The following is a 68,928-nucleotide window of genomic DNA, read 5'->3' on the forward strand; positions in this document are numbered from 1 at the left end:
TTTTTTTTTCTTCTGTAGAATGACCTTGAACTGTGCTGGCATTACAGGCATGCACCGCCATTCCCAGTTCATGGAGCACTAGGGATGAGACCCAGTGACCTCTGCGACACTAGGCAAACACTCTAACCAAGATTGAGCTACCTCCCCTTCCCAAAACTTCAGGTAAAAAAACATTCATAGGCATTGAGCTGAATAGCGAACTCATCTGCTTACCTGTAATGGCTGAAGCTTGAGACTCTTGTTCGTCAGTATGGAATAGCCTAGATATCCCAATATTCCAGCAACGTTGCACATCTAAGTAGGTGTTGTTAGCCTAAAACCAGGAAGTTACATAGCTTATGTCCTAATGAACTTTCACAGAAAAAAATTCCAATACTCAAAAAAATAAACAAACAATCTAAAAAAAATCCTACCCACTAGATCAGATAATATTTGTCAGGCTGCTTTACTTTCTATGTGTCCAACTATGATTTCTGTATGTATCTGCATGTACAGCAAAGTGTAAAAGTAGGCGTGCACACGTGTGCCAGAGGACAATCTTTTGGTATCCTTCCTCAGGAGCTGTGTACTGTGTATTGAGAAAGCTATCACTAGCCTGGAATGCTCCAAGAAAGTTAAGGTGAGGGCCAGTGAGGCTCAGGAATCAAGAAACTGCCTCTGCTTCCCTGAGGGGTGAGACATGCATGCCATGTCTGCACTACTTTACATGAGCTTTAAAGAAAAACCCAGGTCCTTCTAGCACTTTACTGGGCTAGATCTCCAGCTTCTCCAGCCATATCCTTCCCTACACTGCCATTACTATGGCAGAGTGGTGGTAGGTAAGTAAGCAGGATAATTCTCTATTCTTTCTGCCACAGACAGCAAGCCTATGCAAATGAACTTCTACACAGATGGATGCTTGTACAACCTACAACAGGGATATGTTATATATATATGCTTTTTTAGGCTAACGTAATGTTCAGCACACACTGACAAGGCAAAAGGTAAGCAGATATGAAAAGATTTGACAGAAGAGCAAAAAAATACCCCTGAAAATACCCGAAATTGGTCCTTCTCTGTACTTATGGGTGGAAGAGTTTGGGATGTAGCTCAGTAGGTACAATCTTTAGTTTGATCCCTAGCAGCACAAACAAACAAACAAACAAGCAAGCAAACGAATAACAACAAAAAACAAGAAAGGCATGAAATCCTAGGTCTTTGAGGATTAAGAGTTCAAGGTCACTGTCAGCTACATAGTTCCAGGCCAGCTTAGGGTATGTGAGACTGGATATAGAAATGGAGAAAGGGCTGGAGAGATGGCTTAGCTGCTAAAGGCTAGGCTTCACAACAATAACAACAACAACACCACACACAAAAACAAAACAAAAAAACAAGAAAAGAGAGACAATGGGGAGGGAGGGAGGGTTTGTGTAGAGAGGGAGAGCTGGTAGACAAGAGGAAGAGAAAAATGCTGAAAAAAAGTCAGACGTCAAGGATCTTTCCTTGGGGTGGGTGGAGCCTGGTTTCCTTTAATACATCTATTACCTCTCTGGAAACGATGACATCATGTAAAAACAGAGAACTTTTTCAATGTTCTTGGCACAATGCCAACATGTGCCAACAATACACACATGCTCTAAATAGGTTTTAGACTCTCTTCATTAAGTTTTAGAGAATTAACTAAAATATCACTTAAAACAACAAATGCAAACTCTAGTGTCCAGTAAAGCATGCTTCTTTCTTCCCATTTGATAAAGCTGTGAAATATGACAGTTCTAACTTCTGTATCAGACAGCGTACACATTTAGTTTCCTTTTGATATAATGTTATTTTGATATAATCCTATTTCCTACAACATCACCGAGAAAAAACAGCCTTCTTGACAAACTTAGAAAAAATTTCCACAGTCTATCTGAGGACATGCTTCGTGGAAGTTAGAATGGAAAGACTTCCCACATGTGCAGGCACACACAATGCCACACGCAACACACCATAATCTGAGAGTGACTTTGACTCTAGAACACGGAGGCAGGCAGCTCTGTACTCACGTCCACTGGGAGAGGAACCCTGGTAGGTTATCCAGCCTCTTTCATTCGTGCAAACTGTGTTTTTAGCCATCTGGTCCCCAAGGTATGTAAGGGAAAACTTGAATAAATCTTTAATTTTCATCAGGTGATAAAGCACAGTCTCTGTCCTGAAGACACACAAAGAGGTAACATAACACTCACAAGCCTGAGAGAAGTCCCTAAACAACACAGCTCTTTCATCTAGCAAAACATGCTTGTGAAAACTCATTCTAAAATAAAAACTGGCTGTGGTGGTGCATGCTTTAATCAGAGGCAGAGGCCAGCCTACACGAGCTAATTACAGAACAGACGCAGGGCTACACAGAGAATCCTTATCTCAAAATAAATAAATGAATTAATAAGTAAAATAAAATGAGAAACCTTTTTTTCTGTTTGTATGATTGTTTTCTGAGACAATGCTGGGATTAAAGGTGCAGCCCACAACCTACTGGGCTGTCTTAAAATAACAACTTTTGAGAAGAACTTTTATTATGTTTTACTAAGACATCTCCTCACATTATAAAATAGTCTATCAGAAAACTAGACTTTTTCATCCTAAGAAAACAATAAAATGACTTAATCATTTGATTAAAAGCTTAAAGTTTGGGCAATATATCATAAACACTGGGTAGCTCAAAGGATAAAAGAAAATCATTCATAGAAAAAAATCCTTACTTTGTAATATTATACAAAATAACATAAAAACTATGTACATTGGAAAAGGTGCAGGAGAAGACTTACCAAATCATGTTGTCAAAGGTGCTTGGGAGAAAAAAACAATATGCATGATGATTTAATTATCAGTAGTGCAATCAGGAGGTATTTTTAGCCTGTTGATGGACAAATTTAAGAATAAATCATTAATCAAATATTAAAATTTTACTTGAGAAATGAATTTAAAAAGAAGCAAGTATTCCTGTGAGATAAAAATACTTTCTCCTTACTCACACAGGCGTCTCAGGGAAAAGCCTCTGGGGTGGTACCACATTCCTCAGAAGAATTACTAGGAATGTTCATTCCAAATGTTTGACACATAGACATATTTTTTCAACTAGGTGTTATTAGGGCAGGCTGAAATAACAACTATGCAAACAATTCTGATTCTGAGATGGGATGTGGCTCAGCTGGTAGAATGCTTGTCTATGCACACAGCCCTCAGATTCATTCTACCTTATGTCTATCATCCAAACACTCAGGAGTTGGAAGCGGAGGATCAGGCATTCAAGGGCATCTTTAACCTACACAACATCAGGCCCTATCTCAAAAAACAGAAGAACAATTTTAAAGGAGCCAGGAGATGACTCAGCAGCTAAACCACTTGCTGAAAAGCCTGTCAACCTAAGTTTGGATCCATAAACCATTGTTTAAAAACAGTGCCAACAGTTGCTGCTACCTTTAGTCCCAGCACTAGGAGGCAGAGGCAGGTAGATCTCTTGAGTCAGGCCAGCCTGGTCTACAGAGAATTCAGGGCAGCCAGGGTTACACAGAGAAATTCTGTCTCATGAAAAACTAAACAAAATAAAAAGAACAAAACAAGGCTGGACAGCAGTTAAAAGTATCTATTGTGCTTCCAGGAGGACCCAGGTTCAATTTCCCAGCAGCACCCACATGGCAACTCACAAATGCTGTAACTCCAGTTCTAGGAATCTGACCGTCACACAGACATACATGCAGGCAAACACCAATCCTCATATAATAGTATGCATTTAAAAAAGCCATCCTGTAGCTGTGGAACTTCACATTAGACTTTATACTTCTATACTGAGTTCCTATAATATATTATAATATATATACACACACAGAAAGAACAACAACGACAACAGCAAAAGGTCAGTATTATGTAGGTGATGAAGAAGGCCTGAGTGCAGGATGGACAGAAACCTTTCAGGTTTTACCTGTGTCATGGATTTTTTCATTTTTGGTGATAGATAAGTGTATAAAAATATACTCAATGGTGTAAGTCACAACTATGGGCTTAATATTAATGGCAGCATTATGAGTTGAAAAATTTGAGATATTCTTTAACAAATGTCAAATGCAGTGAGCTAGGTGCTAGAGAGCAAAAACAAAACTTTTATGCTTCCTACTTAGAAAATTTTTGTTATTGTAGTTGTTTTTGTTTGTTTTTTTTCAAGACAGGGTTTCTCTGTGTAGCCCTGGCTGTCCTGGAACTCACTCTGTAGACCAGGCTGGCCTCAAACTCAGAAATCCGCCTGCCTCTGCCTCCCAAGTGCTGGAATTAAAGGCGTGTGCCACCACTGCCTGGCAAGAATTATTTTTATTTATGTACTGCTTCATAACTTTTTTATTTGTTCACTATTTTTACAACAGGATGCTATTAAGACAAGGCTGGCCTGGAGCTATACAAACACAGTGGTCCTGAGATTCTGGATCCATCTCAGCCTTCAGTGCTGGGATGGTAGGAGTGTACTGTCAAGCCTGACTAATTTTATTTTTAGATAATGCTGCTTAGTTCATGTCAACTTGACACACATTACTGACTCTGTAGAGGAGAAAGCTTCAATTGGGAAAATGCCTCAAAAGAACAGGCTGCAGGCAAGCCTGCAGGAAAATTTCTTAGTTAGCAATTGTTGGGAGGAGTCTTGGGTGCCTATAAGAAATCCGGCTGAGCAAGGCATACCAGGCAAGCTGGTAAGCAGCACCTGCCATGGCGCCACAACATTGACTTCTGACTCCAGGTTTCTGCTGTTCTTGAGTTATTGTAGTAACTTCTGTTGATGATGAACTGCAAGGTGGAAATGTAAGTCAAATAAAGCTCTCCTCCCCAAGTTGCTTTGACCATGGTGTTTCATCACAGCAATAGTAACCCTGAGTAATACAACTGGCATGTAATATTTGTATTTGTCTATAGACTATAGTATTATAAATTTATATCTGATGCTAAGCACAGTAGCATACCCTTTAATCCCAGTACTAAGGAGAGAGAGACTGGCAGAGATCCGTGAATTCAAGCCTAGCCTGGTCTACACAGTGAGTTACAGGCCAGTACTGGCTTTCTAGAAAGGAAAAATCTTACCTAGATAGAATGTATAATGATAAAATCATAGTAATTAGTACCTCTATCTCCTCAAATACCATCCTGTCTACATGTTAGACATCATTAGACATCTTTTCTCCAGTGGTTTTGAAATGTCTATCATTACAAACTCTAGTTACCTTACTATGCTACATAGAACAGAAAAATCTCTTGCCGGGCGGTGGTGGCGAATGCCTTTAATCCCAGCACTTGGGAGGCAGAGGCAGGTGGATTTCTGAGTTGGAGGCCAGCCTGGTCTACAGAATGAGTTCCAGGACAGCCAGGGCTACACAGAGAAACCCTGTCTCGAAAAACAAAAACAAAACAAACAAACAAAAAAAAAACAGTGGCTGTTCTTATTTGTGACCTGGTCCAGTTTCCAGCACCAGCATGGCTGAACACAACTGTCTATTACCAGTTCCAAGGATCAAATACTCTCCCTTGCCCCCCAGTGGGCACCAGCCACTTGTGAGGCACACACATACATGCAAACATTCATGCACATGAAAAAACTTTAAAAAATATTTTATCCTGCTTTATGGCTGGATAAATATTAAGTACTTATTAAATATTAAAGAACTATATTCATACAGCCTTTAACATTTTCTTTCTTTCTAAGTGCGTGTATGTTCAGTGTGGGGGCACATGTAGTAGAGATCAGAAGACAACTATGTAGAGTCAGTTCAAGCCTTAACTTTATGTGGATTCTGGAGCTTGAACTCAGGGAACAGGCTTCATGAGAACATCTTCATTTGCTGAGCTACTTTTACTCTCGCCACAAGTGGCTCTGAATTGTGGCTCTTGTGAGCAGCGCTGCAGTAGACAGTCGAGCGCAGGCATGTCTCCTATGATTCCATTTCTGTGGACTTATGATGTAAGCAGTGAGAATGGTGGGCCATACAGGTCATACAAACGCTATGGTTGGGTTTCTGAGACTCCACCTCCTGCACACTGTGTTCACCAGGGATGTGCTCATCTGTGTTACGACATCACTGCATCAGAAGTCTGTCTCACTCTGCATCCTTCACTGTTTGCTTGCTTTTCCTTTTGGCTCTGTTACACTTATAGCTCCCTAATTCTAAGGAATCATATTCAAGTGGGAGTGCCAAGGGCATTTTTAGGACAAGGTGTGTGTGTGTGTGTGTGTGTGTGTGTGGTGTGTGAGAGAGAGAGAGAGAGAGAGAAGAAAGAGGGAGGAGGGAGGGAGGGAGAGAGAGGAGGAGAGAGAGAGAGAGAGAGAGAGAGAGAGAGGTGAATGCAGGTACATATAGGGTTAGGTTAGGGTTTCCATTGACTAGGAGTTGCAGGAGGTTATGAGCCACCTGATCTAACTGCTGGGGAACTGAACTCAGGTCCTCGCAGAGGCAGCAGTTTTTAACCCCTAAGCCATCTCTCCAGTCCTCAGAAGCAACTTCTTAAAAGTAGTAGTAATTAGGGCTAAAGATGCTCTGTAGGTAAGAGCACTGGTTGCTCATCTAGAGGATCCTAGACATCATATGGTGGCTCACAACATTTGCTGTAATTCCAGTTCCAGGGATCTAATGCCCTCTTTCTAACCTCTATGGTCACCAGACATACACATGGTGGTGCACAGACATGCATCAGCCAAAAGATCCATACAAACAAAAAATAATTAAGTGGCAACTGGAACTGAGCCATAACTCAGTGGGTTCAAATCCCCAGCCACCATGTAAAAAAGTGGATGTGTGCTAACATAAGAAACTATAACATCAGGCTGGAGAACCAGCTCAGCAGTTAAGAGCACTGACTGCTCTTCCAGAGGACCTGAGTTCAATTTCCAGCAACCACATGGTGCTCACAATCATCTGTAAGGGGATCTGACTTCTGGTGTGTCTGAAGACAGCGACAGTGTACTTATATATAAGGAAGGAAAGGGAGGGAGGAGGGAGGGAGGGCGGGAGGGAGGGAGGAGGACGGACTCTAGTACTGGGGTGGGGTGGAGTGTGCAAAGAGAGTATCAGGGACTTGCTGGCTTGCCAGACTTGCTCCAGGTTCAGTCAGAAACCATGTCCCTCCAAAAATGAGTAGCAGACTGATGGAGCAGGATATCCAAATGTTCTCTTCTGGCCTCACACTCACATGAAACAGGAGCGCCTCACAGTAATAAATAATCAATCTCCTGCAGAATGTATCCATCCATGTAAATAGTATAGGAAAGAAAACTTTGTAAAGGGTCCCAGGATAAACTCATTCATTCAGTATGTATTGAAATACTGTGTTAAACTTTAGCCAACATTCAGTTCCTTAAGTTTCAACCTAGGACATATTATAATATACCAAAATCTGATTAGAAAAATACTCTGGCTCCTTGACAATGAAGAAAATTAAAGAATTTTTTTCTGAACCCATTACACAGATAGCTGGGGGTGCAATTCTTAGACAAAGACATGATACCTCAATGGTAATATACAACTAAAGGTAAAGAGGAAAGGTCAGAAATATTTGAGCCATGGCTCAATTATTCAAGCCACAATTCCTGAGAGAGAAAAAAGAGGCAACCCAGGAGCAGGCAGTCTCTCCTGGGAGGACATCCCTGAGCCCACATTAAACACATAAGACTCAAACAGCTGGGCAGTAGTAGCACACCACCTATAATCCCAGCACTTGGGGCAGAGGCAGGCAGATTTCTGAGTTCGAGGCCAGCCTGGTCTACAGAGTGAGTTCCAGGACAGCCCGGCTATACAGAGAACCCTGTCTCGAAAAAACAAAAACAAAACAAAACAAAAACAACACAACAAAAAAAAACAAAACAAAAAAAACCTGATGTGAACTGAAAACAAGCCATAAAAGAACATAAAGAAATAATAGAATATAAAGAAACGATAAAGGAGGAAATTGTGAAGTAACATTTTTCTCATCTTGTGACTCTAAAACTATGATTACGGTGGTATCTTTTTTTAACCTTATCTTCAATAGAAGTTTTAAAAGGATTAGTAAAGTTGGTATATAGTGTCACAAATCTGTAATCCCAACACTTGGAAAACAGAGGCAGACAGATCTCTGTGAGTTCAAGGCCAGCCTCTGCTATACAGTTAAGAACCTATCTTTAAACAACAACAACAAAAAAATCAACTAAGTAAATAAACAGTGTTTCTGCTATATTAAGTACTAGCTTTCAGCTGTGGGTGATTTTGCTCATGAGTGGGACACATTTACTTATCACAACTATTTGAAGAGGTATTGCTGTCCTTCAGGATCTGTCACAGACACTCATCACAGAATATCCACAATAATTTTTCTGGCCTGGCAGTGTTGGCATACTCCTTTAGTCCCAGCACTTGGTTAGGCAGAGGCAGGCGAATCTCTAAAAGTTCCAGGCCAGCCTGGTCTACAGAGTGAGTTCCAAGTCAGCCACATATAGAGAGACTCAAAAATTCACTGTTCTAAAATGTTCAGTGTGCCAAAGTTGAGAAACTACCTATAATTCTGAATTAGTCACGAGACCCTTAAAAGTATGCATATTATAAATAAAATAATATAAAGTGAAATAAATTAGAAAGCTGAGTACATACAAGGGGAATAAATACTCAGGCGTCAGATCCAGGTCATCATCATAACCAAATCGTCGGAGCACAGTCCAAGTAGTCTCATGCCTCCCCCTCTGATAAAAGTGTATGTAGTAAAAGAGAAAACCTGAAATAAAGTAAATCAGTAAATACAGCTGATGTGAACACTGCAACTGTGCCAGGGAGAAAAGCAAGGACGGGAGCTAGGCTGGGAGAACCGTGTACTAGATTCACAGAGAGCAAAACAGTCCTCAGAGGTCTGCAAGAGAACGCATTCCAGACTCATTTTCCATAACACTCAGCTCATCAAGAGCAAGAAATGGACAAAGGGACAAAAGTTACACCCCAAGGAACACACTGACAGCCAGAGACACATGATGAAAAATGAGAATAGTGTACAAGTCTCCTGGCTTACTTCTCTAATGAAAAATTTTAGGTTTTCAGTTCATTTTTTTACTAAACACCATGACTCAGCAACATACTCAACAAGGAACACTAAAATTGGTAATCTGACTTATATATAGTCCCTCCAAGTAGTTTTTGCCAAAAGACTGCTTAAGAGTACTAAGATGTTTGTACATACATCTCTTTCCCAAAAATAGATTTCTGTAATATCTTATCTAGCCAATTTCCCTACCTGTTCTTTACGATGACAGTAAAGATAATAATCTCTTACCAATTCTAACATTTCCTTAATGTATATAGTAATTCTATTTGATAAATATTAAAGTTGAGGGGTGGGGAGTGGGCTAGAAATACACCTGAGTGGCAGAATTCTTGCTCCACATGAGTGAGGGCCTGGGTTCCCAGCCCCTCGGGAGGAAGTGATGAAAAACACCAGCCCTACCTCTGAGCGTCAGCCCACTGTCAGCCACACCATCACTTAAGTGCTTTCTAACCACATTCTTGACATCTTCCAGCGCTTGCGGAGCTAAAGGGGTGTTGAAACAAATTCTCTAGCAAAAACATAAAATAAAATACATTTAAAAACAAACCAGAATATAAATCTATGAAGAATATAAAACACTGATAATCTACAAAATCAAAGACCTACAACCAAAAGAAACAAGTTAGTGCTGCCTCTATTTCCTATTATTTAAGTGAATGTGTTATATTCAAAGAAAGAAAACCGGCAGCACTCCGAGTTCTGTTCCAGAAACACAGAGATCTTTGTGTGGGTCACATAATACAAACCCCAGAAAGCAAAGAAATTTAGAGTTCACCATTCTTCATACACCCACTGAATACCATGACATCAAATTATCAAAGACTCCATTCCTAGGAATAAGAGGCTTTTTATATCTTGAGATTTATTAGTTGGGGTGTGATAGTTTTACAGATAAGAGAAGGAGTTGCTTAGTGCTTACTGTTGATTAAACTGATAATTCTTAATCTGGAGCTGAAACAGCTACCTGAAAAGAAGTTGAGTTCAGCATCATTCAGAGTGCCGTCATTATCTTGATCAGATATTTTAAATATATCGAGTGAGGGCTTTTATACAAGCTGGTTTCATCTATACAACAAGGAGAAATGAAACAATTTTTTTAAATACAATTTTCACAAACAACACTAAGAAATACTTGTGATAGTTTTTACACCAAAAACTGGTAACATGAAACAATGAACTACAGAAAAGCTACTCAAAACATTCTATGGTTATGCCATCTCATCAATCTCTTTAAACTGCTTAATCTTATGTGCATGCCATGGTGCTTAGGTGGAAGTCAGAGGCCAACTCCGTCAGGGTCTAGAGCCTGCTTCTGGGGTTCTCCTGTCTTTGCTTTCCCTCTTGACAGAGGAAAAGAAGGATGATAGACCCAGGCTTCATGTGAGTTCTGAGGATGTGAACTCAAGGGCCCCTCACACTGGTACAGCAGACACTTTACCCCCAGCAACCTTTTCTACTTTATATTTTGAGCCAAGGTCTTACTTATTTGTACAAGCTTAGCCTCCAAGTACCTGGGATTGCACACCTGTCCAGCATGGCCAGCAAGGCCCATGGCTTTTATTATAACCTCATTCTCTTGCATTCTCTCTTTCTTTATCCCTCTCCTTCTCTCCCTCCTACCAGCCTTCCTGCCCTTGCATGGCCAGCAAAGCCAAAACTTTTATGATATTCTTCACACCCTCTTTCCTGAGACATGGTCTTACAATAATATAGCTCAGCCTGGTCTCAAACTTTGAGTTATTTTGCTCAGCCTCCTGAGTGCTGAGATTACAAGCACACACCATTATACCCTGGTTTGTTCTTGATCTCCACCCACCTGTGTGTGTATACGTATACACACACACACACACACACACACACACACACACACACACAGCATCAAACCCAGGGCTTTCCCATTAAATAAGCATTGAGTCATAATCTCAGCTCAAGGAACTCAATACTTTGATTCATTCCATGCATATGTTAAAGTTCAGTATAAATGAAATTATTCATAAATAGGTTTAAAAAAATCACAGGTAGTAAGTATATAACTTTTACTAACTTGATATTGTAATATTTATACATTTTGAAAGTGATTTTGTCTTTTGAGATTTGTAAAACATATAAGTAATGTGACAGAAATTTATTTTGGCAACCTTCTTATTATCTTAGGATATATAAAGGACAAACTACCTGGTTACCTAAAAATAAGGTTCACAGGGCTAGTGAGACAGCTCAGTCAGTACTTTCAGAAGCATGTGGACCAGAGTTTAAATCCACAGAAGCCACATAAAAGCCTGCACAATGACCCATGCCTGTAAACATAGTGTTGGAGACAGGCAGATCCTAGGCATGCTGGCCAGCCAGTCTAGATGAAACAGCAGAATGTTTACTGAGGAGAGCCTGTCTCAAAAAGTATGATGGAAAAGCAATTGAGGAAAGACATGCTGACATTAATCTTTGGAAACACACACCACACACACACACACACACACACACCCACAAAGATCCACAGGCTTCTACCAGGTAATCATTGCCAATAATACTTAAAAAGCAAGCCAGCCAGCCAGCCAGAAAGGAGAGAAGGAAGGAAGAAGGAAGGAAGGAAGGAAGGAAGGAAGGAAGGAAGAAGGAAGGAAGGAAGGAAGGAAGGAAGGGAAAGAAAGACTTCTGGAGACAGTGATGTAGAGCAGGAGGTAGAATGCTTGAATAACATGCCTGAAGCTATGGATTCAATCACCCACACTATGTAGGAAAAAAAATAACACAAAGATATTTATCTATTCATCTATTTATTTATTTAGAAACAAGATTCTTCTATGTGTCCCTGGCTGTCCTGGAATCTGCTATGTAGACAGGAGGGCTGGCTTGAACTCATAAAGATCCACCGCTTCTGCCTTCCAAGAGCTGGGATTAAAGGAGTGTACCACATCCACACGTGGCACAAAGATTTCTGAAGTTTATTTAAACTTGAAGGTAGGCTCATTCACAACATCCCCCTCCTCAGTAAGAGTATATCATATTCAATATAAATTCCAATAATCTCTTTAATGTCATTTTCAGTATAGTAGTGTCATAAAGACTGCTTATTGTGTTTTTACCTTTGGTTTCTGGAGTTGAATCAGAGAAAATCAGATTGTATAGTGAAAAAAACATACTAATTTTTTTTTTTTTTTTTTTTTTGGCTTTTCGAGACAGGGTTTCTCTGTATAGCCCTGGCTGTCCTGGAACTCACTCTGTAGACCAGGCTGGCCTCGAACTCAGAAATCCGCCTGCCTCTGCCTCCCAAGTGCTGGGATTAAAGGCGTGCGCCACCACCGCCCAGCAAAACATATTAATTTATAATGTCATATCCTCAGCCAGAGCAAAACAGCAACAATAGTTGTGACCATAATATGAAACTGAATGTAAGAGTTTTGGGCTAGCAAAATGTCTCAGTAGGGTACTGCCTGTAAGCCTAATGAATGGAGTTAGACCATTAGGACTGACATGTGAAAGAGAACCAACTCCCAAACGTTATCTTCTAACCTCTACACTCACCCACACACAGACACACATACAAATACAAACACACACACACACACACACACACACACAACACACTCGTGTGCATACATACAAAATAAATGGGGGGAGGAAATTATTTTTAGAAGAATGGTTTTTTATTATTTTTAATTGTATGTTTGTCTGTGTGTAGTATATGCACATGAGTACGGGTGCTGGATCCCCCTGGAGCCACAGTTATAGGTAGCTGTGAGACACTACAAGTGGGTACTGGGGAACTGAACTCTGGTCCTATACAGAAAGATAATACATGCTCTTAACCTCTCAGCTTATCTCTCCAGCCACCACCCCCCCAAAATTTTTAACAAAAAATAGATTAAAATTTTTCTAAGGCTGGGCAGTGGTGGCACACGCCTTTAATCCCAGCGCTTGGGAGGCAGAGACAGGTGGATTTCTGAGTTCGAGACCAGCCTGGTCTCGAACACAGAGTGAGTTCCAGGACAGCCAAAGCTACACAGAGAAACCCTGTCTTGAAAAACAAACAAACAAACAAACAAAAATTTCCAAAAAGGAAATACTTTTCTTACAATAACCTGAACTTTTGTTTTTAAATGGTCTCTCAGAGAGAGCTACTTGATATATTGAGACAGTTTTAACAAGATAGAAAGAAATGAAAAATAAGTCAATTAGAAGAGCATATTGGGCTAAAACTTCTTTTGTGAGGCTATCAAATGGACTATAAAGATTACATTGTTATATTTTGTTGTCCTTCTGGGAAAGCTATGAAGTCCTGAGTTCAATCCCCAGCACCTGTGTAAGACTGGGACTGGACTGCCCGTGGTCTGGAGACTGTATTCCAGGAGGGACAGGACTCTTTCTTGCATCGCGCCAGTCGCTGTAACCGCCGGGCTTCAGATTTAGTGAGACTCTGTTTCAAAACTAAGATGGAGCACAACTGAGAAACAATGTCCACCCCAGTCTCCAGATATATATGCATACACATATACACACACTAACACTATACCAGACAGACAGACGGGGACACACACACACAGAGTCTTTTAATAATCTAAATATTTCCAAATATAGCAGTAGCTAGAATGATATACAAAACAGAATTTCCAGCCATGGCTACTAAGACCTTGCCTTACCCACAAGGAAAAAAATCCCTATTAAGACAACACCTTAGAGCACTTTAGTTTCTAAACCATTTCAGACTTTGATAGAAAAACACATTGTTACTTATATTTCATCTGATTACTAATATTAGTTTTGTTTTTGTTTTGTTTGTTTTTTTGTGTGTTTTCAAGACAGGGTTCTCTGCATATCCTGGCTGGCCTAGAACATCCTCTGTAGACCACCTCACAGAGATCTACCTGCCTGTCTCCAGAGTACTGGGATTAAAGTCATGGGCATGGTACTATTATTACATTTTTTAAGGCTAGCTCTCAAAACATAGACACTCAAGGTCATAAAAATCCTTCATATATCTTTTTTTAAAACTCTAGTGTAAGCTTAACTTAAAGCTTGTACACATATAAAACAATATATAGTCAAAAATTTGAGATTTTTGTATGTTTATTTTATTAATTACTTAGATACACCTGAGAACTGAGGAGCAGATGGTGTCATGCCAGCTTTACTGAGGGACTGGGGGACAGGCGGGGATCAGCAGATTAGCAGAACTAATAATAGGCCTAAAAGCAGAGCAAAGGTGAAAGAGTTCAGAAGACACTAAGACGGAATACAATGTATCACTGGGGTAAAGACCTCAGGCAAATCCCCATAATTGAAAACATTTTCTAAATTTCCCTGACTATAAAATATATGCACCTAGCTGGACTGGAAAAAAAATGTATTTTAACCAGCTAACCTTGGTGAGATAAGTCTAGGAAACACTAGGTTAAGGATAAGTTTGAAAAACTAAAGGAATTATAAACTAGGAATAATGTTCCCTCTTAAAAGAGTTTTGTTTTATTTTTTAGCCTATCTATACTGCCAAATACTGATACAAGTATGTTTTTGGTTTGCTTCTTTCTTTCTCTTTCTCTATTTCTCTTTCTTTCTCTTTCTTTCAGGATAAGTTTGAAAAACTAAAGGAATTATAAACTAGGAATAATGTTCCCTCTTAAAAGAGTTTTGTTTTATTTTTTAGCCTATCTATACTGCCAAATACTGATACACAGTATGTTTTTGGTTTGCTTCTTTCTTTCTCTTTCTCTATTTCTCTTTCTTTCTCTTTCTCTATTTCTCTTCTTCTCTTTCTTTCTTTCTTTCTCTCTCTCTCTCTTCTCTCTCTCTCTCTCTCTCTCTCTCTCTCTCTCTCTCTCTCTCTCTCTCTCTCTCTCATTTTGAAACATGGCCTATCTCCCGGGAAGGTGGCAAACGCCTTTAATCCAGCACTTGGGAGGCAGAGGCAGGCGGATTTCTGAGTTCAAGGCCAGCCTGGTCTACAGAGTGAGTTCCAGGACAGCCAGGACTACACAGAGAAACCCTGTCTTGAAAAACCAAAAAAAAAAAAAAAAAAACCAAAAAAAAAAAAAAAAAAAAAAAAGAAAAAAACAAACAAAGACAAACAAACATGGCCTATCTATGTAGTCCTGTCCTAGAACTCACTCTGTAGACCAGGCTGGCCTCAAAGTCAGATCCTTGTGTCTCTGTCTCTTTAGTCATGGGATTTAAAGTATGCACCTCCATTCATGGCTGGCTGCATAATATGTTGTGGTTTTTATTACTATTGTCTTTATTCTTTACTGGTGGTGGGGGAGCATGACTGTGCACATGCTTGGAGATCAGAGGACAAACCTTCAAGTCGGTTCTCTCCTTCCACCATGCAGGTCCTAGAGAGGGCTTGAACTCAGGCTGGGAGGCTTAGTGGCAAGGGTCCTTACACAATGAGATAGCTCACCAGCCCCACAAACATGATTTTAATTAGGAAAATCCATCCTTTGGAAGGCATCTATAGAGATGTATTAGACTCTTTGGCATCTACCTTTTTAGGATGTGACTAAACTGCAGATTCATCAGTTCTAGTTAGAGGTCTAGGAGGAAAATTAACTATGGTGTCAGATGGACTGTAAAATTTGGAAATTTCCTTGGAATTACATCAAAGCTTGAAAAACAATGTTGCAAACTATAGCTTTGCTACTGAAATCTCCTTGCTGCTTGCCTTGTGTTGGAATGGGGTGTGGCATTTGGGAACCCTCACAGCATATGTCTGTGTAGTTAAGTGGTGCACTAGGCAGCAGCCAGGCTGGACAGAACTAACAGCACTGCTCAAACTGCCCCATAGCTGACACAGACATAAATAAACAAGGATGGCTGATATGTAATCTAAATATAATATCATTTTTATATACCACAAAATATAATTCCTTTGATTTTTTTCAAAACTTAAAAAACACAGTAAATGTACTTATACCTCCAAAGGTTGTACAAAATTAATAATAGGCCAAGTTTTGCTAATGGGTCTCAATTTGCTAACTACTCATAATATTATAAACTGTAAGATTTTATTAATTTATATGTGTGTATGTGCATGTGTCTGTCTACAGGCCATGTACATGTGGGTACTGAAAAAGGACAAATGATGTGGAATTAGGATCTGAACTCAGAAGGCAAGAAATACTTCCTTCTGGAAGGTAAGGAAGTAAGCCCAAAAATTTTATTTCTTAAAAATAACACCTCTCAGGCTGGGTATTTGGTGCACATCTTTAATCCCAGCCTTGTGACTTGAGGCCAGTCTGGACTACAAATTTGAGTTCTAGGACAGCCAAGCTACATGTCTCAAAAAGCAACAAAACCAAACAAACACTCAGGGTTGGAGAGTTAGCTCAGCAGTTAAGAGTGCGTGTTGTTTTTGCAGAGGACCCAGGTTTAGTTCCCAGCACCCACATGGTGGCTCGCAATCATCTGTCACACTAATTGCAAAGGATCTGACATTCTCTCCTTACCTTCTCAAGGTCCAGGCATACACAAATTACTCATACATATAAATAATAAGGCTAGAGTCATCAGAAAGGAAGGAGTCTCAACTGAGAAGGTCTCCATAAGATCCAGGTACAAGGGATTTTCTTAGTTACTTATCAGTGAGGAAGGGCCCAGCCACTGTGGTAGTACCATCTCCTGGCTGTAATCCTAGGCTCTATAAGAAAGCAGGCTAAACAAGTCATGTAAAGCAAGCCAGCAAGTAGCACCCTACCATGGCCTCTGCATCAGCTCCTGCCTCCAGGTTCCTGGCCTGTGTAAATTCCAATCCTGACTTCCTTGGTGATGAATAGCAACGTGAAAGTGTCAGCTGAATGAATAAACCCTTTCCTCCCCAACTCACTTTTTTGTTATGATGTTTTGTTGCTGCCAATTAAGTTAGGGTTTGTTGAAACCCTAAGTAAATCTAAAAATTAAAAACAAACCAAACAAAGCAAATGACTCGGGCTGGGTGGTGGTGGCATAAGCCTTTAATCCCAGCACTTTGAAGACAGAGGCAGGCAAATTGTGAGTTTGAGGCCAGCCTGGTCTACTGAGAGTTCTAAGACAACCAAGGATATCTAGAGACAGAAACTCTGTCTCAATCCAAAAAGAAAAACACTTGTATGTGAACAATCTAATATTACAGGCAGGAGCCCATTCATAATAGTCAAAAGGATAACTGACCTCAGCAGACATGAGAAGATAAAAAAAATAAATAATAAGAGTGGTTACTTTCATATGATGAAATTTTATTTAACTAGAAGAAATTAAATGTACACTACAGCATGAGTAAGCTTTGAATACATGGAGCTGGTGAGAGAAAAAAAATAAAAGCTATTCATTGATGATTCCACTGACAGGAAATGTCCAGGACAAAATATACCAGTAGCTGCCAGTGCAAAGAGAGTGGGGGGGTGTTTGCTAATGGTTACAAGGTTTCTCTGGGGATGAAAGGCACTGGAGTTAAGAGGTGCATAATCTTCTGAATATACATACACATACATATATGTGCATGGGGTGGGGGTGGGGAGGAAGAAAGCCATAAGGTAAGAGTAAGATTACTTGAAGAAACTGAAAAACACATTTTCCTTTGTAGACAGTACACATCTGTGGAAATAAGATCTCCATAGATTTTATACATACATACATACACACATACATGTGTGTGTGTAATTTTATGTATATAATCACTTAAATGTATGTCTGAAAGAGGTAAACTTTGTGTTACATATCTAAAAAAGTCAGTTTTAAGTTTATTGTAACATTTTATTAAATTCTGGATATTTCTCAATAGAATTATTATACTTCTTAGCTATGAAAGAGTATATTCAACTTGCCACATGTACCCATAACAAAAACTACAAGAGGCCCAAGATATAGCACACTGGCTTACTCACTTACTCACTCTGAGATCAACTACTGACAGAATACAAAACAACAACAACACAAAAACAAAAACGTTACCAAGCTTTTGTTTAGATTCATAGATTTTCAGGCTGGTGAGATGGATTCATGAGTCAAGAAACTTGATATCAAGCCTGCCAGCGAGTATGGGACCCAAATAGTGGAAAGAGAGAACTGAACTCAGAAGCCGTCCTGTGACCCCTACAGGCATGGCATGGTACACACCCACCTCATGAGATGAATAAATGGACCATCAAAAAAGTTCATAAGTTTTATAGATGTAAAGTAAGTGTCATGGTTTGAATATGCTTGGTCCAGGGAGTGGCACTATTAGGAGGTGTGGTCTTGTTGAAGTAGGTGTGTCACTGTGGGCATGGGCTATAAGACCTTCATCCTAGCTGCCTAGAAGCCAGTCTTCCACTAGCAGCCTTCAGATGAAGATGTAGAACTCTCAGTTCCTCCTGCACCATGCCTGCCTGGATGCTGCCATGCTTTTGCCTTGATGATAATGGACTGAACCTCTGAACCTGTAAGCCAATCCAATTAAATGGTGTCCTTTATAAGACTTGCCTTGGTCATAGCATCTGTTCACAGCAGTAAAACCCTAACTAAGACAGTAAGTAAACCATTAACAAAGTTTAAGCTGTTTTCTTAGTGCTGCAGGGTCTGTATATTAATGGTACCACAGGAACCAATACTTAAACAGGAAGCTTATGAAGACACAATGTCAGTGTCATACTGAGCTGGAACAAACAATTTAGCAACTTAATAAACAACACAACCAAATTTCAATAACTTCATCTTAATAAAATGCTAAACATTACGAAAACCACTACCATACTGGAATTCCTGTATCATTCAGGCCCACAGAACACAGCCTGGGTTACCTCTTTCTCCTCTGGGCAGTACAGAGGCCCTGTAGGATGAAGAACAGCTTTCTGTGCATAATAAAACAGCTCTGAGATATTCTTTAGGTTTTTTGCTGAACACTAAAAAAAAAAAAAAAAAATTAGTTTTTATGTTCTGAAATCAACTATGATAGCCAAAAACAATTTTTAAAATGTTAGCATACAATATTCCTCTTATAGAACTTTTCCCACTCTTATTAAATTTCCTTATTATTTCCTTATTATTTTTTGTTTGTTCCAGTTTTGTTTTTTGTTTTGTTTTGGCTACACTCAGCTTTAGTGGGGTGGGGGTGGGGAGGAAGAAAACCAATATAAGGTAAGAGTACCTTCCTTGAAGAAACCGAAAACACATTTTCCTCTGTAGACAGTACCAAGATCTCCATAGAGCTCAAGAGGAAAACTGTCAATTTCTCTGCTTTATTTGGTTTATATGACTTCACAATGAACAGAAAATTTACCCCATCCCCCATAATCTTCGCTCCCATTCAAAGTCTCCAATTATAGAGCATTCACCAGCACATTTCCAAACTAAAGCATGAGACATACCTCCACACAGGTTTCTATTTCTGTATATTGGTTCATAATCGGAAGGATGGTCTCCATACTACTATATTCCACCAGATCAGATTTGTTCCCAACCAATATCAAAGGCAGCCTAAAATGAATATGACATTAATGCAATAAAGAAAACATAAGATGTGAGATTTGTATTTTAACTCATGTCATTACCCATTCTAGTTAAATTCCCATCGTAAGTTTTCTAATAAGGTCAAACCAAGGCCCCCAGATAGTAGGTTCATTCAGTCAGTCATCTCGGATTTAAAGAATATCTGTTTTAAGTCACACACTCTTCTAAGTACTAAAGACCTTAAGAAAAAGGTTCCTCAGGGGTTGGAGAGGTAGCTTATTTGCTAAGAGCACTAGCTGCTCTTCCAGAGTTCAACTCCCAGAGCCCACATGGTAGTTCAAACTGTCTGTAACTCCAGTTCTAGGGGAATCTGACATTCTCACATAGACATACATGCAGATAAAATACCAATGGACACTTATGATAAATAAAAAAAAAAAAATTAAAGCCAGGTGGTGGTGGCATATGCCTTTAATCCCAATATTGGAAGGCAGAGGCAGGCAGATCTCTAAGTCTCTCTGGTCTACAGAGTAGGTTTTAGGACAGCCAGTGCTATACAGAGAAGCCCTGTCTCAAAAAAAAACAACTAAACAAAAAATATCCCTCTCATTCTAAGAGTGAAAACTGAACTGAACAGGGAGGTCCAAACAAAATTAAAGGGAGGGATATGATCATAAAACTTCTCTTTACTAGGTAGCATCTGAGCCAAGTATTGAGGGATTATATGGAATCTGCCATATGGAGAGCAGAGAGAACTAGCTGGGAAGAGAGCGCATGACCATCCTGGTGGGGTCGAGAACAGGAGAGGTATGCCAGAATGGATGGACAAGGAGAAGGTCGGGTGGGTTAGATTGAGGATGAAAGGCCAGACATACCAGGATTTCTAAGCTGTGGTAAGAAATACAGGTTTTATCATTAGTATAAATAAGAAGCTAGTGAAAAGGTAAGTAGGGGTGAAGCCTGATCTAGTCAATGCTTTTATTTTTTATTATTGCTATTTTTAATGTATCTGATACCACTGAACTCAGGATTTAAGTTTTTGTTTTGTTTTAGTTTCTGCACATATGTATGTGTACCATGTACATGCCTGGCACCCAAAGAAGTCAGAAGGAGGTATTGAATCCCAAGAACTAGAATTACAGAGAGTTGTTAGCCACCATGTGGGTGCTCAAAATCAAATCTGGATCTTCTGGAAGAGCAGCCATTACTCTTAACTGCTTAGCTAGCATCCTAGCACTAATTAATACATTAAAATGTGATCTGCTATATTTCAGAGATATATAGTGAAGTATTTACAACTTGGTGTGATGTCTATTTGCTTCAAAATGGTCCCGATGGTAAAAATAAACAAGATTGGTCCTGAATTAACTGTTGAATCTGGGTAACAGATTCATTACACTATTCTCTATTTGTTTTATGTGTGAATTTTGTCATTAAGAAAAAGCCTTAGCTCCGGGCTGTGGTGGCGTACACCTTTAATCCTAGTACTCAGGAGGCAGAGGCAGGAGGATTTCTGAGTTCAAGGCCAGCCTGGTCTGCAGAGTGACCAGGACAGCCAGGGCTAAACAGAGAAACCCTGTCTCAAACCCCCCAGCCCCCCCAAAATAGAAAGGCCTTGGCCAATAACTCTCACAAATATGGTGAATGTTCCCAAGACTATCAGACTCTGCAAGAAATGTAAACACTAGCCTCATAAAATGACACAGTTCAAGAAGGTGAAAGAATCTTTGCATGCCCAGGGAAAGGGGCATTATGACAGGAAATGGATTGGCTATGGTGGGCAGACTAAGCTTATTTTCCACACAGACATTATTATGCTGAGGCTTGAGCCTGACTGCAGATTTAAGAGGATGTGGAAGGCAATAAGAAGAGAAAGAGCCAAGCGATTCAGTTCTATAATGATTTTAGGGAGCGTGTGTGTGTGTGTGTGTGTGTGTGTGTGTGTGTGTGTGTGTGTGTGTTTTTCCAGGAAGGACTTTTCTGAATATCCCTGAATTTCCTGGGATTCCCTCTGTAGATCAGGCTGGCCTGGAACTCAGAGCTCTGCCTGCCTCTGTATCCTGAGAGCTGGAAAGAGCAGACAAGTGAGCAAAACACATTCTCTGACAGAGAGCAGACTGAAAATTTAAAGATCTTGTTTTATTTAAGTGAAATCTGAGAGGTCTATAGGAAATCTAAATGGGTTATCAAAGATAACTGATTAGTGGAGACTGTTACATGTAAGTCCTAAAGGACAGCTTGGAACAAAACAAATCATTTTACTAGACTCCAGGCTCTCAACACTAACTCCTGCAGCATTTACTTTAGCATCCTTACCCTCAGTGTGATTTTTATTGCTTATATTGCCCAAGAACAGGCTCCTAACAAGATTAGGAAGAATTAGGAAACATGATAGTTTATTGTTTAAAAAAGTCTAAGCTCAAGTCCAAGTTTATCAATTCTAAAGTCCAGGCTAAAATGGAGGCATCTATTGTTTCTGAAACTTTCTGGCTGTGTGACACTGATAAAAAAGAGTCCTAAGAAAGAATAGGTATGTACCAAAAATAATCTACAGGTGAGGCTCAGGAAAGAAGTTACTGGAAAATGTAAGGTTGATACTGGCTTGGCAGTGCACACATACAATGGGGCAATTGGGAGGCTGAGGCAGGAGGAGGAGGTGGGAACAGGAAGATAACAAGTCTGAGAACAGCCTGGGAAATATAGTGAGATTTTTTGTATCTCTAAGAAAAATTAAATTAAATTTAAATAAATAAATAAAATAAAAACAAGGTCCACAAAATAGTCATAATATTTTAGTGACTGCAAAGCCAAAGTTCTAAAACCAGTGGCATAAATGGGTTCTTCATAGATACTGGCCAAAGTATGCTCTCTTCTCCAGAGTGGCCCTCCTAGAAATAGCCCCAGGAGAAAGCACCAAGAGCATGTGGACACTACAGCCTTTAAGGCTCCACTGTCCAATACAACATTCTATGGTGATGGCCTTGTTTGTTTTTTGAGACAGGGTCTTTCTAAATAATCCTAGCTATCCTAGAACTCCCTACGCCAGGCTGGGATTCAGAGCATGTGCCAATATGCCCTGAAATGATGATGATGTAGCTACTGAGCTTCTGAAATGTGGGTAAGTAGATCAGAGGAACATAGACTTGTTATTTCATTTTAATTAATTTAAACTGCCACAAATGACAAGAGGCTATAGCACTGACGAGCTGAGTCATTCTCTTCTTTCCACTTTGTCACCACAAAGTTTAAGGAACAATGAAGAGTCATCACAGAGCTTCCAGGCCATGTAAGTTAGTTTCCCTTCCACAAATAAGTTAGACAGGGCATCAGATTTCCAGAGAATAAAGAACAAAAATGCTGAAAAAAAAAAAAAGCCTGAAAACTTGAGCAAAGGGCCAGATGTTTATAATTAATACATAAAACATGATTTTCCTAACATTTAAAAAGATTTAAATGGGGGCTGGATAGATGGCTCAGTGGTTAAGAGTACCTGCTGCTCTTCCAGAGGAACTGCCTTCGGTTCCCAGAACTCACATGGTAGCTCCCCAACAATTATAACTCCAATTACAGAGGATCTGATGCCCTCCTCGAACCTCTGACAGCATGCACACTGTACACCAAACTTCTCACATACACACAAATAAATAAGAACAGTAATAAACCAGTGTTAAAAAAGATTAGAGTGTTGGACTAGGAGTGGTGGCACAAACCTTTAACCCCAGCACTTGGGAGGCAGACAGATCTTTATGAGTCTGAGTCAGCCTAGTCTCAAAGAACCTGTCTCAGAGAAAAGGAAAGAAAAAGAAAAAAAAAAAACCCAAAAAACAAAAACAAAAACAAAAAAAAAAACAGATTGAAGATTGAGGAAAAAGGGAAAAGTAGTGGTTTTAATCCCAGCAGTTGGTTTTTAGAGGCAGGTGGAGTGAATTCCAAGCCAGCCAAGATCCTGTCGCTCGCCGCCCCCCCTCCCAAAGAAAGAAATAATAAAAACAATTTTGTCCAATTAAATATTGGAAGGAAATACTTTCATCTGACTTTAAACTGAAAGCATTTATGCAGAGAACTATCACTCTACTTGGGAAATTACTGAGTGTGTTGTCTTGCATTTCCCCTTCACACTGTATCTTCCAAAAACTACAGAGAGCCTCTTTGCATGAACTTCTTTTCTTTGCTTCTTTTTTTTTTTTTTTTTTTTTTTTTAAACTCAAAACACTTTATTTATCAGTATTTGTATATACATATATACTTATACATGTATACATATATACATACATATATTAACAATAATTAAATAATAAGATGTATTTGAAAAGTATGGGGGGTTGGGAAGAGTGGGAGGAAGGAGAGAAAGGGAAAAATTATGTAAATACAGTGCTCATAAATGAAATTCTCAAAAAGGAATCCAGTTTTTTAAAATGTTCAACAGATTAACTAGCATTTTACAATATGAAAATAAATATGACCTATAATTATGTTGAAGGACATTTTAACTCACTACAAACTTTGAAGTTTAAAATGAAATCAATAAAAATTATTTTACCTAGCATACTAACAAAAACCACAACAACGTTTTATAATTCAAAGTATTTCTGAGAACAAGAAAATGAATTGTCAGAAGCTAAGTCAGCAGAGCCAGGGGGACACTATGTGTTCTTTCTTTTTTTTTTTTTATTATCAAATCATAATTTTTACTTTTTAACACAGGGGTTACAAACACGAAAATGCAGGATGTGGGGAAGGAGATAACACAGGAGCATAGATGTTCAGGGGGAGTACAGATACCTTTCAGAACAGATACCAACTGGATGAAGGTTCAGGGGTCAGGTCACTATGACTCTCCCTATGCTTTACTTGTCCTTATCTAAGTTGGTACTATCTGCCAAGGCCTATTTACAAGGTCTATGACTACTCAGGCTGGTAGATTTCCATAAAAGCTGCCTGTTTACAATAGTTTATAGATATCTGTTTCAGTGTTTTTCCATAAAGACCCAAGACTTTGTGTTAACCGGCATGTATGTCAGGCCTATTGCTGATTTTAGGCTTATGGCTGATTTTAGGCCTTCAGTGTATACGCAGGGCTGCCCCTGACATCTCCTCCCTTCTCCAAGTATAGAAGGGCTGTGGTGATTCTAATCTTTGCATGAACTTCTAAATGGAGATTTACACGGCATTTTAGAGAAGTTATATACAAGCTAAATAATTCAATTCTCACTACACCCATATGCATCCAAGATAGATATTACCTTTATCCCTATTACAGCTGAGGAAACTAGGCAGTCAAATGAAGTCAGAGCCTTAAGTTAAGCCCGAAGTGGGCAAAGCAGATCTGAAAGGTTGCTCAGTCCTATGTTCTGCCTAGTGCACACTGTGAGCAATCAACAATCCCACACCTCATTTTAAAAGCAACTCAAGAAAGGGCACACAATACAAAGACAGACTCCAGATAGACTCAAGCAGCAGGTTTTGAACAAAATGTAGAATTATTAAAATACTTTATCTGTCAGTAACCATTACAGTGTCAGAACTGTTTTCTGCTTTGCTCTCAAATCTATTTGCTCTTTCTAATCACTCCTGCCCTCAAAAAGGTATGTGGTGGCATATGGAGGTAGGCAGAAACGTGATGGAACCAATGTAAACGTGGCTCGGCAGGGAAAAGCACATTTACCAGCAAGCCTCAGTTCCATCCTGGAACCAACACAATAAGAGAAGAGAACTAAACCCTATCTTTTTTTGGTTGGTTGGTTGTGGTTTTTCAAGACAAAGTTTGTCTGTGTAGCCCTGGCTGTCCTGAAACTCACTTTGTAGACCAGGTTAACCTTAAACTCATACAGCTCCACCTTCCTCTGCCTCCTGAGCACCAGAATTAAAGGCATGTGCCACTGCCTCCTGAATAGATTTACTTTATTATTTCACGTGTATGAGTGTCTTGCCTGTATGAATGTGCCACACTCACACCTGGTACCTGAGGAGACAGTGAGCACCATGTGAGTGATGGGAACACAACCTGGGTCCTCTGAAACAACAAGTGCTCTTAACCACTCCAAACGCTCCAGCCCTAAATCCTGCAAGCTACCCTCTAACACATGCACGCACACACACACACACACACTCTCTCTCTCTCTCTCACACACACACACACACACACTCTCTCTCTCTCTCACACACACACACACACACACACACACACTCTCTCTCTCTCTCTCTGACACACACACACACTCACACACAAATAAATAAATATTTGAAAGAAAATCTAAATGTGGGGCATGTTAATAACTGGTAGAGCTAAGTGAAGACTTCACAGCTATATTTGTTACTGTTTCTTAGCTCTTTACATGTGAAAGAAAGAAAAAATACCTGCTGTCTTTGTCTGTTCTTTCATTTATGAGAGGAATCCATCGGCTTGTTACCTAAAATAAAATTAAGTAGGAATGAAGACACGATGCAGGACTTCTTTGAAAAGCTGCACATTTTTAATTCCAGCACTCAGGAGGCAGAGACAGAGGCAGGGGGATTTCTGAGTTCAAGACCCATCTGGTCTACATATTGAGTTCCATACCAGCCAGGGTTACATTATGAGATTCTTTCTTTGAAAAGAAAAGAAAAAAGAAAGAGAAAAAGAAAAAAGGGGGAGGAGGGACCAAAAAGAAAAAGCACACTGTTCTTTTAAAATTTATGATTTTAAAAGAATATATGTCTGGACACCATGAGCATGCCTAGTGCCAAGGCTAAAAGGGGGTTTCAGATCCTCTAGAATTGAAATGGAGTCACAGATGAGAGCAGCCTCTGAGCCATCTCTCCTCTATATTCTGTTCAGAGACCTTAAAATTCTCACTGGAGGATCAGCTTTCATCAGATTCGCCCCATCAAAGCTACACAGGGTGGTGGCATGTTTGGAATCCCAGGCTGCGGTAGGAAGATCAGGAGTTCCATCCAGGCTAGGATACAGAGCAAGAAACTACCTTAAAAACAAAAATAAAGCTGGCAGTGGTGGCTCACACCTTTAGTACCAGCACTTGGGAGGCAGAGGCAAATGGATCTCTGTGAGTTCAAGGCTAGCCTGGTCTACTGAGCAAGTTCCAGGACAGCCAGGATTACACTGTGAGGCCCTCTCTAAAACAAACAAACAAACAAACAAACAAACTCCCACAAAAAGAAAAAAACACAAAAACTTGAGGCAAGAGGATTACAGCCTGGGCTATATGAAGATTCCAGACCAGGCTAAGCTATATAATAAAAACATTGCTCAAAATAAGTAAGTGTTGAGTTTAAATAGAGTGAAAATGTAAACATACCTTATCAATAGAATGTTTGTTGTTAACAGCATAAACTATGCAGATGACATTAGCCTAGAAGATAAAGTAATAAATTAGTGGCACTTTAAAATAAAATATACACAACAGCATTTAATTACTAAATACCTAAGATTTTAGAGCCAAAGGGGGAAATTTTTTGAAAAAGAAAAACCTACCTAGAAGAAGAAAGTATCCCTAAAGAAGTAGAGCCAACAATACACATTCAAATACCAACTGAGAAATTCCTGCTAAGCTGGGAATGGTGGCACACACTATAGAGCACTCAACAAGTGGAGGGAGGGGCCAAGACACGCCTCAACCACACAAGGAATTCAAGGCCAGTCTGAGCTACAAGAAACTGTCAATATCCAACTGTCCCTCAGAAAAAGCATATTCTTGGTAAAAGAACTAAAAGTAACTCATAGGATTATTACTGTTCACACGAGTGGGAATACACACACACACACATTACGCATACCTGTGATATTTCTTGATGAAGTTGTTCATCACTCTGTTTCTCGCTTCTACAAATGACAAAAGCCAATGTTTTGTATTTTAAAATCTTTCAGAACTAATCATCAAGCTAAAATCAACAAAAAATTTCTATGTAATATCCACCTAACAAATTGACATAGATGGTTTCCAGCAACTACACAGCAGCACATAACTACCTATAACTCCAGTTGTCAGGGGATCCTATATTCCTTTTCTGGCCTCCATGGGCATCAGGCATGAAAATAATATATTTACATACCTACAGGCATACATACATACTCATAAAAATCAGTAAATCTTCAAAATGACATAGTGTACCAGAAGAAACCAAATTGAGGCTAATCCAGTAAAGAAAAGGCTGACCTACGATAAGGAAGGCCAGTTAGCAGGGAAGCTAATTCAAGAGGACAATTCCAGCACAGAAGTGCAGAGGCTCTTGTCAAAGATCTAGGCCAGTATCTGATCCAGAGTTGAAAAAGGGTTCAGGCAAAAGAGATCAACAACTCAAGAAAGGAGACTGAGCACTTCAGAGCCAGAATCCTAGACAAGAACTGCGACACAGAGCCCAAGACTACAGGATCTGGACACTATCAACACAGTAGGTAATAACAAAAAGTAATAACAAAAAGGCCCTGAGGCAAAGCTGTAGCTTGACAATAAAGAAAGCAAAAATTCCCTTTCTGGGCTGCTAAGATGGCTCAGTTGATAAGGGTTCTTGCTGCCACGCCTGAGTACGATTCCAGAACCCACACAGTGGAAAGAGAGACTGAAATACCAGCAAGTTATCCTCTGACCCTCACACATACCATAGCATACTCATGTCCACACACATACTAAATAAAAAAATCAGTAACATGTATAGTCTTACAATCAGAAATAGTAAGTTGACCTCTGTGTTTATGTGGTGTATACGTGTGTACATATCTGTGTGTTCACCTGTGTGTCCACAGATGTGATGATGATGTCAGGGATCTTCCTGCAGCTCACAAACTGGGCTGACTAGCTGGCCAGTGAGCTCTGGGGTATGCCTGGCTGTCTTGGCCTAGTGCTGCTGTTACAGCCACAGTGCCCAGACTCTACTTTGGTATCAAGAATCTCGCCTGCAGGTTCAGCAAGTGCTTTAACTACTAAGCAATCTCCTCAGCTCTCAAACTGACCATTTTTAATTCATTTTAATTCTTGTAATAAAGGCTGAGAAATTAAAGAACACATATAGAGTTCAACAAATAATAATATATACACCCATATTTGTGTGTGATCTTAGAGATGAATATCAGGCTAGGCAAACACTGGTTAAAATGACCTACATCCCCAGTCCTTCAACAAATTCTAAAATTAGAACTTTCTCACTCTTTTTTGAATATGTATGTGTGTATGGTACATGCATGTACAATGTGTCTGTGGTGGCCAAAGGCACTGGATTAACTCTGAGGCTGGAGTTATAGGAGGTTGTGACCCTGACGTGGGTGCTGGGGATTGGACTCAGATCCTCTGCAAGAGTAGTACATGATCTTAAATATTTTTAAAAGCAAGATGAGGTTTATTTCAGGGGTATTACATTAACTTCAGAGCCTCCTTCACCCACCAGAGGCCACCCTTTACCTGAATAATCGACAATGTGTGTTGGAACTCTTTCAGGGGTGACATCAGCTGGAATGGTGATTTCCTCTGCTCGGGGAGGAACCTTTATTTGACAACAAATATAAAAAAGAATAAATGTGGTGAAATTATCCATCATACTTACTAATAGACCATTCAGATTTATCTATAGCAGGGCCCTTCTGTTTAGAGCTATCTTTGTAGGTATTCACTGCATTTTAAATACTTTTGCTTTATCATATAAGCAAAACTACAATAAAAACATTTTTTAAGGTCCAGCAAGATGGATCAGTAGGTATGGATGCTTGCTAAGTCTGACCACTTGAGTGTGACCCCCAACCCTCATGGTAGAAGGAGATAACCTACTTCCGGCAAGTTGTCCTCTTGCCTCCAAATGTGTACTGTGGCATGTATGCACATAAAGAAATATAACAAATAAACATGCCAACAAAATATAATAATATAAAGGACAAAACAAAAAATGCAATAAAATATTTAACAATAAAATAAAAATCAAAGGGAAAAATAAGTTTCCAGCTGGGGTATAACCCACACAGCAGAGTAAATGTCTGGCCCTATATAACAAGGGAAAAACTCTACCTCTGTAGTTAGAGGCCCACACTGAGGATATCTCAAGTTTTTCACAAACTTAAAATGATTCAATTTGATATTGAAATATTAGATTTCTTAAATATATGGTTCTCATTCTACTTTGTTAAGAATTTAGGATGCGCCGGGCGGTGGCGGCGCACGCCTTTAATCCCAGCAACTTGGGAGGCAGAGGCAGGCGGATTTCTGAGTTCAAGGCCAGTCTGGTCTACAGAGTGAGTTCCAGGACAGCCAGGGCTACACAGAGAAACCCTGTCTCAAAAAACCAAAAAAAAAAAAAAAAAAAAAAAAAAAAAAGAAAAAGAATTTAGTAACTCAATTATGGAGGACTAGCATGTGCAGACCCTGGCTTAATCTTCAGCCTTGCAAAACCCACAAAATACACAAAACAAAATGACAACCTTCAAGGTAACCAATAGACACTAATTTTGTCTAGGCTAGATGAAAACTGTCTGGCTCCATAGCCACATTTAATAATTCCATGTTTCAGAAAGACTGCATATTTTTAACAAAACTGTCAAGAGTGGAGGCTCATTTCTTTCTAATTAATTAACTAATTAATTAATTAATTTTTATGTGTATGGGTTTTGCTTGCGTGCATATCTGTGAACCATATGTATATCTGGTACCACAAGAGGCCAGAAAAGGGTACTGGATCCCCTAGAACTGGAGTAACAGACAGCTGTGAGGTACCATCTGAGTGCTGGGAATCAAACCCAGGACCCGGGTCCTGTGGAAGAGCAGCCAGTGCTTTTTTTTTTTTTTTTTTCCCCAGACAGGGTTTCTCTGTGTAGCCCTGGCTGTCCTGGAACTCACTCTGTAGACCAGGTTGGCCTCGAACTCAGAAATCTGCCTGCTTCTGCCTCCCAAGTGCTGGGATTAAAGGCGTGTGCCACCACTGCCCAGTGCAGCCAGTGCTCTTAACTGCTGAGCCTTCTCTCCAACCCCAACTGTATGACTTTTAATTATGGAAGAAAACAAAGAAACATATCCACACTCAAGAGGAATACACTAAAACAACTCTAACTTCAGTTATACATTTAAAATTTACTTATTCCTTCTGAGGGGGTTTCACTATGCAGTTCTAGCTGGATTGGAACTATGATTCTTTAAATTTGTTTATTTATTTATGTGCATGGGCATCATAGCACACATGTGGAGTTCAGTGTGGAGTCAGTTTTGTACTTCCACCAAGTGGGTCCTGGGAATTAAAATCAGGTTGTAGTCTTGGCAGCAGGTATCTTTTCTCACTTTTCTCATCTTGTTAGCTCTTCAGACAAACTTCTGCAGAGAACTTTAAGTATTATATCCTAACTCTCAAATAATGTTAATAATTCCATAGTCCACTTTTCTTCTCTCTCTCTCTTTTTTTTAAAGATTTATTTATTTTATGTATGTGAGTACACTGTAGCTGTCTTCAGACACAACAGAAGAGGGCATCAGATCCCGTTACAGATGGTTGTGAGCCACCATGTGGTTGCTGGGAATTAAACTCAGGACCTCTGGAAGAACAAATGGTGCTCTTAACCACTGAGCCATCTCTCCATCCCTCCACTTTTTAAATTAAGGAATTCCTATTTGATTCTTCTTTAATGCAAAGGGGAACAAAGCAGCAGCCATGGAACTGTGAATGCTGAAACCACTACCAAGGGGAGATATGCTCAGCAGTGAACAGAAGCTCCTGCTTGGTGTGCCCAAGACCCTGGGTTCAATCCCAGCTACCACAGAAATCCAGAACAACAAAGACACTGCCATGTGACACATCAAATTCCTAGCTCAGCAATAAAACTATAAGATTATTTCGTTCTAAACAAGAGTAAAGAAAGGATTAATGCAAACCCTGACATTAATTTTATTTTTACTTGTGTGTGCAGGCATGTGTACTTGAATGCCATGTGTGTGTGTATGTTGGGAAACAGATACCCACACATGGCAAAGAGTGTGGATACCCAGGAGCTAAAGTTACAGACAGCTACGAATCCACTGATACTGGGAATTGCACATGGATTCCCTGAAAGTAAAGCAAGTTCTTTTAAGTACTGAGTTATCTCTTTAGCCTCAAACTCTGACATTAATAATACTTTGGAAAAAAAACAAAAACAAACAAAACAAGCCAGACCTGTAATCTCAGTATTTGGGAGGCACAGGTAGAAGAATCAGAAAGAAGTTCAAGACTAGCCTGGCTACATAAAAAGTTTGAGGCCAACCTATACTATACAGACTGCGCTCCCAGAAATAAACAGAACAAACAACAACAAAATCCGAATGTTGTTATGCTGCGCACTGATGACCCTAACACCCTAACGCTACAGGAGGCTTAGACAGGATCCCTCACACTGGGATTTCCCAAGGGAAAGTAAGTATAGCCCAGTATGATGGTGCATACATGTAATCCCAACACCAAGGAAGTGGAGGCAGGAGGATCAGGAGTTTAAAGTCATCCTGAGCTACATAATAAGCTTGAGGCTATCCTGGGGTACATGAGACTCTGTCTAAAAACAGCAATAATAGTAGTAATAATAGCAAAACTAAAACCACTGGTTTCTGCATTTCATTATTATTGTCATATACAACAATTCTTTGAATCTGTAGATAGAATGAATTCATTTCTAATTTGTAAAATGAAGTCTGTAGGTAATATTAGTTGCAACAGAATTCTAGTCTGACAAAAACTCAGGGACTGGACAGCATCAGGCAGAAGGTAAGCAGTACCCAGACTGTAATCTGATTTCAATTCACACAACACTCTGCATCTTTCACGTCTGGAAAACATTTTACCTCTAAAAACAAACTACACAAATGATATGATCTCCAGATCCTTTTTCCCACCACTTTAAAAATGAGACTAAGACCCAGAAATGACAAATGGCAAGGTCATTGGCTAGTGAGACCACTCAGTGACTTGCCAAGCCAACTGACAATCTGAGGTGGATCCTCAGGCCTCGTGTGGAAGGTGGAGAAAATTGTGACTCACACAAGCTGTCCTATGATCGCCACACTGTGCTATGGCATGTGTGTGTGTGTGCAAACATACTCATCTAATGTAAAACAAAACTTAACGGTAAAGTCAAAGGCACAAAATGAGAAGAACTTAGGCTCTTTCATAAGGTGATATCCTCTGTAAGCTTTTTTAAAGTCCTAACTGTTGAAGAAACACATGAAGGTGCCACTGATATCATTTTAACTTATTTTTTATTTAAAAACAAAACAAAAAAACTACAACAAAGAAATTAAATGTTTACCTCTTCCGGAAATTCTTCACTGACCAGAGACATAATCAGTGATGTCTTCCCAACTCTAGCTGTTAAAAGAAAAATCATTACTTAATAAAACATTTTGGTTCTACAGAAACTCAAATCCAGTAACCACATAGGGAGTTATTAGTTGTAAGGGGAAAGACAAGTATAAGGCCTTTTCCGAAAGCCTCCTGCAGTTCAGGTGTACCAGCACCTACCAATGCTTGCCTGTAATTCCAGCTACCTGGGGAGACTGAGGGAATAGGATGTCAGGTTTGAGGAAAGAACAGAATACAGTAACAAAAACCTTCCTGCATTACCTATTCAGAGTTGTTTAAGAATCTATCCCATAATATAAATGCTTAATTTTCTAAATTAAATTTCTAAAGATCATTTCTAAATCTTCACCTTTATGAATAATGCTGTAACTCATATTCTACCACACAAATTCCTTGACGTGAAATTCAAGTTAGCACATGGGTTGTTCTGTTTTAATGACATTATTAATTATGTTCACAGAGAACACATCAGCTTACATCCTCAGCAACAGAAGGACCTCAGAGTGCCTGTATGCCTATAGGGCACACTCCTTCCTTTTTGTTATGTATTTAAAGGGTTGGTAGCAAGGTAAAAAAACAAAAACAAAACTTTTCTGTCCCAGTGATCTTTTTAATAAAGGACAATTAAAATCTCAATCTTTATTCTACGTTTCTGATCATGTGGTTACTACTGTCAAACATAAATGCTTACCAACCAAGTCTGTCTGAGCTCCTAGAGGAAAACAGACTACTGACAGTTAATCCCTGCCATAGTGGCAAAGTATAAATTCTAAATACAGGTCCAAATATGAAAGATGGCAATTTTTAAGAGTTAAGAACAGCCAGGCGGTGGTGGTGCACGCCTTTAATCCCAGCACTTGGAAGGCAGAGGCAGGCGGATTTCTGAGTTCGAGGCCAGCTTGGTCTACAGAGTGAGTTCCAGGACAGCCAGGACTATACAGAGAAACCCTGTCACGAAAAAAAAACCAAAAAAAACCAAAAAAAAAAAAAGAGAGAGAGAGAGAGAGAGAGAGAGTTAAGAACAGTCACAGCCCTTTCCTAAAGGACTGGAAAATGATGAATGGCTAGAACACACAAGAAACTACACTGGTCACAACAGCACAGTGTGAAATAGAGACAAATTATACGGTTTAACAGGCAGCTTCTAGCTCTATTTCTATGGACTATTTAAAAATACTTTCATTTATATTATTTTATGTGTACATGTGTGTCTGTGTGTGGGCATATGTAGACATGTGTACCCAGAGAGTCCAGAAGACAGTACAGGATCCCCTGGAGCTGGAGTTACGGGTGGTTATGAGCTGTCCATGTGGATGCTAGGACACAACTCTGGGTCCTCCGTAAGAACAACAGGTACTCCTAACTCCTGAGGCATCTCTCACTACAGACTTTTTGATTGTCCTAGGTTAAAAAAAAAAAAAACCACACAGAAATACAGTACTATTATCCAATCTATTGACTTTATTCGCTACTATACTTTACAGAAAATGAAAATAAAAATGCCTGTCACATCTCTTATAGTCCCTTTTGAACTAGGAGCATTATCTACATCAGAGTTTCATGTAGTCTAGGCTGACCTTGAACTCAAAATGTGTATACAGCTGAAAATAACCTTCACGGTCCTTTCTTTCCTCTCCTTCTCCCTCCCTCTGTCCCCGATCCCCAGACCCTTTAAACAGGGTCTCACTATATAGCTCTGGCTGCCCTAGAACTCACGATGTAAATCAGGTTGGCCTTGAACTCAGAAATCCCTTTGGGATTAAAGGTATGTTACCACCACACCTGGCCTTCCATATATTTTTATTTTTTGCTACTAAAAACTGCCAATAAGTACTATTTTAAATTATTTTGGTAGTAAAAAAAAAAAATGGCAACTACTAGATTTACATATATCAAGTAAAATTAATCTAAATATTGACAAATGAGATAAATATATTCTTTTATATCTAAACAAATATATCTTTTGTTGTTGTTGTTTTGTTTGTTTGTTTTTCAAGATAGGGTTTCTCTGTGCAGCCTTAGCTGTCCTGGAACTCACTCTGTAGACCAGGCTGGCCTCGAACTCAGAAATCCGCCTGCCTCTGCCTCCCAAGTGCTGGGATTAAAGGCGTGCGCCACCACTGCCCAGCCAAATATATCTTTCTATGTGTACAGAGACTGTGTGTGCTAAAATCAAACACCGGACCTCTCACAGGCTAGGCAAATGTACTATCCTAGCCCCAACAAAAAATTTTGGAGCACTTCTATGTGTCTTAGATGTTCACAACACTTCTGCACAAGGCAGTTGTGTCTTCCTTTTACAAAAATTACAGGCTTCAGAGTTATCACCAATAAAGCCAACAGTTTTTCTACAAAGCAGGATAAACTGCCATCCCTGGTTCAGGTTTCTTACTTTGCATTAAAATTCTGTTAAATTTCTCTTGTTACTACTAGAGGAGACTACACTGCCCAAGTTAGTTTGGAACTCCTAGGCAGTCCTCCAAGCAGCCCGCCCTCTCTGAGTGTTAGAACCACTGGCGCCTGCCAGACTAAAAACCTAGCCTGTGGTTTTACATATGTCTCTGCTTGCCCTTTTGCCTAATTCTGGTATTTCATTAAAACATTTCCCGATTCCCAACTTTCTACCCTCATCAATCTACCAACAATATAAATGCCCACTCTACTTTCTCCCACCCCCATCATCTTCTACTCAGCCTTCTAGACTCTCACCTTCCTCGTAGCTCCCGTGAATCAAACTAGTCGAAAGGAGGGCCCCCGCCCAACCGCAGCTCACCTGCCTCATCCCATGTTCACTGCTGCCCACTCAGGCAATTTGCATAAACAAGGCCATTCCATGCTTCACACAGGTACAAGCACTAACAAGCCACAGTGAGTCCTGTCCCCCTCCTCATATAGCTTTCCTCATCTAAAAGCCATATGTCTCCTCTGTACTTTTACATCTTATCTCTTTAGGGCCCTTCAATCCTAGCACAACCTAAAGACCCCCAGAGGTACCACAGCCTCCACTAACAACTTCTATGCCATAACCTGTATTAAGCTACTATGAATGTAACATACATACTTACCATGTATGAGTCTATATGGACACAATAACCAGATATTTGTAAACAAGTGGCCAATAAAGCAAACCTTCTAATTTTGTATGAATGGAGGACCTCTAGCACTCCCTGACTGGATGTCTCTGCCCAGGGATAGCAGCACTGCCAGGGAAACCATTTCCATCTCCCAACACTTATCCAATGTTTCTTTTCTTAAAACGTATTTATTTTTATGTGTGTGGGTATTTCATCTGAATGCACATGTATGTACACCGTGAGTATGCATTGCACATGAAGGCCAGAGGAGTGTGTTGGATCTCCTGGAACTGAAGTTACAGGTGGTTGTCAGTTGCCATGTGGGTGCTGGAAATTGAACCCAAGTCCTCTCTTTAAAAGAGCAGCCAGTGCTCTTAACCACTCAACCATCTCTCCAGGCCCACAACTTTTAAGAGTGAGTTTCTGGATTTAAGGCCCAGTACTGCCCTAGAAGAGGTATTCTGCAAACTGAATAGCAGGCAACTGCTGAAGCAATATAAAAATAAAATACAGCCATCAAGATAACTCAGTGGGGTCTGGTACCTACTGCCAGGACTCACAAGCTGAATTCAACTCCCAGGACTAACACAAGAGAAATGACTTCTACAGGTTGTCCTCTGACTTCCACATATTCATACACACATACATACATAATAAAACAACAATTAAAATAAACTCTAGGCAGGTGTGGTGGCACACACTTTTAATCTCAGCACTTAGGAGATAGAGGCAAGCCGATCTCAGTGAGTTCAAGGCCAGCCTGGTCTACAGAGCGAGTTCCAGTACAGCCAGGGCCACACAGAGAAACCCTGTCTTGAAAAACAAAGATGAACTGTAAAAATCACTGTATCCAATCTGTTCTTAGAAAAAACGTTAAGGTTGGAATTCCACATTACAAAATAGAGTGTGAAACTATGACAAGTGGTTTCAAAATCCCTTGCAATTCCCTAGTAACAGCTAGGTCTTTTCTTATAAATAACTATACAAGCTCATCCTATAGCCAGAGCTCATTTAGGAGATGCAGACAAGACAGCTTCAGAATGAGGGTTTGTCACCAGAAAAATCCAACCTCAGAAGTAGAAGGTTGGAACCTTCAGAGTCATCCTAAAACCTAGAAAGAGACTGAAAAGGGGGGACTGGAGTTTAAGTCTAACCACATGACAAAGAGACCCCAAATAAGACCTCTAGGCTTCACATCTCAGGAGACCTTCCAGGTTAGTGAATACACCAGAAAGGTGGTACACCCCACTCTAAGCTCCAGGTCCTTTCCAACCCTTCCTCCTGCCTCTCCCCATTTGCAGGATCGTAAGTGTAATGTTTTCTAGTGAACAAGCAAATTTGAGGGGGTTGGTGAGAAGCCTCTCTTCAGTGTTTGACTAACAGGGCAGGCCTACTACAAAGGAGACACTGGCAGGAGTAAAGATGGCAACTGAACAGTCTTACTGATGCTTGAAGACATGGACACACAAGACAGTGGCCCCAAGGGTGAGTGTAGCTAACTTGGCTGAAGTCATTTGCATCAGTTACCACTTCCCAGAGTATGATTTTATTTATTTGCTCATATGCTACCTCATCTAGAAAACAAGCTGAAGCAATTCCATCTAGAGCCAGCCATGTTGGCACACACTTTTAACCCCAACACTCAGGAGGCAGAGACAGGCAGGTCTCAAGGCCAGCCTGCTCTACAGAATGAGTTCCAGGACAGTCAGAGACACACAGAGAAACTCTGTCTCAAAAAAACAGAACAAAACAAAAACAGGGCTGGGCAGTGGAGGCGCATGCCTTTAATCCCAGCACTTGGGAGGCAGAGGCAGGCTGATTTCTGAGTTCGAGGCCAGCCTGGTCTACAGAGTGAGTTCCAGGACAACTAAGGCTATACAGAGAAACCCTGTCTCGAAAAAACAAAACAAAACAAAAAAACAGGCTTGGTTCTTCCAAAGCAACTGTGATTATAATAAAGTGAGAGGGATGACTATGCAGTTATATTTTTAATTAACGTTTACCATTTGGAAAAATAATCCTAGCAAGGATCTTCCCTATAATGGTAGGCTAAAGCGGAAGGACTGCTATGGGTTTGAGGCCAGCAAATATGAGTTCCAAGCAAGCCTGGACTACAAGTGACACCTTCCGTCAGAAGGAGAAAGGGAAGAAGAGAGGGAGGGGACAACTTTGTTGTTACCAAGGAACAATTAAAAGTATGGTGGTTTAGCCAAGTGTGAAGGCACAGACTTTTAATCCCAGCACCTGGGAGGCAGAGGCGGTGGATTTCAGTTTACTTAGTGAGTTCACTGATAAGTGATAGCCTGCAGGACAAATGTTGTCAATACCTATGATCTACCTCTCTCCAAGTCTGATCAGCACAGTGACAAACAAACAAGACATTAAAGAGCAGAGGGGTGTGGGTGTGGGTGTGTTCCCAAGTGTGCACTTATTTATCACAGTGCATGTGTAAGGTCGGAAGACAGCCTTCAGGAGTTAGTTCTCTCCTTCCATCCGGTGGGTCCAGGGACTGAACTCAGATGAGAGTTGGTAGCAAGCACCTTTACCCCATGATTCAGCTGGCCTGAGGTTTTTAAGAAAACTATGCTGGATTTTTTCATGTTCTTTGTTCCATATATACAACCATCCTCTCTTGGGTTTTGTTTTGTTTGGTCTCACTGAGGCCCAGACTGACCTGGAACTCACTATGTAGCCTGGGCCACAGTGATCATCTTGTCTTAGCCTCCCAAATATTCTAGGACTACATGTGTTAGCCACCAGGCCCTGCTACATTTGTTTTTATATATAAGAGTGTGAAAGAGAAAGAGAGAGAGAAAGAGAGAGAGAGACAGAGACAGAGACAGAATGAATGAAGAAACTCAGATTTCTTCACTGTTCAACTCATTAGTCCAAAGGGCAGTTCTAGCTGCCTGAAGAGTAGCAGACTCCTATCAAACTACATTTCTGTGCCAGACATTTGCAACAGGTGAGGCCTATTGCAAAAGGGACATTGACAGTAGTAAAGATGACAAGGAGGCCAGACCATGGCATCAAATGCTCTGTAGCTGAATTGACAAGCACATTCATGTAGAGGCCAGAGTTGACATTAGGTGTCTTCCTCAATTACTCTATACCTTATCTTTTGAAATTGTGTTTCTCACAGAACATGGCAGTCAATGGTCCACTAGGCTAACTAGCTACTGACCTGTGGGGTTATCTGACCATCCCCACTCCTACTATTTGGGGGTTACAGAAGCATTTGATCACACCCAGCCTCATCCCTGGCCCCTTTCCCAGACAGGAGCTCTCTCTATATCCCTGGCTGTCCTGGAACTCGCTGTGTAGACTAGGTCAGCCTCAAACTCACAGTCACTTGCCTCTGCCACCCAAGTGCTGTGATTAAAGGTGTGCAGCACAGGCAGCTCAGCTGTCTGTTTAACTTATTTATAAGTGTTTCACCTGTGTGCACCACATGTGTACAGTGCCAGCAGAGGCCAGAGGAGAGCATCAGATCCCCTAGAACTGGAGTTACAGATGGTTTGAGCCTCCTTACAGATGCTGGGACCTAAACACAGGTCCTCTGGGAGAGCAGCCAGTGCTCTTACCCACCAAGTCACCTCTCCAGCCCATGCCTAGCTTTCTTAAGTAGGTGCTAGGGATTCAAGCTCAGGTCCTCATGCTTTAGTGGCAGACACTTTATCAACTGAGTCATCTCCTAAGTCTTTAAGGGTAGATTTTGATTCATAGGTGCTTGTGACATAGAAAAAATGTCTCCTGAATACTTCATATAGAATACTTTGTGCAAACATCCTGTAAGGTAAACTGTACTGGTAAGCTGCCGTGTCTTGTTTGAGCTCATTGAGAGCCTGATCTGGAAGCAAGGTTGCCTCCTACCCCCATTTCAGACCCAAACATGTTTGTCTTACAGTGTTCACCAAGGTCTACTTTTTTTGGGGGGGGGGGGGAGGGGGATGTATTCCCCCACACACACACTCACTCAATCCTGCAACAGGAAAGAAAAATAACAAAACAACCCAAAAGTAAAATTACTGTGCTCTCAAGAATAGGTAAAAGGTGAGCCATCAACAGAAGTTACTATCAATTACCCATGATATAAAGTGCCTGCCATAGGAAACTGAACCCAGAAGTTCAGTCTGCCATTGGATGTCATTTGTGGAGAGAAAGCTCAATAAGGAACTACAGCTAGCTGCCTGAAAGGACCTTCTGCAGTCGATTTGTTCTAGACATTTGTAAACCCCTGAACTGACTTACCTTTCTGCTGTTATTTGTTATTTCACTTGGAAACCTCACCCCAAGAGACACTGCTCTCCCGGGACTCCTTCTGACCTCAACTCCAGCCAACTGGGGCTTCCCCAGTCAGATTTTTTTTTCTTAGATTTATTTATTTTTATGTGTAGGGGTATTTTGTTTGCATATATGTTTGTGCACCATATGTGTGCTCTGTGCCCTCAAGGGTCAGAAGAAGGCATTATATCATCTGGAACTTGAATTGCAGATGGTTATGAGCCACCATGTCAGTGCTGGGAATTGAACCCAGGTCCACTGGAAGAGCAATTACTCTTAACCACTCAGGCATCTCTCCAGCAGCCCAGTGAATTTCAACTAGATGCTTTAAGCATCCAACATAAAGAAGTTTTACTATCAACTATCAATGTATCTATCACTTACTATTTATTCTTTACTTTGGCTTGCTATATGCCTAACTCTGTCATTCATAACCCAATTTATGGCAATTGTAGATCACTCCCCAGACTGTATAGAATATATCCTTAGCCACAAGACAGGGTGTCCTCCTAGACGAGTGGTTCTCAACATGTGGGTCATGACCCAGGGGTCACATATCAGATATCCTGCATATTAGATATTCATGATTCATAAAAGTAGCAAAATTACAGTTATGAAATAGCAATAAAAGTAATTTCATAGTTGGCAGTCACCACAACCTGAGGAACTTTATTAAAAGGCCGCAGCATCAGGAAGGCTGAGATCCATTGCCCTAGCTAGTGAGTAAAAGCACTATTAATGACTGGAGCAGTTTAATTTTTTTTTTTTTTTCCCCCGAGACAGGGTTTCTCTGTGTAGCCCTGGCTGTCCTGGAACTCACTCTGTAGACCAGGCTACCCTCAAACTCAGAAATTGCCTGCCTCAGCCTCCCAAGTGCTGGGATTAAAGGTGTGCGCCACCACTGCCCAGCTTAATATTTTCTTAAATGGAAAGCAACGTGCTTTAAAGTAATCTTACAAAGTTTTCTACAGTAAACGCTGGTTATACTCAAAGTATCTTAGATTTACTCCAGTTTATACTTGAAGAACCACTCTTCAGCCTCGTCAGTTTTCTAAAGCCTCTAGTGATCTGAGACACTGAAATCTGGGGGGGGGGGGGGGGGGGGGAGGCAAGACATGAAATAGACATGGTAATGGCAGAGGAACGCCCTTGTCTAATTTACAGCCAGAACACAGGATTCTCCCAGACCACATGAGGCATACAAGGGATAAGGACTAGAGAATGGATAAATGCTCTCCCTTCAGATCCGGACAAAACCATCTCCATTGGGTTTAAGACAAGATAACGAGGCTAAGCCTCTTGGCAGCTCATGCCTGTAATCCCTGTATTGGGGAGGTCTGTAGGTTTGAGGACAACCTACACCTCCTAACAAATCCCAGACCCATATGGGAAGTAGTAAGATATTGTCTAAGAACAAAGAGGGGGATAATCATTTCTGTTTGTTTTTTGAGACAATGTCTCACTAGGTTGGCCTAGAACTTGCTATGTAGACAAGGCATGAATTACCAGTGAATGTCTACAAGAACTGAATTATCCTAAACTCATTCATTCTTTCAGTAAATATTCCAGTGCCAATCTTGTGCAGGATATAAAAAGGCACAAGACAAATCTCCTATCCTCTAGCCAAAGCTGGAAACAGCCACTCTGCAGTAGTGGGGTTAATTAATGCCCAGGCCAGGGACTTCTTGTAGTGAGATCAATGAAGAAAACAGGATGAGTGGAGCGAAGGCCACTCTGGGAAGGATCTTGTTGAACCTTCTTCTGAGTGGGAGTGTAACTCCCTAGAGGACCTTTTAAGTGTGCTGAAGGATCTGGGATTGGGAGGCATGGAACAAATTCAGGGCTTTGATTATGATAAGCAAGTGCATATGAGATATCTTTAAAGATGACTCTGCCTAGGCCAGCCATGGTAGCTCACACCTTTAATCCCAGCACTCGGGAGGTAGAGGCAGGCAAATCTCTGTGAATTCAAAGCCAGCCTGGTCTATAGAGTGAGATAGAGTGAGTACCAGGACAGCCAGGGCTACCCAGAAAGACTCTTGTCTTGAACACACACACACACACACACACACACACACACACACACACACACACAAAGATGGGGACTATTGCAGAAGCTTAGGCCATAACTAACTTCACTTTGAACCTTTGGCAGACGTTGGAATAACACATCCATGTTAAGGACTTTAAGAGAAGTATTTCTCAATTTAATTAAGAAAAAAAAAAAAAACAGGGCCTCATTAAAATTCTAAGTATTGCAAAGTAGTGGTGGCACATACCTTTAATCCTAGCACTTGTGAGGCACAGGGGGGCAGATCTCTGTGAGTTTAAGGCCAGCCTAGTCTACAGAGTGGGTTCCAGGACAGCCAAGGCTACACAAAGAAAGCCTGTCTTAGAAAAAAACAAAAAACAAAAAAGTAACCATTAACGTTAACTATGTTATTTAAATAATTGGTTAATAAAGTATTGCTAATTCTATGATTAACAAGGGTGTCTTGTTAAGCATAGTATAACAAACCTAGATAAAAGAAAGCTTGTTTGTTTGTTTTTTTGAAAACAGTCTATTATGTAGCTTTAGCTGTCCTGGAACTTGCTAAGTAGACCTAGCTGGCCAGCCACCTGCCTCTGCCTCCCAAGAGCTTAGATAAAAGGTGTCAAATGTGAACATGAAAAATTATGACCTGAAGACTAGGTTTCATGTGAGTGTACTTTTAAAGACTTTTAAGAATATGTTTTGTGTGCTGGAAAGATGGCTCAGCAGTTAAGGGTGCTTATTACTCTTGCAGAGGGCCTGGGTTTGATTCCCAGTACCCACATGGTGGCTCACAATCATCTATGGTATGCATACCTGAAGGAAAAAAGCAAAAAACTAAGAATATGTTTTGGGTTTTTTGTTTTGTTTTGTTTTTCGAGACAGGTTTCTCTGTGTAGCCCTGGCTGTCCTGGAACTCACTCCGTAGACCAGGCTGGCTTGAACTCAGAAATCTGCCTGCCTCTGCCTCCCAAGTGCTGGGGTTAAAGGCGTGTGCCACCACTGCTCAGCAAGAATATGTTTTGATAATAGTAATTCACTTTTGATCTGACTTGAATGGTATTTGATAAATAATTAGGCTATGGCATAAATGATGTTTAAAATACCTTGTCATTCTCTGCAAACAAAATGTCTCAAGATTTTATAAACAGCTTAAGTTCCTTCACCTTTGCACTAGGCAGAAAGCAGTTAGTAGCAATGATGCCCAGAGGAGAATGGGCTAAGAAAATATCCTTTCACCACAGCGGTACAGCAAGATGACTGAGCTAACATGAATCGGAAACCATTCACCACTTCAGAGCCAGTGTTGAAGTAGCCCTGCCTGGCTCAGGGAGGACATTGGCTGGAATACAAAGTAACAACATGACACAGAAGAATAGACTTGAGATCCATCACACCAGAATGGATGGATGCTTGTTTTTCTTTGCCTCCCCCACCCCCAACCATCTTAAAGCAACTGAAAACTAGATGTTAAATAAGCATATTAAAAACTCAAATCACAAGCTGGAGAGATGGCTCAGTGGTTAAGAGCACTGACTCCTCTTCCAGAGGTCCTGAGGTCAGTTCCCAGCAACCACATGGGATCTGATGCCCTCTTCTGGTGTGTCTGAAGACAGTTACAGTGTACTCTATTCATAAGACAAAAAAAATTAATTCTTTAAAAAAAAAAAACCCTCAAACACAACCACTTTTGTCCAATACCAGAGGAATAAATAATAAATATGTCAAATCTATTTTAAAATCGTCTCTGACACACACTTACATACCATTTAATCATTTAATTTTAAAATCTTTGTGTGTGTGTGTGTGTGTGTGTGTTTTAAGATAGTATCTCACTATGTAGCCCAGACTTCTTGCTCAGAACTCACTAGATAAGCCATACTGGCCTTGAACCTGTGGTGATCTCCTCCCCCTGAGTGCTAGGATTACAAGTGTGTGCCCTAAATCTAGGATTTAAGATGTTACAGCTAGGCTAAACGCTGACAAGTATTTACATTAACTCTCAAAAAAGCAGGGCCTGTGAGGCTGTTCAGTAGGTGAAGGCACTTTCAAAGCCTGACTACCAAAGTTCAATCCCCAGAACCCACATGGTCAGAAAGAACAAACTCCCATAAGCTGTCCTCAGATCTACACACACACACACACACACACACACACACACACACAAATAAACAAATGAAAGACATAAATTTAAAAAGTACAGCTTAGGCTGGGCAGTAGTACACTCCTTTAGTCTCAGCACTTGGGAGACAGGCAGGCATATCTGACTTCAAGGCCAGCCTGGTCTACAGGATACCAACAGGACAGCCAGGGCTACTCAGAGAAACCATTTTTGAAAAACCGAAGGGAGTTGGGGGGACGGGGAGGACTTACCTACCAAATACTAGCCATTAATAAAACAACTGAAATCCTATATCTCAATTAAGTATTACTATATTTCTAAAATTTCAAAATTAGAAAACATATGCATACAAGGGCTGAGCAGCTCCCTTGGTAGATGCTTGCTACTTAGCAAGCACTAAACCTTGATACAAAGCATCACATAAACTAAGCAGGGTGGGACAAACCCGTAATCCCAGCTCTTAAGAGGTACAACTGGAGGATCAAAAGTTCAAGGTCACTATATAACCACCTCATAGGCAGCCTAGCAAACTCAGTATTTTACCTTAAATGAAAAAAAGGATAAGAGAGGGGAACAAGAAAGGAGAGGGAAAATATATACATGTGATATGGTTTGTTTAGTTATTTGGTTGGGCTTTTTCAAGACAGGGTTTCTCTGTATAACCATGCTGGCTGTCCCGGAACTCATTCTGTAGACCAGGCTGGCCTTGAATATATAGAGATCCACCTGCCTCTGCCTCCCGAGTGCTGGGAATAGAGCCATGTACCATCACCACCTGGCTATTGTTTGCTTTCTTAATAGTAGATGCCCTAAAGCTTTGGTGACAACCTCCCCCCACTCACGCTATACAGTAGATTTAACCCTAAGTCCTAACGTGTAAGGTGAGTACCCAACCACTAAGCTACATGCCCTAGTCCTTGAAATTTTTTGATTAACCATCTTCCTGCCTCAAACTCCTGAGAAATGGTTTACAGAGGTGTGCCATCTGCATGGTTGGCACCGCCCTCTTAGGGAGAAGCAGGGTTTCCTTCAAAAGCTAAAGCTTTCTCTTTTAACTTGCTCCCTGTGGTCAGAAAACCCACACAGAGCTGTACCGATTCTCTAGTTGGCTTTCAGTACTACATGACACACTTTTTCTAACAAATTTTAAACGTCTGCATATTCCTAAATAATACTGTTAAAGTTGAATGTAAATGTCCTTCCTAAGGGCGACACTGAATTTAACATTTGTATAGCACTGCTACTCAGTCTATACACTAATGTTCTATAGTCCTATATTGAACACCTATGTTTCCTATATTGAACACCAAATCCAAATATCTACCTTTTTAACAAATTGAGTTTTTAAAAGTATCAGACTTTTAGAAAATACAATTAAGGGGTAACATGCTCACTTTCCCTAATTCTGCTCCAAATGTATCAGCACCAACCCTGCCTTAAATAATATCTTCCTTTACTGTCAAAGAACCTGATGCAAGACAGAGTAAGATATCATTATAAATGAGACCTAAAACTCATAACTGAAAATAAAAAAGCAAACTATGCTTTGTGGAGCAAGTTCCAAATTCTGACTAAAGAGTTCTCCCCAAAACTGCTACAGCTGCATGGATCAACAGTCCATAGTAGGAGTTTTCCCTCACCCTGCTCCCTTTTTGAGGCCAGCAGACTTGGGGCTGAAGTGGCTAAAACCAGAGGGTCCAAGTTCCGTTCTCAGTACCCAAGTCCGGTGGCTCAAACCACCTGTAACTCTAGCTCCAAGGGATCTGACTCTCTCTTTCTGGGCTCTGAGAGCACACCCTACCCCAACCTCCATCCCCACCACACCTTCCCAAATAGGGTTTTTTTCTTAATATGTGCACTTTCCTCCTTAGGAATGTATCTCGGTGACCTATAGAGGTTACTCAAAAATGTAATGTGGTTTAGAATAAAGTGCTTTAAATCAGCAATGGCAAAACATAAACTAATGAACCCCTCCTTTTAATTTAGTCCCCATGATTGAGTCATGTAACTTGCAGTAAGATCAGAAATCCCTGCTCTACTACTATATTCCCATCAGCCAGCAAAAGTATTATTTTTGTGGTTTTGTTTTCTTTACCCGGAAAAAAAAATGAAATCTATCTCTAAGGAGTACTGGGAGTATTATTAAAATAACTACTACAGAACTATGGAATGGCTAACAAGGAGCGAAAATTAAGATTTTAGGGTAACAACTGCTTCACCTGAAGGTCCCTCCCTAGTTAAGTATCGCTCACTAAATACTCATATTATTAACTTGACACTAATCACAAGTACGGCAAAAAAAAAAAAAAAAAAAAAAATCTAATTTTTAAAAAACCCGCTATCTTAAACTTTTTTTCTCCCTAGTTCTGGAGAATGAATCCAGATCTTTACGCAGGCTAGAGTTCTACTACTGGACTGCTCAAGCAACCAACGCTCTCTCTTAATGCCCATGCACAGTAGCAGTGAAGGCAGCAAGTGAGAAAAAAAAAAAAAAAAATTCCAGAAACCTGACCTTGCTCACAAGTCACTACTTCTGCACTCCTCCTCCCCCTAGTGTCCCCGCCAGCCGGTTCCCGCAGTCCTAAGTGCTCAGTCTGCCTGTTCCAACATCTGCCTGACAATGAGTGACTGACAGGCAACCAGAGGGTCCGACAGGAGGTGGCCCGAGAAACGCTGAGGCCCAAGAGGAAAGGACTCGAGGAGGCGAAGGCGACAGCGACAGCTTTGGCAGCGAGAGAATCGGGCGTTAGGGACTGAAGGGGACAAGGCCTACGAGGAGCAGAGAGACAGGGCAGGGAAAAGCGGAGGGGCTGGCAGGCTTGGAGGGGGCACCGGGGCTGCGAGGCCAGGCAGGGCGCGGACTCACGTTCTCCCACCAGCAGGATCCGCACGTCTTTCTTCATGTCGGAGGCTCGCAGGGGCCGCACTCGGCCCGCACGCATGGAGCGCACGCCTCACGCCGGGAGCGCCCAGCCTGTGGCGCCGCTCTCCCCGTGCTACCGCCGCTCCCTGCCAGCCTCTCAGGCCTCTGCGCCCAAATCTCGGCCGCCAGGACCTGCCGCACCGACTCCTCCGCTACCGCTCCGCTTCGGAGCCGGGGCAAGCCAGCTCCGCCTCCTCCGGCTCCGCGGACGCGGGCGGTGGCGGCGAGGACGACGGCGTGCGGCGAGGGACACGCGCTTTCGGAACGTCAACGCTCTCGTGTGAGGAACAGCGCCCTTGCAGGCTGGCTGACGGTAGTGCAAAACCCGGGAGATTCGCCTGTGGCCCTCTGGACACTGGCGGAGGATGTAAAGTGGCAGATCCCAAGTCAGATCCCACTTGTTTTACAGAACAAGAACAGAAGAGTTGCTTGTCCGGGGTCACGCAGAAGGAGCTTGGTCGTGAATTAGAGGAGATATTTTGTCACTGAAACGATAAGATCCAGGAGGGCAAGTGACCTGACTACCTGGTTTTCAGCTGTGTTCACAGTGTTGCACTTACCTCTCAAAAATGCTTTATTGAACAAGGTGACTAACTCCCAGGGTGTGAACACTCCCCAGAGACCAACACCTGTTTGTTTGTTTGTTTGTTTGTTTGTCTGTTTTCAAAATGTATTATTCTGTATATTTGTGAATGTCCCGTGTGTTTGAGTATCTTCCATGGTATGTGGAGGTCAGAGGACAGTCCTCAAGAGTTGGTACTTGGCTGGGCATTATAGCACCAGCCTTTAGTTCAGCACTCAGAGGCACTTTGGACCCAGGGGTCAAACTCAGGTCATCATGCTTGAACAGAAAGCACAGCACAATAAATTGCTTAAAAAAAAAAAAAAAAAAAAGTAGGGCATGATAGCTCTTGTCTGTTGTCCCAGCATCTGGGAGGCTGAAGTAGGACTGCCAAGGATTTGAGACCATCCTGGGCTACAGAGGGAGACCTAAGTAGGCACAGTGTTTGAAACCTGAAACTGGTGGAAGCAGGAAGAATAAGCCATCAAAGCTATCCTCATCCACACAGATACTTCATGCCAGTGGGGCTATAATTGTCTTAAAACAGCACACACACCAAAAATTATATGTGTGTGTGTATGATGCTTGTATGAAAATGATTTAAAGGGATTCAAATGTTTATATAATCTCTGTTTCTTCTAGAAGCCATGTGGCCTGCAGCAGTTCAGAGATGCTGAGCAATTTCCTGGGTTTCCATCCAGATTCTATCACCCAATAGCAATGTGATCCTGAATAAGGTCTTTTACTTCCCCACTTCCCCGAGTGTATTCCTTCTTCTGTGGCATGGCAGTGACTGGGATTCCTTCTTTCCAGGTTTGCAAAGAAAACGTACAATTTTGCCATGTTCAGCAATTGTGATAAGACCAGGATGTACTCTATTGATCTCAAACAACATTATGATCAGAAAAGTTCATGAAAAGTTCTTCACAGGCTTGAAGGCAAATGCCCTACGTTCACAACTGTAGTCCTGATCTTAGTTGTCAGACAGACAGATATGCATGCCATGCTTCCTGCTATGATAATGGACTGAACCTTTGAAACTGTAAGCCAGCCCCGATTATATGTTGTCCCTTAAAAGAGTTGCCATGATCACAGTGTCTCTTCACAGTACTAAAACCGTAAGACAGACAGACAGAGAGATAGAAGAAAACCCTTTCTAGAAAGTGTCTGGGAAGGCGGGGTTGGCGTTATAAACCATTTCAGTATTCAAGAGGCTGAAAGCAGGACCATGAGTTGGAAGCCAACCTGAGTTATTCAGTGAGACTCTATCTCAAACAAACAACAAAACCCAACTCTGTGATACAAGGGGATGAGATGGGAAGGCACACCTCTTGTTCACAGGGAGATGTCCCTAGGAGGGTAGCTGCAAAGAAGATCACAGGACTCTAGAGGTCCCATGGCCCCTCTGTCTGCTTGCTTCCCCTCTACCAAATGAAGGTGTCAGACCCTTCCTTGTAGAATTGTTTGGATCGATCTCATGAAATAGTAACCAAATGCTCCACTATTTTCTGATGGAACCACCTCCAGATGAACCCACTGGAAACAGAAATCAAATACAGCTAACCTTCCAAGCTCCACATTTAAGCAACACTGTGGTTTATCTTCCTGATCATGAAGCTGAGAGAGACTTGCTGCTGCAGTCCTGCTCTGTATTAGCCCAGAAAGGCATCAAAAATGCAAAATTCTGAAATACAGTTCTATTAGCTATGTTATCACTTTGGCACTATGATACACTTCATTTTAGCCAAAAGATAGAAAAACAACTGACACTACTGTAGATATTTTTTAATGTAGCTGGAAGGGGTGACACATGCCTTTAATCACAGTATTCAGGAGGCAGAGATAGGCAGATCTCTTAAGAGTTCCATGCCAGCCAAAGCTACATAAAGAAACTTTGACTCAAACAGGTCAGCAATAATAAGTAAAGTAAGTAAATAAATAAAATTAAGTCAAATCACAATAAGTCAGGGACTGTGCTTTGTATCTGAATAATACATATTATAAAGAATTTTAGCTATGCATGTATCCCATGCCATTATCCCCAGCACTCAACAGGCAGGGGCTGGCAGATATCTGTGAGGTCAAGGCCAGCATGGTCTACAGAGCAAGTTCCAGGACAGCCAGGGCTACACAGAGAATTCTTCTCTTGAAAAACAAAAACCAAAACCAAAAAAAAAAAAAAAAAAAAAAAAAAAAAGTGTTTATTTAGTGTGCAGTGCATGTGTTTAATACAAATACACATGCCCCTTCTCATGCTATTGGAAGTCAGAATTCTTCCTTTGTCACTGTCCACGTTTGTTTTTGTTTGAGAGAGGGTGTCTCACTAAAGCTAAAACTTACTGATATGACTAGACCACCTGGCCAGCAAGCTACTCTGGAGTTGCCTGTCTCCACACCCTTTCAGCCTCCAGGTCCCCCACCCACACACCCTGTGCTGAGTGACCAGGAATCTGAAATTAGGTCTTTATTCCTATAGAGCAAGCCCTTTACTCACTAAGCCATTTTCTAAGCCTCAAAACTTTTCTTTAAAAAAAAAAAAAAAGTTACGCAAATACCAGATCATTAATCACAAAGGACTTTTGAAGAAGAGCATAAGCCTTTAGGCAACTGCCACCTCAAACAACACTCTGTAGAGGGTCATGAACTGAGGGCTCTCTGCACCACTTTATGTAGCAGCATTCATTCTAATTCTAATTCTGCAGGGCTCCCACAGGAGAGGAAGTGTGTGTGTGCTGGCTAAAAGCTTTGACATTTTTATCAAGGGAAAAAAAGTCTGCTAGGCAGGGATCTAGGGAGAAAAAGATTTGGGAAGACATCAGAGATGTTACTATGAAGAAGCACTTTGTAAATAACACCTACTTTAAAATCCAAGCAGACAGGCCAGAGAATGGATCAGCAGTTAAAAGCACTGGCTGTTCTTTCAGAGACCCCATTTTGATTCCCAGCATCCACATGGTTGCTCACTGTCCCGGCCCGAGCTGCTGCTCCAGTCCTCCGGTCAGGGTATAGCAAGAGAGAGAGTAGGGATGGAGGGGCAAGAGACTCGAAGAATGAAGACAAGACAGGGTGTGTGATCAAGTCCCGTTTACTGAAAGGAAATCCTGGGTATATATAAGCACAAGCAGGGGAACACAGCTGAAGACACTTTACCACATGTGCCTTGCAGCTGGGGCACTAAACAACAAAACAAGATATGTGGGGAAAACAAGACATTTATCAGAGTGTGCTCAGCTGTTGTGGGCTGCTTGTAAAACAAGACTCATATCAGGCAGGGTATATGGCTGGAGATGGCTGCAAAGATGATAGCCGCTTTTTGCTAAGAGTCGGCTCCCAACAGCTCACAGTGGTCTGTATCTCCAGTTTCAGGTGATGTAGTGCCTTCTTCTGGCCTCTGAAGGCACTGAACATGCACAGAGTACACAGACATACATGCAGGCAAAACACCCACACCCACACATAAAATAAAATAGCAATATTTATGGATGAATATAAATCAAGGCCAGCACTTTGTTAAAGGGGGGAGAAGGGAGTCTGACCTGCTGGAGTTTCCCTCCCCCGCCCAACCCCTGCTTCCTGAACTGATGTGGCCCCAAGGCTAGCCTTGAGCCCTGGTGTCCTTCTCATGTTAACAAACGTCCACCAGAGGTCACCCAGAACTTCCCCTAAAGATGGCAGGGAAGGTTAAGAGCAGGGATTCCAGAGTTCCCCTGCTGCTTGGTTTCCCTTGGTTCATCAACTCTGCCAATTACTTGTTGAGTGTTATCAGTCAAATTATTTAACCTCTCCATTGCCTCAGAGGCCAAATAGAAGTAACAATGGGGCACATTATGTGAGACAGTTAAGAAAATTCAGTCATCCTAGATAATGAAAAATCCCTAAAAATACTGCCTGACGGATGAGAAAAAATATGTAAATACTGAGTATAAAATAAATCCTGAGGGAAGTAGGTAACTTCTTTTTGTTGTTGTTCTGTTTTTGAGACAGGGTCTCTCTATGTAGCCCTGGTAGTCTTAGATCTCAGTTTTTAGACCTAGCTGGCCTTGAACTGAAGAGTTCTGCCTGCCTCTCACCTCACCTCACACCTCCCAGGGCCATTGCCACCCAGTTAGAGGAAGTTACTTCAACCTCTCCAAGTCTGAGGATCAAGCCCCACCATAAAGTACACACAAAACACGAGGCAGAAGCCATTGTTGCCAGTGAAACTGTAAGACCCCAAAAGGGGACTCTCACCCAAGTCCGGACCTGCACGAACCCAAGGACACACGAGAAACCTTCTTGATGCAATTGCAGAGGAGGTTTAATGACGAGGGCCCTCGGGCCGGAATATATCTCATGCAAGAGATAGAGATTCCGACCCCAAGCCCAGGAAACTTGGGATATTTATGGGTAGGGGTTGGGGAGAGCGGGAAAGTTTGGCGCGGTTACATATGATTGGATATATCAAACATCCGTTCCCAAGCCTGGTTTCCATCTAGCCCCCATCCCAATTATCCTAATTTACATCTGTATCTTGCTCCTGGGAGAATTCCTTTCAAGTGACTTCCGTTTACCCAGGTGTTTTATTGCCTCTATCTTGGGTCTTTTGTGCCTTTGAAATGTTTATTTAAGCCCTTGGAATGCACCCCAGGGGCAGCTAACACTTGAGTGTAAATTGAAACTCTGAACCTAAGAAACCTAAGAAATTTTGAGACCTAAAATTTCATTTTTACAATTTATTCTTACATTTCCTCCTTTTCTCTCATGGTCAAATTCCAATCTTGGAATTATGAATCATCATCTGGGTGTAAAGAGTGATATTGTTGTCTAAGCATCTAATTATATTTTTGTCATTGAATCTTTAACTATCTTTTTCTCACCCCCTGGATGGTCTCTAGTATGTACTTAGGTAAAGTAGCTGTCTCTCTATATATATACATATACATATACATATACATATACATATACATATACATATACATATACATATACATATACATATACACACACTAATGGGCCTGTTGGCTTTTTTTCATCTCGAGGATGTACATATGTAGCTTAAGTCCCACTCTTTAAGGCTGTGTCTGGGACACAGTTTAGATTCAAATGTCTCTTATCTCTGACAATTGGGCAATCTCTATCCCTGTGTCTCCAGGATGGGCATATCTCAGGAGTCAAGGCCTGCTGGTCCTTGGCCTTGTAGAACGGCAGGTGATCTTGAGCCTGAGGAGGTTGTTCAGGTGTCCAGCTGTTCTCTCCAGTTGGCATCAAACGCAGGTGTCGGCCCGAGTTATGTTCAACAGCATCAGGAATAGTTTCTTAGTGGCCTGAAAAATCATCTCTCACACAAGAGGGACATTCTGGGTTTGGAATAGGGACAAGGAAAGGGACACTCTAGCCAGCGCCAGTTCTCAGGGGTAATTTAGTTTTTTAGGGTTCTGTTTATTCTCTCTACCTGTCCTAAGCTCTGGAGACAGTATAAACAGTGGAGCTTCTAATTAGTCTCTAATATTTCTGACAATTTCTGACTTATCTTACAAACAAAGGCAAGGCTATTATCTGATCTAATTATCTCAGATGTTTGAAAACCTCGGGACAACTTCTATTCTAGGCTGTTCCCTTCTAACTTTTTTTTTTTTTTTTTATTTACTCTAAGTCTCATAAGCCTTTACTTGTTGGCATATCTTACACTGTCTTATCATTTCTCTGGCCCAAAACCTGAGGTCTATTATATGTTTTTAAATCTCTTGGCTGCTTGGTTGCACTCATATCTTAAGAGTCCATCTGTGTATTTAGCCTGGTAAATCCTTTGCTTTCTGGGGAGTATAGTTCTCCCTTCTTGTGTGCACCATTTTCTCTTTTTCTCTAGATAGTATCTGGCAGGATGGCTAGCAATCTGAGTTCTTTCTCTTATTCTGTGCTTTAAGTGAGGCCATCTCTTAGGCCCACAACTGGAACAGGCTCTCATATCAAGACAACTGATTTGTCCAGTTATTGCCTCAGGCCACTGAGTCTCCTCCCTTTTTGGTGTCCTGGGCAACGGATATTCACAGTTCCTGGCTTCATCAGGGTTTCCTTTCTTGGTATATAGTCCTGCAGACATGGGCTGTGGCAAAAGCATACCTGTTGTCCATGCAGATGTTGGCTTTCTTGTCAGCCCCAAGTTCCAAGGTTGTTCTCTGCACCGATGATCTCAGGGGTGGGGAGTCAGTCCAGATGGCATGTGTCCACCACAGTAGCGCTGGCTTGTCTCTGACCAGCATGGAGAAAACTGCTCCCGTCTGTAAAACAGGTTACCTTGGCTCCTGGCTGAAGTCAGTCTTCTATCCGTTGAATTCTTGTCAGCTAGTTGCAGCCCAGGTAGTGTTGTATCTGGATGTCCATCCTAGGGAGTATTCCCTCAACCAGACAGGGGATAGGAGCAGGCTAGGATGACCATAAATGAATGGGATACCCAGCCCATCTCTTAGTCCACCATTTTCAGGTAGTCCATGAATACGTTTTGACCCATTGGCCTGGAGGAAGCCCCTGTGTCTATCAAAAGTTGTGTGGCTCCAAGCTGCCCGTCTATCTCAATAGCCGTCTTCACACAGAGCTGTTATCTTCGCCACTTGGGGTGTTTTTCGAGGCCTGGGATTTTCTGGCCCTGGCTTCTATTTGTTAGGGCCCTCTTGGACCCTGAAGCTGGCTCCTTTACTTGCAATGCGCACACTGGTCTTTTTTTCAAAGAGTTTTATCTCTCTTTGATTGAAGTCCCTCTTTTCTGCTTTCTGTAAATTCTTTCTCTGTCACCTTTGTTTTTCTTCACCTCTCTCTAGACTTTCTATCTTCTCCATTCTTTTTCTCTAGACTTTCACAGCAACTTATCTCTATTCTTTTTCTCTACTCTTTTCTTCTAGACTTACACTAAACCTTCTCTACTCCTTTCTTTTAGACTAAATCTTCTCACACTTGCTATTATCATCAATAATTTTAATCCTGTCTATGATTTCATCTATCTTATCTTTCTTTTCCTTTCTCCCTGATACTTCTTAAATCTTTCAATGACTTATCTTGTAGTCTCTCTAGCCTCTGAAGCCTTGTCTACACTGACAGAATGTCTCTAAGAGCTAGTCTAGAAAGGCTGTGGGTAACTTATCTGACCCTTGCTTAACCTCATGTGTCTTGATTAAAATTAGTGGGATCTCATGTAGCTCTCTTAAGATCTGTCAATGGAATCTGGCGTGGGCCTTTGGGTGTCCCTTACCTTCTATAACCCGCTGTTGACCACAGCCTGATCAATTGATGGGGTCCCCATCCTGAAGGAGCATTCTTTTTCCAGTGTCTTCTTTTGTTCTTCACTCCTGAAGACCAGAACCTACAAGGGTCTTGTGGAAGAAAGGCTCTTATCTTATTCATTGCTTTGATCACCTGTAATCTTTTAGAACTCTGTGTAGACTGATGTATTTGTGAGGCTGCATGACTGTTGTTCCCCTCACACTAGAGACCACAACCTAGTTCAGTCTGTAAACAGTACCTTGTCTACAGGTGTAATGTGAGCTGACCTCTGAAGCTCTAAGAAAGAAATCAAATCAGAATGAATAACTTTATCTACAGCATTTCACAGTAAAGACTATTAAGATGTTGAAGGCTCACATAGTATTAATGATTTGATACTTATTTAAATTTAACTTTTGACAAAATAGAAACTTTAGTCATAGTTCTATAAAAATCTTTTAAAGAGTTATTTCTAATTAGAATATTGTTTTAGAAGTGATACACAACAAGAACAGGAAAGTAAACATTTTATATCTAATATAAGAGCACAAGTCCTCACCACTTCTTCTTGTCTAAACTCTCACCTTTGAACCAAATCTTGATGAAAGTCTCATATACATAATGAAATTATCTCAGACAGCAATGGCTAGAAAGTCTATCAAAATAGAAGCTTATATATATATATATTCTGACTCAGGACAGCCTGTAACTTTTTAGCTGTAACTAAAGGAAAAAAGTGCTCTTTTATTTATTAAACTAGGAAAACCCACTATCAACTCTCTTATCATAGAAGCAAAAAAACTGCTGGCCCCCTTCTAAGAGCCGCTTTTGAAAACAGTCTGTTCTCTTCAAGGTTCTTTCTGTTGGTGTCCTTCTCCTGGCCACAGAGCAGGGCGAATTATGTTTTTCTTGTGTAAATTGAGACTGTCTCACAAGTAAGTTTTAAACTAAATTAAGTAAGCAGTTTTAGTAGTTCATCACACCAAATCAGGCACCTGACACACTCTGTCTCTTCCTCCAGAGGAACAGAGCTTTCTCTTGGCCACAAGCTGTGGAACAGGACCAGCCTGTCTCATTGCTTCTGCTTTTAAAACTCAGGATGTTAACACAGTATCAGTCCAGAAAAAAGAAAAGGAACGTCAATTGTCAGTCAGAGTCCAAGAACATGTGAAACAAATAACACAGAACGAAGTTTATCAAGAAAAGACAAGGAAAGATAACACGATAGACTGCCCCTATCACTATATCAGTGGCACAGAATTGTCAACAATCGCAGCAGTGTCTGGAAACCGCATGGCCTGTTGGGAAACGTAGTTCTCAGGCCGGCTGCCATCTTGGATATAATTGTCAAAGCTGCAAAGCCTGTTGGGAAACGTAGTTCTCAGGATGTCGAGCACACTCACTAAAGCCCTTATCTCTCGCTAGGCGCCCGCCTGCATGTGTTCGCCACCCGCCTCTCGCCTCCCGCTCGTACTTAATTCATCACGGGCGGGAGGCTGGGAACTCATCTCCCGCCTTTTAAACTGCGGTGGGCGGGAGACCTGCATGTACTCTGGCTTCCAGTACCAGGGCGGCTAGAGCGCTGGCGAAGAGGGGACCACCGAGGGGGCCAGGGCAGCCAGTGGTTGTGGAGCCTGGCTCAGGTACTCTGCCACACAGTAGCAGCAGGGAGGGGTTCCAGAAAGACTGTACACAAAATATAAACACACAGAACTAACACAGACACACTTGCCCGAGTTTGGTCTCATAGAACCAGCCAAACGCGACCTCTGACGGGAAGGATTCCACATCTTCCCCCTAGCAGGAGCACTCATCTCCTGTTCCAAAACAGGGCAGTCAGACCTCCCTGACTCCCTAACCCAGATGGGAAAGGATACCGCCTTTCCCCAAGGGCAGCCAGACCACTCTGACTCCCTAACCACCCGTGAAGCGTCCTTCCCGGGCTGCAGCCTGTGGGTTTCAACACGTCTGTCCATCCACAGTCATTGGGCCCTCACGGTCCACAATGACAGCTGCACTCAGTCTCCGATGGGGAAGATTCCCCTCACCAAAGAAACCGATATCAAAACACAGAAACAAACACAGCAGAAGAAACCAAAACACAGAGACAAGGACAGCGGCGCCGCACTCTCACACACACCACTCACACAAACCTACCTCCAAGGGGTCGTCGTGTGTCTAGGGTGGTCGCGAGTTTCCCGGTCAGGGAACCAAAATGTAAGACCCCAAAAGGGGACTCTCACCCAAGTCCGGACCTGCACGAACCCAAGGACACACGAGAAACCTTCTTGATGCAATTGCAGAGGAGGTTTAATGACGAGGGCCCTCGGGCCGGAATATATCTCACGCAAGAGATAGAGATTCCGACCCCAAGCCCAGGAAACTTGGGATATTTATGGGTAGGGGTTGGGGAGAGCGGGAAAGTTTGGCGCGGTTACATATGATTGGATATATCAAACATCCGTTCCCAAGCCTGGTTTCCATCTAGCCCCCATCCCAATTATCCTAATTTACATCTGTATCTTGCTCCTGGGAGAATTCCTTTCAAGTGACTTCCGTTTACCCAGGTGTTTTATTGCCTCTATCTTGGGTCTTTTGTGCCTTTGAAATGTTTATTTAAGCCCTTGGAATGCACCCCAGGGGCAGCTAACACTTGAGTGTAAATTGAAACTCTGAACCTAAGAAACCTAAGAAATTTTGAGACCTAAAATTTCATTTTTACAATTTATTCTTACAAAACCTGCTGTGGACATATGGCAGGTTTGTTAGAGTGTATTAAACAGATTGGGTGATTCCAAGAGGACGTGTTGGCAGCTAGACCGCACCAGTACAATTTACTCCAGTGCTAACGGGGCTTTCTGTTCACTGCCATGGGGGGACCATTGGGAAGTGAGAGCAAAGTGCCTCTGCCTGGAGATAAGAGGATCTCTCTTTTACACGTGGAGTCCAGGAGCGCTGTAACACCCCAGGCTAGTAGGCAGGCCTGCTGGGTAAAAGAGGTAGTGTGTAGTGTCCATGGACACTGGGCAGGACCAGGGCTTCATCGCTGATCCTCATCTGCCTGGGCAAGAGGCCAAATAGAACTTGGGTTGGCTTCAGTCCCACCCTGAAGACCCGTCTGTCTTCAGCTCTCAAGTTAAACCTCAAGAAGCACCGATGAGCTACCTACCTTGTCGTCACTTTTCCTCTTTCTCTTTCTCAGTGCCGGGGACTGACACGGGCCTTGCGCACTCAAGTGTTCTACCGCCAAGTCGCAGCCCTGAACTCCTTCTCACTTCCTATGTTGAACGTCACATTGACCAAGCTGGCCCTGAACTCACTCTGTAACCTAAATGACCTTGCAATCCTCCTGCCTCAGTCTGTCAAGTAGCTGGGATTGTAATGCTGTGCCTCTGGGAGCCTGAGGAGCCTCTTCTTCATTTGTGTTCTTTAAGAAGGCCGATTGCTTTCCTACTATGCTTGTTCTGGTGAAGCAAAAAAAAAAAAAAAAAAAAAAATCCAAAGCCTGGGTATCTGGTAAATATTCTCTAAGCTTTCAGCAAAGTCGATCTTGGTTCAATGTTTAAATATCCACGTCCTCTACATGGAGTCTCTACAGAGACTGATTGGCCAATTAGAATTTCAGTCCTGTGAAGAGATTAGAATTTGGCAGGTCCAGAGGCTACTTACCTTATTCTAGACTAAATTCTATCCTCAAGAACAGCCATTCTTTGCCTGGCTTTGCCAGAACTAACTTCTTGTGACAACAGATAAAAAAAAAAAAAAAAAAAAGACCTTTTAGAGGGGCTGGAGAGATGGCTTAGTGGTTAAGAGCACTGGCTGTTCCCTTCCAGAGAACCTATTCCTTCCAGAGGTTCAATCCCAGCACCCACATGGCAGCCCACAACTGTCTGTAACTCCAGTTCCAGGGGATCTGACATCCTCACACAGACATACATGCAGTCAAAACACCAATGCACATAAAATAAAAATAATAAAATTTAAAAAATGGCTGTGGTGGCATATGCTTTTAATCCCAGCACTCAGGAGGCAGAGGCAGACAGGTCTCTGAGTAGGAGGCCAGTCTGGTCTACAGAATGAGTTCCAGGACAGCCAGAGCTATACAGACCCTATCTTGAAAAACCCAAACAAACAAAATACCTTGTAGAATCTATTGCCTTTGTAAGCAGCTATCTTCTACCCATCCAAATGCACCCACCCATGTACTGTAAACTTGCCTTGGTTTATAACTTTCTCTTTTTTCTGTGACACTATAAAAACTTTGTAAAACTGCCTCCACACTGGGACGTGGAATTTGGGGTAACTTAAATCTGTGTTCCTGGGCCACAGTCACTCAAACTGGCTCCCGAATAAACCATCTCTTACTCCCTTTAAGATGAGAGTTGTGGTTTTATGTCCCAAGGGTAAGCCTCCAGAGGACAAAGTCTCTGTTTGCTTAATTTTTTAGCTTGAAGGTGTATCACTCACCACATTTACTTATTAAAAAGGACTTGTTCATAACTATGTTGGGAGAAACTTTACAAAAAAAATCTCATCTCTTGATTGGGACACATCTAGTTTTTTTTCTGAGTCTTTTTTAGGTCCTTCAAGTCCAGTGGAAAACAAGTGCTCTTGATTAGGAAATAATTAATATTGAGAAACCTATCTGACAAACCCCCCCCCCACACACACACAAATGGCCTGAATTTTCTATGAGGCAGTTAAAGAAACAGACTCTGAATTCTGCATTTCTTCTCCAATACTTTCAAGCTGTTCAGCACTAGGCAAGGAGCACAGCATCTCTGAGCTGCATAAACTTCACTACACAACAGAGCTATCTCCTGGGGTCTCTTGAGAAGGGAACAAGGCTGGCAAAGGATTCATCACATTGCTTGACATGGAGTGTGTGCTGCCCCGTCACACCCAACAGCACATTTTAAACTCTAATTATCTTTCCAAGGGCAAAGTGATTAGCCTGCCCACAACGCCATAAACTCTAAAAGGCAAGTGAGTATAATTTTTTTTTCCCACGAGATGCGGGAGGAGACAAGCGGGAGCGAGTGAGATTCGAACACACCACACCGGGTAGAGAGAGCTCAGAGGGACCAGCGCCCTCTGCAGGCGGACGCCTTACGGGCTGTGCCACCGCTGGTTCGCTGAGTATAATTTTTAATCACCTTGGGTACATAAAATAAATAAATAAATCTTAAAAAAAAAAAAAAAGATTTGTACACCAAGATGCAGCCAGTTAGGTTCCATTCCCATAGAAGGAGACACCCTGGCTCGCAGCCTGTCAATTTGTCCATTTCCATATCAAAGAATATCCCTTGGGTACACGTCTTTAATCTCAGCACTCTTGAGGTAGAACCATATGAATCTCTGAGAAGTCAGCCTGAACTAAATAGCAAGTTCCAGTAACGGCTGCACAGAGACTCTGCCTCAAAAAAAAAAAAAAAAAAAAAAAAAAAAAAAAAAAAATCAAGGTGATGGTACTGTCTGGGTAATAGCTGTCATTAAGTTCAGGTCAGGATTCTGCTATTAGGAAAGGCAGAAGACAGAACCTAGGGCTTTGTGCATGCAACATAAAGGCTCTACCACTAAGTTACACCCCAGCTTGTGTATGATTTTAAAGCAATAACTTTTTTTTTTTAAGATTTATTTATGTTATGTATACAGTGTTCTGCCTGCAGGCCAGAAGAGGGCACCAGATCTCATTATAGTTGGTTATGAGCCACCATGTGGTTCCCAGGAATTGAACTCAGGACCTCTGGAAGAGCAGCCAGTGCTCTTAACGTTGGCGATATCTCTCCAGCCCTCCTGGAATTTTGATTACATGACAATTGCTAAGTGACATATATCCCTTCTGGTTGCGGATCTTTAAGGTCACTATTGCTTCAATGATCACTACAAGGTTGCACTGACCTCAACACAGTTGTGACAGTCATGATTTCAGTTTATTACACTGAAAGGCCACAGAATAAAATGAACAGTAGAAAAAGGCACATGAGATAGGGTCCAGGAACACTCCTTCTTACCAAGCATAGGCCAGCACTTCACCCTTCCAACAGAGGTATGAGAGGACATACATAGCATATGCTAGCTAGAGATGTTCACCCAGCTGTGCTGCTGGGTTAGGCTTTTACCTGGGGGTTGGGGGAGAGGGTTGTCAGTCATGTAGGTGTAACTAGTTGGCCACAGGCTGATTGAACCAACAGTCCCAGATGAAGCCACAGAGAATGGTCCGAAGTCCTTCTTATTAAGCAGGCTATTCTGAGGCCTCAGAGGTCACTGTGGGGAGACACTCTAGCCCAGCTCTTTCTCTGAAATGCCCAAGGTTTAAAGAACTCAAACCTGTTTAGTTAATTCTGTTCCACCCAAAAAAGAATAACTTTAAAATTGGGCAGTCATATTAGTCCAAGCTGGCCTTGAACTCTCTTTATTGACCATGCTGGCCTCAAACTTGCAGTGATCCTCCTGCCTCCACTTTCCAAGTACTGGAGTTATAGGTATGTACTACCATATCCAGTCTCCCTAAGTGGAATTTTCCAGTTGCCCTTAAACAAAGAGGCTAAGAAGCTATTGCCCTAACCATGGGGGAAGCGTCATGTGTTAAGTTGCTTTATTTCCAGGTAGTTTCCAGGTTTTAAGCCATACAGCCAGAAGGCAGGATGCAGAGGAGAGGAGCTGGAGACCTCACACTCATACAGGAGCCTCTCCTGATCAGCCACTGAGTAGAAGGCAAGCTTCCCCAGCTCGAGGTCCAGCCACACGCCCACAACCTCAGGGAGGCCCAAGTGCAAGTCTGTTTTCTTCATCATGGCCCAAGCAGAGAACTGGCCAGGTCCTTTCCACTCTATACACCAAGAGTCCATAGTGCGTCCCAGCATCTGGTCCCGCTTCATGCCCCAAGAAGCCACCCCAACAGCCCAGTGGCTGCAGTGCCTGGTGTCCACTTCCCAGTACTTCTGCCCAGAAGAGAAGGACTGAGAACACAAGACCTGGCTAATTGAAAATCTCCCCGGACTTGGAGGATAGTAGTGTAGACCACGAGACACAGTCACTGTCCGGCAATTGTTGGAAACCTCCAAGATACAGGAGATAGTCTCCAGGTCAAAGGTTGGACTGATGGCCCCTGGGGAGGAATAAACACCACAGTCAGTTACGTTTTTCATTTTTTAAAATTCATGTGTTTGGGTGTTTTACCTGCATGTATTTCTGGGCACCACACGCATGCAAGGCCCACAGAATTAAGAGGGCGTTAGGTCCCCCGGAACTGGCATTCCAGATCATTGTGAGGCACCAAGACGGTACCAGGAATCAAACCTAGGTCCTCTGGAAGAGCAGCCAGTGCTCTTAACCACTGAGCCATTCCTCCAGTCATGGATAGCCAGTTTTGGACCATCCATGTTGGAAGTCATTTATACAATAGTAAAAAGTAACTTTTTGTATTTTTGGTGTGATGTTTACTAATAAATCCATACCTAACATGAGGGAAGCTCTATATAAACCTCATCTGTATTATCAACACCCTATTCCTGTTCTTATTTTCTTTTTTGACCTCCCAGCAAGAAGTTATCTCTGACTCCCACAAAACACAGTCATAATTTTTTCTCAATACTTGTGTATGAGCACAGCTATCTATCGCAAGATCTATGTGTTATTTATTTGTTATAATTTTCTCCCTTTCTTTTTTTTCTTCCTTCCTTCCTTTCTTCCTTCCTTCCTTCCTTCCTTCCTTCCTCCTTCCCTCCCTTCCTTTCTAGTTCTGGAAATGAGTTCAGGGTTTTATACATACTAGAAAAACGCTACTGAACCACACTCCCAGCCCCTATTGGTCAGTACTTGAATACTGTGTCTTCTCTGCTCCAGGCACTTCTCCCTCCCCATCTCTCAGGTAGCCATAAGGCAGTTTTACCATGTTATTATTACCAGAAGAACCAAGGCCCTGAGAGGTAACTAGTCCAGGCTTGCATAGCTATCTAAAGAGCTGCTGCAGTCAAAACCAGGGGTTCATGGGGCATGTGCTCTTAAGGACCACCTAGCCTGGGATAACACAGTATATATGTACCGGGGGAGCGAACAGTCAGCTGTAACTGACAACACCAGCATGGATGTACCTGGGATCTAAGGGCTCAAGGACAGCTGAGCCCAGAACTTAGGACTCTGAACTCTCTTTGCCTTTATATGAACCTTTCCATATGAAGGGATCTAGTCTAGAAGAAAAAAAAAATCCAAGGATAGAAAGTCAAAGACAGCTCAGTGGAGGTGGTGGCCCTTGCCTTTAATCCCAGTCAGGTGGATCACTGAGTTCGAGGCCAGCCTGGTCTACAGAGTGAGTTCCAGGACAGCCAGGGCTACACAGAGAAACCCTGTCTTGGGGGTTGGGGGAAGAGAAAGGCGAGAGGTATCAAAGATTAGGTTTCACAGCAAGGAGCTGGACACAGCACATTCTTACAGTTCCTCTATGCAGCATGTAAGTAAGTAATTTTTCAGGTTGACTCTTGGGTAGCCCAGGCTGGTCTCAAAGTCACTAGGTAGCTAAGGATATCCTTGAAACACTGATCCTCCTGCTTCTACGTCCCACCACACATGGCTTATGCAGTGCTGGGGGAACCCATCTTGTGCATGCTGGGAAAGTGCTCTGTCTACGGGGTTATATCCCAGCCCCAGTAGGTACAATTTAAGTAGACCTCATACTTACATAGAGAAAAGTGAGAAGCCTTCCTGGGTACAGGACACCTCTGGTCAGGCAGCAGGCATAAGGGAGATGCCATTTCTAGGAATTAAGAGAATAATTGGGAGGAGGGAGCCCCATTAGCAAAAGTCAAACCAAAGGCATCCTGTAGGCTTGTTTTTACAAAGCCTACTTTATTTAGGGCTCTTTAAAGCTTCAAAGCCTCTTCTAGCCCACCGACCAAAGTTTGGGGAGAAAGACAAGGGGGCTGTGGACCTGTTTAGAAGTACTTCGCTGGGACAATTCCAATCTTTGTTGTCAGGATTATTAGCAGTCCAGTCCAATAGCAAACACCAAACATGAATCAGTAGCAGCGGCTCGATCCAGCAGAAACCATGAGGCTCTCCCCCATCGGCCTGAGTCAGCAGAAGTGAAAAGAAGCCACCAAAATACCACAAGAAGTTTTTTTGGTGCATTTCTCTCTACAAAGTCACAAGGGAAGACCAGCAAAACATTGCATGGTGTTGCAAGGCAAGAGAGTCCTTTCACTGTCTGTGGGGTTCTACCTATACTCTTTGCAAACATCACTGGCCTTTTCAAGTGTCTGCCTCCGCAAAACATCTTCTCACAAGACAGTTTCCAGAAAAATATCACAGGACTCAACTGAGTCCCCAAAGAAACCAGAAATGTCCATTTCAGCATCCAACTGTCACATAGTGGGCACAGACCTTCATTCTTCCTCATTAGCACCTTGCTGGGTGTCTGGGTTGTGGCAGACACCACATTCAGACCAAGAACACGTAGCTCCATCTTATTGTCGTGAGACTTTTTTTTTTTCCAAACTGTTTTCCCCCACAAAACCCCAAACTTCTTGCTAACAGGGAAGTTGTTCATCTCTAGGTTCTAAACATTAAGAACCATAGACAGAACGTATTGATGCATATTTATGAAATAAACAAATACAGTTCCAGGGGATTACAGCACCCTCAAATCCAGAACACTCACAACCCCCATGTCAGCACCACAAACGGCTATTACATAATCCAGGTGACGTGAGCCAACGTGAAGTTCAGGTTCAATCCTGGCATCTTCAGCTCCCTCTCCATGTTCCATATTTAACTATGCACCTTAGCAATTGTATCTTCTAGACTGTAACAACCATAGGGAGGCGGGGAAAAGAGAGTGGAAAGCGCTCTAACATGGCAAAGGTAGAATCTTCTCCCTTTATTTCTTCTCTGTTCTTTTTTTCCATTTCCATGTGTGTGATATGTGCTTGTATACGCATATTTTTGCTTGTGCATATGTGTGTGTGTGTGTGTGTGTGTGTAGGTAAAGGTGCAAGCAAAGGTTTGATATTGATGTTGGAAGTCACCCTCAATCACTCTTTCGCCTTATTCATTCTCAATCAAACCCAGAGCTTGTCTATGTGGGTAGTCTTGCTAACCAGCTTGCTCTGGGGATCTGTCTCTGCCTTCCTGAGGTGACTCCCCTGCAGGCTTTACAGCAAGCAAGGGAAAACCGGTCAGGATGAGATTAGGCTGAAACTCAGCTCAGCCAAATTTGACTGGTATTTTCCTTTAGCCATAAGTGGTAGTTTAAATATGCTTGGCCCAGGGAGTGGCACTATTAGGAGGTGTAACTTTGCTGGAGGAAGTGTGTCACTTTGGGGCTGAGCTTTGAGAATTTCTCCTAGCTGCCCGGAGGCCAGTCTCCTAGCAGCCTTTAGAACAAGATATAGAACTCTCAGCTCCTCCAGCACCATGCCTGCCTAGACACTGCCATGCTTCCTCGCATGATGATAATGGACTGAACCTCTGAACCTGTAAGCCAGCACCAATTAAATGTTGTCTTTACGGGAATAACCTTGGTCATGGTGTCTCTTCACAGCAGTGGAAACTCTAAGACACCTTATTTAAGCAGAGCACAATTTTGGAAAAAAGGATTCAGGTAACAATGAACTCAGCCATATGAGTTTAAGCCATGTTTACATCAAAGCTCTTAGCAAAGTGCACACGGCTCCTTCACAAGACAGGTGCTGTTGACTCAGAGAGTACCCAAGATTTATGGTCTAGGGAGACTGACCGAGGTAAACATAATGTCTGTGCAAGTCAGGATGGGCCTGTCACATAAAGTCACTTAGGCTGCTGTGAAGCACAAATGCCATCACTCATAAGGATGGGTTTTATGGTCTAAAAAACAATGCTCAATATTTAGGGGAAACGGTCTGAGATAAGTAAATACATAAATTCTGGATGATAGGAGCAGAGCCTGTCTCAGACAGCAAAGCTCTCTAGATGGTAAAATTCCATCACTCCTGGCATTCCAGGAACAGTAGCTAGTACCTCAGTCCACTGAAGAGGAAAGCTGTGTGTTTAACCTTCCGACCTTCGCCATTGCTCAACTGTGTGCACAGGCCCTTTTGCCTTCTATACCTTCCAAGCTGGAATTACAATTCCACAGCCACCTGGCTTTTATGAGGGGTCTAGGATCCAAGCTTCAATTCTCATACTTGGGCCATGAATGCTTTAACCACTGAGCTGTCTCCCCAACCTCGATTTGTACCATATGACAGCAAAATAGAGCAAAGGTAAGGCTCAAGTTGAGTGAAAAGGCTATCTAGGACAAGAGCTATGGTAACTCAGGGCAGAACAGGGCAAGTGCCAATCAGAAGCCATGCTTTCTGTTTGTTTGTAGACAGGGTAAACCATGCTGACCTTAAACTCACCAAGAAGGCAAATATGGCTTTAAATTTATTCTCAACTGGTAGGATGGCAAGTATGCATCACTATGCTTGGATTAAAAGCCACTATCGAAATTCAGGTCAGTTCTGAAACAACTCAAGTGTCTATCGGTGAATGAATGATTATTCAAAATGTGGCAATACTCTTTTAAAAAAAGGAATTCTGGCACATGCTACAACATGAATGAACATGAAAATGTTAATCTAAGTGAAATAAAATAGCCACAAAAACCACAAACACTTGGCTGGGCAGTGGTAGCGCACGCCTTTAATCCCAGCACTTGAGAGGCAGAGGCAGGTGGATTTCTGAGTTCAAGGCCAGCCTGGTCCTACAGAGTGAGTTCCAGGACAGCCAGGGCTACACAGAGAAACCCTGTCTCAAAGAAACAAAACAAAACAAAAAATCCACAAACACTGGAGTTTGTGGGTGTAATTCAATGATAGATCATATCTCTGGCATGCATGAAGCCCTGATTTTGATCCCACAAAACACACACATGCACACATGCACACATGCACGCAGTAGAATCCCAGTTGCCAGAGGGTAGAGGACAGTAGAATACAGACCTGTCTGATGGGAATAAAGATTCAAGTTTGCAAGATGAAAACGTTCTCAAGATTGATTGTACAATGATATAAATATAATTAACAGTTGGCTCACCTGCACTCACAAATTGCTAACCAAGTAAATATGGCATCTTAGTGATAACTCTTGCTATGATGAATCACCACGACCAAAACCAAGTTGGGAAGAAAGGGGTTTACTTGGCTTATACTTCCATGTTGCTGTTCACCATCAAAAGATGTGAGGAAGGAAGGAAGGAGGAAAGGAGGAAGAGAAAGGAAAGAAGGGAGGGATGAGGAAGGGAGAGAAGGAAGGAAAAGAAGGAGGAAAGGAAAAAAAGGAGGGAGGAAGGAGAGAAGGAAGGAAGGAAAAAGGAAGGAGGAAAAGAGGAAGGGAAGAGAGAAGAAAGGAAGGAAGGATGGAAGGAAGGACAGAAGGAAGGAAGGAAGGAAGAAGGGAGGGAGAGAAGGAGAAAAGGAGGGAGGGAGGGAGGGAGGGAGGGAGGGAGGGAGGGAAGATGCAAACAGAAAACCAAATCTGGAGTATATACAGCTCTGAGGCCATTTGTTTCTCAAGCTAACTTCTTTTTTTTTTTTTTTTTTTAAAGATTTATTTATTTTATATATGTGAATACACTGTTGCTGTAGCTGTCTTCAGACACAGGAGAAGAGAGCATCAGATCCCATTACAGATGGTTGTGAGCCAACATGTGTTGCTGGGAATTGAACTCAGGACCTCTGGAAGAACAGTCAGTCCTCTTAACCACTGAGCCATCTCTCAGTCCCTCAAGCTAACTTCTAAAACAACTATAAATGTTACTGAAGAAATCTTATTTCCTATTTAAACAGAACACCTTTTAATGCAAAGTGATGTTATTTAAATGCAGAAGGGCAGCTGGGAGAGTGACCCTCAGAGTAAAGCACTTGCTTAGTGCTTGTGAAGCCCTGCAGTCCTACCCTCAATAGCACCAAGGCAAAAATCTAAGAAGTGAATGTTAAAAAGCTGTAATAAGATACATATTCCTAAGTACATAAAGCTAGCAGTAGCCACAGGGAATAGAGTCTTGGGAGGCCAGAGCCAATGTCTAATGCCTGACATGCATAATTATTGTATTTTAATATAAGTCCAAGAGAAGAAGAGAAAAAGTGGTTCCTTCACACTGGTGCTACTTAATAATACATTCCCCAAATACAATAGAGATTTTTTTTCCTCCCTGAGACAGGATCTTACTATGAATTCTAAGAACTCATAGAGACCCACTTGCCTCTGCCTATTGAAGTTGTTTGCCCCTAAGCTCAGGCAAAACTGTCTTTTTGACAGGTTCTATTGAGAAGTAGAACTGGGTCTGGTTGCTCACACCTTTAATTCCAGCACTTAGAAGCTTGCTGAGTTCAAGGCCTGGTTGGACTACATGGCAAACTCCAGAATCAGTAAGAGTACAAAGAGAAATCCTGTCTCAAAAACACACAAACAGCCAGGCAGTGGTGGTGCACACCTTTAACCCCAGCACTTGGGAGGCAGAGGCAGGCTGATTTCTGAGTTCGAGGCCAGCCTGGTCTACAGAGTGAGTTCCAGGATAGCCAGGGCTACACAGAGAAACCTTGTCTCAAAAACAAAACAAAACAAACCACACAAACAAACAAACAAATTTAATTATATAGTTTCATGCCTATTTTCCTTCTTACTGCTATCCCTCCCCCCAAACCCAACCCACACACTCTTTTTGAGACAGGGTCCCCCTCATGTACCCCAAGTTGGCCAACTTGAACTGATACTCCCATCTCCACCTCCCAAGCGCTGGGACTGGAGGTACTTACTGCTGTGCTTAGTTTCATGCCTTGTTAGTAAAAACATTTACTAACTAAAAAGTAAAAAGAGGGCTGAGGAGATGGCTCGGTGGGTAAAAGTACTCACCACCAAGCTTGATGATCTCAGTTCAATACCACATGATAGAAGGAGAGAATTCTCTTCCCCAAATTATCATCTTACTCATAC

The 68,928-nt window shown here is 41.8% G+C and overlaps 1 protein-coding gene and 1 pseudogene across 2 annotated transcripts; both read right to left on the reverse strand.

Annotated features, from left to right (window-relative positions):
* Positions 1-213: 213 nt before the first annotated feature.
* On the reverse strand, positions 214-47,433 carry LOC117702186 (mitochondrial Rho GTPase 1-like; annotated as a pseudogene). Its single transcript, XR_013108329.1, has 15 exons — positions 47,124-47,433; positions 32,693-32,751; positions 28,845-28,926; positions 27,606-27,636; positions 27,226-27,271; positions 26,748-26,801; positions 25,810-25,862; positions 19,371-19,479; positions 18,804-18,905; positions 10,024-10,122; positions 9,457-9,566; positions 8,616-8,736; positions 2,787-2,875; positions 2,028-2,173; positions 214-313 (listed from the first exon to the last, which is right to left on the reverse strand). The product of XR_013108329.1 is annotated as a mitochondrial Rho GTPase 1-like (transcript).
* Positions 47,434-61,550: 14,117 nt separating this feature from the next.
* On the reverse strand, positions 61,551-64,007 carry LOC117702188 (E3 ubiquitin-protein ligase RNF135-like). Its single transcript, XM_034493462.2, has 2 exons — positions 63,656-64,007; positions 61,551-62,086 (listed from the first exon to the last, which is right to left on the reverse strand). The coding sequence occupies exons 1-2, from the start codon at positions 63,726-63,728 to the stop codon at positions 61,557-61,559; spliced, it is 603 nt and encodes a 200-aa protein (XP_034349353.2). The 5' UTR covers positions 63,729-64,007; the 3' UTR covers positions 61,551-61,556.
* Positions 64,008-68,928: the final 4,921 nt, after the last annotated feature.

The sequence above is a fragment of the Arvicanthis niloticus genome, unplaced genomic scaffold, assembly GCF_011762505.2.
Source record: "Arvicanthis niloticus isolate mArvNil1 unplaced genomic scaffold, mArvNil1.pat.X pat_scaffold_550_arrow_ctg1, whole genome shotgun sequence".
Lineage (NCBI taxonomy): Eukaryota > Metazoa > Chordata > Mammalia > Rodentia > Muridae > Arvicanthis > Arvicanthis niloticus.

What these genes read in the sequence shown, in the direction of transcription:
- LOC117702188 (XM_034493462.2), bottom strand. Translation starts at nt 63,728, where the DNA reads ATGGCATCTCCCTTATGCCTGCTGCCTGACCAGAGGTGTCCTGTACCC. An exon ending in GGCTTCTCACTTTTCTCTAT is followed by an intron (nt 62,087 to 63,655) that starts GTAAGTATGAGG and finishes ATTCCTCCCCAG; the next exon opens with GGGCCATCAGTCCAACCTTT.